This window comes from Phyllobates terribilis, unplaced genomic scaffold, assembly GCF_046119375.1.
Source record: "Phyllobates terribilis strain yellow unplaced genomic scaffold, ASM4611937v1 Scaffold_5__5_contigs__length_657084704, whole genome shotgun sequence".
NCBI classification, from domain to species: domain Eukaryota; kingdom Metazoa; phylum Chordata; class Amphibia; order Anura; family Dendrobatidae; genus Phyllobates; species Phyllobates terribilis.
The window spans coordinates 295,637,995-295,710,083 of record NW_027362765.1 but is presented as its reverse complement, the minus strand read 5'-3'; the positions used below and the strand labels follow the sequence as shown (position 1 = coordinate 295,710,083).

At 45.7% G+C, this 72,089-nt stretch overlaps 2 protein-coding genes across 2 annotated transcripts in view; both read left to right on the top strand.

Moving 5' to 3' along the window:
• The first annotated feature begins 35,915 nt into the window (after positions 1 to 35,915).
• Positions 35,916 to 65,277, top strand: GDF10 (growth differentiation factor 10). The gene is made up of 3 exons (XM_073684343.1): positions 35,916 to 36,332; positions 40,274 to 41,181; positions 60,866 to 65,277. Exons 1-3 carry the CDS (start codon positions 36,116 to 36,118, stop codon positions 61,055 to 61,057), a joined length of 1,317 nt encoding a protein of 438 aa, XP_073540444.1. The 5' UTR covers positions 35,916 to 36,115; the 3' UTR covers positions 61,058 to 65,277.
• Positions 65,278 to 69,814: 4,537 nt separating this feature from the next.
• LOC141273025 (dorsalin-1-like) overlaps positions 69,815 to 72,089 on the top strand; it is a 198,956-nt gene continuing 196,681 nt past the window's right edge. Inside the window, exon 1 of the mRNA XM_073684341.1 lies at positions 69,815 to 70,330. Coding sequence (XP_073540442.1) covers positions 70,012 to 70,330 — 319 coding nt within the window. The 5' untranslated portion in view covers positions 69,815 to 70,011. The remainder of the gene's footprint in view (positions 70,331 to 72,089) is intronic.

Sequence of the window (72,089 nt, the reverse complement as noted above, 5' to 3'; positions counted from 1 at the left end):
TTGATGCCTTCAGTGTGAATGTACAATTTTCATAGTCATGAAAATACAGAAAAATCTTTAAATGAGAAGGTGTGTCCAAACTTTAGGTCTGTACTGTATATAGAAAAGAACAGTCAATGAAAAAGTCTGCTAGGATTAACTCTATGTAGGGGTAAATTCTAATAATGGCTGAAAAATAGTAAGATATTCCATAGGAAAACAATTGCTAAAGTGCATATATCTAATGAAACTGAGTGCACTATTACAGAATAATTAGCAAAGAAGAAGTAGCCAGTATAATCATAAATTGTGCATAGAGACATAAGGTATTATTTAAAAACAAACAAACCTGAAAGACTGCTTATATGAGAATGTAATAAAGTGCCTAGTGCATAAATAACAATAAAACCGTTTTTACAAGTACATATAATAAACCCCTAGCAGTATGTAAGCATTCAGTATTCCCATAGGATACGTATATTACCTCAGGTGGTTAGTGTGAACGAGAGGTGGTGAGTTCTCCTTCAATGGACGACTTCAAACAGAGGCTGGAGAGACATCTGTCTGAGATGATCTAGTGAATCCTGCTTTGAGCAGGGGGTTGGACCAGATGACCCAGGAGGTCCCTTCCAACTCTACCATTCTATGATTCTATGATTCTATGGATCACAATGCAGACACAAGAACAGCCAGGCCTCCCAAGACCCCTACACTGTTTCGCATCAAGCTTCTTCCGGGGGTGCCTCCTATTGTACCTCTCAATGAACAAAACTGATCCTGCTGCCATACTGTGTGGCTCTTCCTCCTGCACAGCAGTCTCAGCCGGGTCTAGACAGCGGAACGCAATGAAGTGATGTCATTGAGTCACATGGCATCCCCTGCATTGCACTGGGTGAGAAGATTGGCAGGGCAGGGAGCCATTGGCTTTTCTGTTCTTTCACAGTTGTTTAGCATTGTCCATGTCCTAAGGTACCAATGCAACTAATTGATGCAAACATTCTGAGGACGGGGATAATGTTAAGAGTGGTACAAGCCAATGTGGCCCATCTGGCATTTGCTAGAATTGCTAGATGGCCAATCCAACCTTGCTGGTAGTGCACTGTGTATGATGTACATGGTTTTTAAGTGTCAAATCACACACACATACACACATACATACACACACAATTTCCCAATGAACCAGAATTCCGTCTCAGTTTGCAACAAAAGATAGACATACATTGCAACATGTATTATGTGTTTTAAACACACTTTGCTCCTAACACAAGAGTGTGGCTTAGAGAAAACAGTAGTTTGGAAGGGGGGGGGCATGGTATAGAATGTGACAGTGTGGCAAAAATGCTTCAAAATTTGGGCATAAAAGTGCGGCCTAAAGTTACAAGAAAGTGTCTAATGTTGCGTCAGTCCAACATGAGCCACTGTGATAAGTTTGGCAACACATGGTGGCGCAGTTCCAGCGGTGTCGGTATTGGCGTTCTTGGGGCTCACACGAGCCTTGCGCCCAATCATTGCTGGCATCACTGTGCCCGCCTTCAGATGTATACGTTATTAACGGGAAGTGAGAGCTGCGGCTGGCCGCTCACTTCCTGTTGATTACTCATATGTCTAAAGGTGGGAATGATTCTCTGCAATGTGAACATTCGCGTGTATGAATTGGCAGTTGGTGCTGTAGTGGCATTGTCCATCATTAAAGTACCAGCAACAACCTGGCCTCTGATTGCCTAAGGTCTCATTCTCGGCCCTACCCCAAAACGGCTGCAGTGCTGCCCTGGCCTACACCATAAAGTGCATCCTTTAAGCTATGTATTTATGATTCCAGTGCAGACTAGGCCTCACTGACTTCCGTTGCCAAAACTGCTCATCATATTGAAGCCATACGGTTCCGCCATAGATAAGCTTCGCCTACAGAGTCCATGTAACAGAAAATCACCGAGCAATTCTGAGGAGCTTTGTCTCCAATCAAGGTCGCTAAAATTGCCATGGCCTAAAGTGAACTTGAGAATGTGCTCAGTATCAAATGATAATGTCTCTTGTCTTCCTCCTTATCAGTTGACCTTGGCAAGATGAAATTTTGCCAGGGGTAACATGAAGAAAATTTCAATGTACTCATCCCTTCAAAGTTTTTCCTTGCTTCAAATGAGTCCCAAAGGGGTTGTCAAAACGGACATTCATTTCCCACCGAACTGCATCATCTAATTTAATACCTGGATCCGTGGATCCTGCAGACACCTAACCACAGGTCCCCGATACCACAGCATGAAAGACATCTAAACTAACCTGTCACCCACACACTAACTGGGGTAACCAGACCTGCTGGCTAAGGTACATAATATGCCATTAAGTGCCTCATACCCACTAAGATTTGCAAAACTACCTCGCCATCTCCCTAGATGCTACTCACATTCAGAGAGTGTAACAATGTAACACTCATCCGCTCTTAACAAACTAAACAGCACAGGAAAGTAAAAAGGCGAAGGCCCTAAGGATACAAAGAGACACTCCCCAGGCTGACTCAGGAAAATCGTCGGAACAGCCGTGATGCCGTATCTCAGGTGTGATTCCTCAGCTGGACGGATCTCAACTTCTTTCACGTTTTTGGATCCATCCCCATCCTCCGAAATCAGCATGTGCAACCTCAGTGCAAGGGGGCTGCTGTGTGGCCAACCTCTCTCCCCGCTGGTGTCTGGGGCCACTGACCTCTTCCTCTGCTGTGCAGTAGGTCCCTGAAAATTGCAGGCCACCGCCTACTTGTGCTGTTGCTGAGGGTGCAGGGTCAATGACCTCTCCTAACATCCTGCTGCTTTCACATGCGTGGCCCTGCTCTCCACATGTCTCTCTCGTGGCCTGCTCCTTCATAGCTCAAGGCACCAGACTGCTTCATTGATCTACTGGTGAGAGGAGCTAGCCACCACTGCTCTTGAAAGTGGGGAAAGAGATGCAGCAATGGGTTTAACCCCACCTTTTGGAGACCTGGCATACCTGTACATTCCGCCCAACCTGTGTCCCCGCAGAGGCATGTATGTGACTCCTTGCAGAGGTCTGAGAGTCTACTGAGGAGCTACTAGCATAGTGGGAGAGGAGGGGTATATCTAGACTGTGCACCTCTGCTACATTACGAGGAGGAATCAGGTTGGTCCTCTGATTCCCTCATGAATGATGATACGCATGTTCTCCTGTAGCTACTCAGCCTTATCCTGTGCCACTGCCTCCCTGAAGGAGGAAATAAAGACAGGATGATGCATGAAAGCCGCCTGCTAACTGGTCCTGGGATCCAACAAGAATGGCGTGATGCTTTAGCTCCTAATCTTCTTATACTAGTACCAAGGCCTCTCTAGACCAATCAAAACCACTTTTCCTCATCATGTGATATTATTACCTCAATTCCCCACATTTCCCTCTCTTCTTTTCTTTCACTACATTAACCCTTACTTGCCTCACGGCTACAAACCCTGTCAGGTCTGGACCTACACTATGTGATGCCCCTTCTGGCCCCTGGTTTATAGCGGGATTAGATTTGTTTTCATGCTTTGTGTTTGTGTGTGTACGGGTGGCTGTTGGGAGGTTCTAGCCATAGATAATCTAGCATTATTAGTATATATGTTTAGTTCCTGGAGTATTCTTTAGTGCTGGCTTAGTGCCACAGGTCTAGGGAGGATGAGTGAAGGTTCTATGTAGAAAGCTTGCTTGACACCTTAGAACATTTGCCGCATCAATTTATAGGCTCACACTTTTTCCAAATCTTCTCTCTTCTTTTCCTTGTCTTTGCGTGAGTACTCACTTCTCCCTCTCTTTCCCCTCTTTTCATTTTCAATTGCCACCTCACTTTCTTTTTTTCCACTGTGGTGTCTGTACACTACTACTCACTGAATGTAAGGGGATTTAATATCTCTCAGAAACGCAGCCATATTTCATCTTGAATGCATAAGCGGATAGCTCACATAATTCCCTTGCAGGAAACGCTCTTTTGACATGGTTCCACCGTACACAGAGACATGATCCCACCATTCATGACTGATAACTATAATATCTGATTCCACAGTACTAACCTTAAAAGTCCAAGGCTGTGTCCACTGCCAAAAATCCCTCTAAGGGCTCACGCGAGCGTATAACTTGAACGAGTGCAATCCGATAAAAAAAAGGATTCCACTCGGACCAATGTTATTCAATGAGGCCGTGCAGATCGGTGTTTTCTTCTCAGCTGTATTCGGCATGAGAAAAAAATCGCTACATGTGATTTCACTCCAAAATCAGATGGGTGCGAGAAAAAAATCGTGTGCCATATGGACAATCAGAGTCGCATCTGATTTTTATGGATACATTGCTATTCTGTAACATAGGAAACTGTTAATGGTCCTGTAAATGATTAAAGGCTGCTGGGTAAAAAATCGGATTATATATGGACAGCACACGGATGACAAGAGAGAAAATCATCTTACTTTTCTGGATGAAAATCAGACTGATTATTTATACACTCATGTGACCCTAGCCTAACACAAAGCATTGGACTCCATGATTGTTCATGGAGTTCACCTTAAATCAAAAGTGTTTACAGTGGCAAACTTGTCTCTCACCAACCAGGACCCCATACCATCAAGTTTAGAAATAGCTTTTCATTAATGGTAAACTCTTATCAGAAAATGACCTCTTGTTTAAATCTGGTTCTTGTGTTAAATGTATTTTTTTTATTTTTGGCAATGTTTTTATTCACATCACAATCTGTATTAAAAATAAAAAGAATAAAAAATAGAAATCTTGCAATTTTCACCCTGGCCACTGGAGCTTTTTAAGACTGTAACTGCATTGTGGTTAATATACGTTTTCCTGAAACAACATATACAGACCCCGACCCTATCTTTTATATTGAAACATCTAATGAGTGTATGTAAAGGTCATTGGGAAGGGAGGGGAAGCAGAGTCAGTTGTGACATCACTTGTCACCATTCATGCCGCTCAAACCACGGGAATCAGAACCTGGCTGCATGATCTTCTAACCAGCCGGTGGGAACCATAGAGACTAGTCGGGTGCCATTCCCGGCCATCTTTTCCCAGTGCCATTCCAGGTGATAACAGGTTTCTCGCTATCTGAGAGACCTGTCGATCCCTGGAGCAGCACTGGGAGAAGCCTCCTGGGGGTCAGCGTCACACTCAGGGGTGGATTAAGAGTAGCCAGGGCCCCGGGCAGTTTAGAAGGTGGGACCCCCCCCGGTACCTGATGTGTCACGTGACATGTCACATGATCCCCTTTGATAAATCATGTGATAGGTCATGTGAGCAACACACAGGTGGTTTGGTGCATATCTGTAGATGGAAAAAAAGCAGATAGCGCAAATTTTTCCCTTGTGTACAGCATTATAAATAACATAGCGCTATACAACATAGAGCAGGAGTGGGAGATCAATTTTCCCAAGGGGCCGCATGAGAGACCGTGACTGTTGTGGAGGCCGCACCAATAGGCTGAAATCATTTTGCTCAATATTAATATTAACACATTAATTAGAATTATTTGTTTACATTAATTGTATAACTTAATATTGAGCACTATTAAGTATGCTGAAATCCCCCTATATACAGTATAAATCCTCCATAGCTGGTTATATACAGTATGAGCCCCCATAGCTGGTTATATACAGTATGAGCCCCCATAACTGGTTATATACAGTATGAGCCTCCCCTATAGCTAGTTATATACAGTATGAGCCCCGCATAGCTGGTTATATACAGTATGAGCCCCCCATAGCTGGTTATATACAGTATGAGCTTCCATAGCTAGTTATATACAGTATAAGCCCCACATAGCTGGTTATATACAATATGAGCCCCCATAGCTGGTTATATACAGTATGAGCCCCCCATAGCTGGTTATATACAGTATGAGCCCCCCATAGCTGGTTATATACAGTATGAGCTCCCATAGCTAGTTATATACAGTATAAGCCCCACATAGCTGGTTATATACAATATGAGCCCCCATAGCTGGTTATATACAGTATGAGCCCCCCATAGCTGGTTATATACAGTATGAGCCCCCCATAGCTGGTTATATACAGTATGAGCCCCATACAGCTGGTTATATACAGTATGAGCCCCCCACAGCTGGTTATATACAGTATGAGCCCCCCACAGCTGGTTATATACAGTATGAGCCCCCCATAGCTGGTTATATACAGTATGAGCTCCCATAGCTAGTTATATATAGTATGAGCCCCCATAGCTGGTTATATACAGTATGAGCCCGCCATAGCTGGTTATATACAGTATGAGCCCCCCCATAGCTGGTTATATACAGTATGAGCCCCCATAGCTGGTTATATACAGTATGAGCCCCCCATAGATGGTTATATACAGTATGAGCCCCCCATAGCTGGTTATATACAGTAAGAGCCCCCCATAGCTGACTATATACAATATGAGCCCCCAAAGCTGGTTATATACAGTATGAGCTCCCATAGCTAGTTATATACAGTATTAGCTCCCATAGCTAGTTATATACAGTATGAGCCCCCCATAGCTGGTTATATACAGTATGAGCCCGCCATAGCTGGTTATATACAGTATGAGCCCCCCCATAGTTGGTTATATACAGTATGAGCCCCCATAGCTGGTTATATACAGTATGAGCCCGCCATAGCTGGTTATATACAGTATGAGCCCCCGCATAGCTGGTTATATACAGTATGAGCCCTCATAGCTGGTTATATACAGTATGAGCCACAATAGCTGGTTATATACAGTATGAGCCCCCCATAGCTGGTTATGTACAGTTTGAGCCCGCCATAGCTGGTTATATACAGTATGAGCTCTCATAGCTAGTTATATACAGTATGAGCTCCCATAGCTGGTTATATACAGTATGAGCCCCCATAGCTGGTTATATACAGTATGAGCCACAATAGCTGATTAGATACAGTATGAGCCCCCCATAGCTGGTTATGTACAGTATGAGCCCGCCATAGCTGGTTATATACAGTATGAGCTCCCATAGCTAGTTATATACAGTATGAGCTCCCATAGCTAGTTATATACAGTATGAGCCCCCCATAGCTGGTTATATACAGTATGAGCCCGTCATAGCTGGTTATATACAGGATGAGCCCCCCCATAGCTGGTTATATACAGTATGAGCCCCCCATAGATGGTTATATACAGTATGAGCCCCCCATAGCTGGTTATATACAGTAAGAGCCCCCCATAGCTGACTATATACAATATGAGCCCCCAAAGCTGGTTATATACAGTATGAGCTCCCATAGCTAGTTATATACAGTATTAGCTCCCATAGCTAGTTATATACAGTATGAGCCCCCCATAGCTGGTTATATACAGTATGAGCCCGCCATAGCTGGTTATATACAGTATGAGCCCCCCCATAGTTGGTTATATACAGTATGAGGCCCCATAGCTGGTTATATACAGTATGAGCCCGCCATAGCTGGTTATATACAGTATGAGCCCCCGCATAGCTGGTTATATACAGTATGAGCCCTCATAGCTGGTTATATACAGTATGAGCCACAATAGCTGGTTATATACAGTATGAGCCCCCCATAGCTGGTTATGTACAGTTTGAGCCCGCCATAGCTGGTTATATACAGTATGAGCTCCCATAGCTAGTTATATACAGTATGAGCTCCCATAGCTGGTTATATACAGTATGAGCCCCCCATAGCTGGTTATGTACAGTATGAGCCCGCCATAGCTGGTTATATACAGTATGAGCTCCCATAGCTAGTTATATACAGTATGAGCTCCCATAGCTAGTTATATACAGTATGAGCCCCCCATAGCTGGTTATATACAGTATGAGCCCGTCATAGCTGGTTATATACAGTATGAGCACCCCCATAGCTGGTTATATACAGTATGAGCCCCCATAGCTGGTTATATACAGTATGAGCTCCCATAGCTAGTTATATACAGTATTAGCTCCCATAGCTAGTTATATACAGTATGAGCCCCCCATAGCTGGTTATATACAGTATGAGCCCGCCATAGCTGGTTATATACAGTATGAGCCCCCCCATAGTTGGTTATATACAGTATGAGGCCCCATAGCTGGTTATATACAGTATGAGCCCGCCATAGCTGGTTATATACAGTATGAGCCCCCGCATAGCTGGTTATATACAGTATGAGCCCTCATAGCTGGTTATATACAGTATGAGCCACAATAGCTGGTTATATACAGTATGAGCCCCCCATAGCTGGTTATGTACAGTTTGAGCCCGCCATAGCTGGTTATATACAGTATGAGCTCCCATAGCTAGTTATATACAGTATGAGCTCCCATAGCTGGTTATATTCAGTATGAGCCCCCCATAGCTGGTTATGTACAGTATGAGCCCGCCATAGCTGGTTATATACAGTATGAGCTCCCATAGCTAGTTATATACAGTATGAGCTCCCATAGCTAGTTATATACAGTATGAGCCCCCCATAGCTGGTTATATACAGTATGAGCCCGTCATAGCTGGTTATATACAGTATGAGCCCCCCCATAGCTGGTTATATACAGTATGAGCCCCCATAGCTGGTTATATACAGTATGAGCCCGCCATAGCTGGTTATATACAGTATGAGCCCCCGCATAGCTGGTTATATGCAGTATGAGCCCCCATAGTTGGTTATATACAGTATGAGCCACAATAGCTGGTTATATACAGTATGAGCCCCCCATAGCTAGTTATACACAGTATGAGCCCCCCATAGCTGGTTATATACAGTGTGAGTCTCCCATAGCTGGGTGTATATGACGCGCCCCCTGGGCCGTGGGGTACTCGGTGCCGGGCCGGTCGTTGCTAGGGGAGATGTCACAGTGGCGACGACCCGGTCCGTGACCCAGGGCGGTCAATCAAAAGGGGGACTTATTTACAGGGGATTATAGTTTTTATATATATAGTTCGTGACGCCACCTTTGGTATGCGGCTAAAGGGGGCCGCCGCTGCGGAGCAGATCCTCTGGAGCTGATGTTAGTGCAGCAGAGTTGGTTTAGCTCTCCACAGGTAGAGCTTAGCTCCAGGGCAGTGTAGATGTTATAGATGATATAGGTGATGCTGGGGGTTATAGTGCAGGGGTGATGGCGCAGATAATAATCACAGAGACAGTGGGGTGCAGTCTTCCGAGTTTACTCACAGTTGTTAAGTACCTCAGGTTGCACTGTCCAGCTTACAGCCTCCCACGTCGCGCTGTGTTCACCAGGCAGGGGTTCAGCAATCCCTCAGGTAGTTCAAGAGTGCCTGACAGGACTCCTCTCTATGTGCCTTCCTCAGTCGTCTTCCTGTGCTGGCTCTCGCCCTCCTGCCCTGCGCCTCACAATCAGTGTCCCAATCCGGTAGCCTCGGGTCTTGTCGGGCGACCTGCAGTCCCCTGGACTCTCTGTGGCCACCTTTTCGGCGATGTAATTGTGGTTGTGGCCACTGCACCTTGCAAGTACAGCTGCCTCCGGTTTCTAGCTGAGCCTTGTAGTTCTCCACTAGTTTAGGTGCCGGTCCCCTCTGCGGCTCGATCCCTCCACACCAGGTAGATTTGGGCATACGGGTGGCCTCCAGCACTGCCCGTACCCCTAGGATCGCTCGTTCCTCCTGGAGCCTTCCTTCCTGCTCCTCTCCTCCCTTCTCTCCTTCTCCTCCTAGGACTCTCTGCTAGGCCCACTCTGGAGCAGAGCTCGTGCAGAGCCCCTGCTCCCCTCATGTTCCTCCTCCAGCTCCACTCTCTCTCACTGGACTGACTGAACTCACTTCCCAAGATGATTCCCTCTTTTATATCACTTCCTTTCCTGTGCTCCCCTGAACTACATCCTCCACCCACACCCACTACATGGTTCCACCCTCCAGCTAGGGACCAGGGACTGTGCTCTCCCTTAGGAGCAATCTCGCCCTGCCCCCACTGAAGTGGAATGTGCTGGATGCAGGTGTTAGGGTCCCGGGCAGCACTCTATCCTTACCTGAGAGTGGGATACCACACCTCTGGGTGAGATGCAGTACCTCTGTGGCGATTGAACCCGCAGGCGCGCCACATACCCCCTTGGTAAAACACAGCACGTCCGCGGGCTGGAACTGAGTAAAAATAGGGTATGTTACAGACATGCAAATTTTTAGAAGCATCACATATAAGATCATAAACATAACATTTCTTCCCTTTATGGGAAGCACTTTTTCTTGAACGTTACTAGTTACGTTTTTATCAGAACATTACAAGACTTTTTAAAGAACATTTTTCTTCATACATATAAAACATTTTTAACAGGTTACAGCGCAATCTGCAACCGGGTGTCCATTCTTCTCAACAAGGTGCAATCTAGCAAACATGAGCTTGAGGGACCCGTCCGAAAACCCTTAACGTAGGCCCTGGGCGTGGCTGCAGGGCATAGGTGATCCAGGTGTTGGACCATGTCTTTGGCCACGCCAAACGGGTTTTTGTTCTGAGGTCATTCGTTGCATAAAACCAATAAGGGGCACTTTAAGAAGTGCAAACTATATACTGTACATATAAAAGTTTTTCGGTTATTCACCGTCCATAACCTTAGTGTCTCTATACCCTCACCGGGTAACTGGATAAACAAACATCAAGTCTCCTGTACCCTTCTGGGTAACTATATACAGTTTCTGTGATTGAAGCAACTTAGACAGTTTAACAATGGGGCTCCCTCCGGGGAGGAAACTTCTGGTTTTTACAGGCTGACCCAGCCGGGTCTTCAGCCTGGGGCTGCGGGGGCATGTCTCTTTTCTTTGCCACCTGGTATACCTGGAGGGCATACCACCCGCACTCGCCCTTGTGACGGGTAAATGTGACATGGTCGTCCGGGTATAGGTCCTGGCCAGGATGCCCCTGTTGGAGGTGGGGTTCTACATCCCGCCGGTTGACAAACACGTCCCTATCAGTGTGGGGCTCCCTTACAAAGCCCCACCCAGCGTTCAAGTCAAACTTAACCACTATCCCCCCCCAGATGGGGACTGTGTGTGGTGGACTTTGCCTGCTGGGCCCGGGCCTTGGCCGCCATGTTTCGGGCCTCCATATGCTTCCACCGCACCTGCTGGTCATAATGCTCCTTTTCCAACTGCAGGAGCGCCCTCCTGCAGTGCTCTTCCCTCTGGAGGGCCTGGGCCTGCGTTTCCCGCGGGAACCCCATGATGTCCCCTTCCCCCTCGTCCCACCGGAACTCCTCTCCTCCTGGGCAGGCGACCGGGGGTGCAGGCGTGGGCGTCAGAGGGAGTCCCCCCTGGTCTTCATTCCTGGCGGACCAGTCATAAATGGGGCCTCCATATGCCCACTCAGGTGCGGGAGCAGGGGGCTCTGGTAGGGGGCCCAGGAGCAGGTCAGCTGAGCAGGCGCCTGGGTGGTATGGAGATTCCGCCAGGGGATCGAGGAGCTGGTCGGCGGAGCGGGCGCCCGGGTATGGAGACTCTGGGCTTTGGAGCAAGTCTGGAGCGTGCGCGCCCGGGTACGGAGGCTCCGCCAGGGGGCCCATGAGCAGGTCAGTGCGGTCTGCGCCCGGGACAGGGAAACTCTTCCTACCTGCTCCCGCGGCCGCTCCTGTGCTGCTCTCTGCCTCCTGGTCCTGGTTAGGCTCCACCGGGGCTGGGGCGCTGCCGGTGGACTCCGGTACTTGCTGCCGTCTGATTCTCATTTTCTCCAACACCTCTCTCTTCCAGCCGGCGATGGCTGTTTGCTGGGCCTCTCCCACCCGCCGACTTAGCTCACACATTTCGGCGTGGAGGAACTCTGCATCCTCCAGGGACAGCTTACTGATCACCTCTCCCAGGGTAAGAGGTGTCTCGCTCTGCTGCAGGCCGCAGGCTGGCGTTCCAGGCTCGCCTACTTCCATCTTGCCTGCCGGGTGTGGTCTGTCTAGACTCTTTGAGACCACACCCTTTCTCCCAGTTTTCTTCTTTTTTCCTCTCCCCTTTCTGGGACGGTTCCATGGCTGCTTGCTGTCGGCTACACCTGGGGGCAGCTCCCCCACCTTGATGGACACATCTATGTTCATGGTCACTGCTACTTGGGGCGTGCTCCGTTTTTGGCGCCATTCTGGAACCCGGCCCACGATGGGAGGCGGTCTCTTGTTGTCTTTTGGTTTGCACATAATGGCGCCTGTTCTTCTGGGGCGGGCGCCACATTCAGTATAAAACACAGTCTCTAGGCGCACAATACCCGGTGATAACTAGTGGGTTCATATCCTGTTCGTGACGCCAAAGATGACGCGCCCCCTGGGCTGTGGGGTAGTCGGTGCCGGGCGTTGCTAGGGGAGATGTCACAGTGGCGGAGACCCGGTCTGTGACCCAGGGCGGTCAATCAAAAGGGGGACTTATTTACAGGGGATTATAGTTTTTATATATATAGTTCGTGACGCCACCTGTGGTATGCGGCTAAAGGGGGCCGCCGCTGCGGAGCAGATCCTCTGGAGCTGATGTTAGTGCAGCAGAGTTAGTTTAGCTCTCCACAGGTAGAGCTTAGCTCCAGGGCAGTGTAGATGTTATAGATGATATAGGTGATGCTGGGGGTTGTAGTGCAGGGGTGATGGCGCAGATAATAATCACAGAGACAGTGGGGTGCAGTCTTCCGAGTTTACACACAGTTGTTAAGTACCTCAGGTTGCACTGTCCAGCTTACTGCCTCCCACGTCGCGCTGCGTTCACCAGGCAGGGGTTCAGCAATCCCTCAGGTAGTTCAAGAGTGCCTGACTGGACCCCTTTCTATGTGCCTTCCTCAGTCGTCTTCCTGCGCTGGCTCTCGCCCTCCTGCCCTGCGCCTCACAATCAGTGTCCCAATCCGGTAGCCTGGGGTCGTGTCGGGCGACCTGCAGTCCCCTGGACCCTCTGTGGCCACCTTTTCGGCGATGTAATTGTGGTTGTGGCCACAGCACCTTGCAAGTACAGCAGCCTCCGGTTTCTAGCTGAGCCTTGTAGTTCTCCACTAGTTTAGGGGCCGGTCCCCTCTGCGGCTCGATCCCTCCACACCAGGTAGATTCGGGCGTACGGGTGTCATCCAGCACTGCCCGTACCCCTAGGATCCCCTCGTTCCTCCTGGAGCCTTTCTTCCTGCTCCTCTCCTCCCTTCTCTCCTTCTCCTCCTGGGCCTCTCTGCTAGGCCCACTCTGGAGCAGAGCTCGTGCAGAGCCCCTGCTCCCCTCACGTTCCTCCTCCAACTCGACTCTCTCTCACTGGACTGACTGAACTCACTTCCCAAAATGGTTCGCTCTTTTATATCACTTCCTTTCCTGTGCTCACCTGAACTACGTCCTCCACCCACACCCACTACATGGTTCCACCCTCCAGCTAGGGACCAGGGACTATCTCTCCCTTAGGAGCAATCTCGCCCTGCCCCCACTGAAGTGGAATGTGCTGGATGCAGGTGTTAGGGTCCCAGGCAGCACTCTATCCTTACCTGAGAGTGGGATACCACACCTCTGGGTGAGATGCAGTACCTCTGTGGCAACTGAACCCTCAGGGGCGCCACATATACAGTATGAGCCCCCCATAGCTGGTTATACACAGTATGAGCCCCCATAGCTGGTTATATACAGTATGCGCCCCCATAGCTGGTTATATATAATGTGAGCCCCCCATAGCTGGTTATATACAGTATGAACTCCCATAGCTGGTTATATACAGTATGAGTCTCCATAGCTGGTTATATACAGTATGAGCTCCCATAGCTAGTTATATACAGTATGAGCCCCCATAGCTGGTTATATACAGTGTGAGCCCCCAATAGCTGGTTATATTCAGTGTGAGCCCCCACTTAGCTTGTTATATACAGTGTGAGCCCGCCATAGCTGGTTATATACAGTATGAGCCCCCATAGCTGGTTATATACAGTATGAGCTTCCATAGCTAGTTATATACAGTATAAGCCCCACATAGCTGGTTATATACAATATGAGCCCCCATAGCTGGTTATATACAGTATGAGCCCCCCATAGCTGGTTATATACAGTATGAGCCCCCCATAGCTGGTTATATACAGTATGAGCTCCCATAGCTAGTTATATACAGTATAAGCCCCACATAGCTGGTTATATACAATATGAGCCCCCATAGCTGGTTATATACAGTATGAGCCCCCCATAGCTGGTTATATACAGTATGAGCCCCCCATAGCTGGTTATATACAGTATGAGCCCCATACAGCTGGTTATATACAGTATGAGCCCCCCACAGCTGGTTATATACAGTATGAGCCCCCCACAGCTGGTTATATACAGTATGAGCCCCCCATAGCTGGTTATATACAGTATGAGCTCCCATAGCTAGTTATATATAGTATGAGCCCCCATAGCTGGTTATATACAGTATGAGCCCGCCATAGCTGGTTATATACAGTATGAGCCCCCCCATAGCTGGTTATATACAGTATGAGCCCCCATAGCTGGTTATATACAGTATGAGCCCCCCATAGATGGTTATATACAGTATGAGCCCCCCATAGCTGGTTATATACAGTAAGAGCCCCCCATAGCTGACTATATACAATATGAGCCCCCAAAGCTGGTTATATACAGTATGAGCTCCCATAGCTAGTTATATACAGTATTAGCTCCCATAGCTAGTTATATACAGTATGAGCCCCCCATAGCTGGTTATATACAGTATGAGCCCGCCATAGCTGGTTATATACAGTATGAGCCCCCCCATAGTTGGTTATATACAGTATGAGCCCCCATAGCTGGTTATATACAGTATGAGCCCGCCATAGCTGGTTATATACAGTATGAGCCCCCGCATAGCTGGTTATATACAGTATGAGCCCTCATAGCTGGTTATATACAGTATGAGCCACAATAGCTGGTTATATACAGTATGAGCCCCCCATAGCTGGTTATGTACAGTTTGAGCCCGCCATAGCTGGTTATATACAGTATGAGCTCTCATAGCTAGTTATATACAGTATGAGCTCCCATAGCTGGTTATATACAGTATGAGCCCCCATAGCTGGTTATATACAGTATGAGCCACAATAGCTGATTAGATACAGTATGAGCCCCCCATAGCTGGTTATGTACAGTATGAGCCCGCCATAGCTGGTTATATACAGTATGAGCTCCCATAGCTAGTTATATACAGTATGAGCTCCCATAGCTAGTTATATACAGTATGAGCCCCCCATAGCTGGTTATATACAGTATGAGCCCGTCATAGCTGGTTATATACAGGATGAGCCCCCCCATAGCTGGTTATATACAGTATGAGCCCCCCATAGATGGTTATATACAGTATGAGCCCCCCATAGCTGGTTATATACAGTAAGAGCCCCCCATAGCTGACTATATACAATATGAGCCCCCAAAGCTCCCATAGCTAGTTATATACAGTATGAGCTCCCATAGCTAGTTATATACAGTATGAGCCCCCCATAGCTGGTTATATACAGTATGAGCCCGTCATAGCTGGTTATATACAGTATGAGCCCCCCCATAGCTGGTTATATACAGTATGAGCCCCCATAGCTGGTTATATACAGTATGAGCCCGCCATAGCTGGTTATATACAGTATGAGCCCCCGCATAGCTGGTTATATGCAGTATGAGCCCCCATAGTTGGTTATATACAGTATGAGCCACAATAGCTGGTTATATACAGTATGAGCCCCCCATAGCTAGTTATACACAGTATGAGCCCCCCATAGCTGGTTATATACAGTGTGAGTCTCCCATAGCTGGGTGTATATGACGCGCCCCCTGGGCCGTGGGGTACTCGGTGCCGGGCCGGTCGTTGCTAGGGGAGATGTCACAGTGGCGACGACCCGGTCCGTGACCCAGGGCGGTCAATCAAAAGGGGGACTTATTTACAGGGGATTATAGTTTTTATATATATAGTTCGTGACGCCACCTGTGGTATGCGGCTAAAGGGGGCCGCCGCTGCGGAGCAGATCCTCTGGAGCTGATGTTAGTGCAGCAGAGTTGGTTTAGCTCTCCACAGGTAGAGCTTAGCTCCAGGGCAGTGTAGATGTTATAGATGATATAGGTGATGCTGGGGGTTATAGTGCAGGGGTGATGGCGCAGATAATAATCACAGAGACAGTGGGGTGCAGTCTTCCGAGTTTACTCACAGTTGTTAAGTACCTCAGGTTGCACTGTCCAGCTTACAGCCTCCCACGTCGCGCTGTGTTCACCAGGCAGGGGTTCAGCAATCCCTCAGGTAGTTCAAGAGTGCCTGACAGGACTCCTCTCTATGTGCCTTCCTCAGTCGTCTTCCTGTGCTGGCTCTCGCCCTCCTGCCCTGCGCCTCACAATCAGTGTCCCAATCCGGTAGCCTCGGGTCTTGTCGGGCGACCTGCAGTCCCCTGGACTCTCTGTGGCCACCTTTTCGGCGATGTAATTGTGGTTGTGGCCACTGCACCTTGCAAGTACAGCTGCCTCCGGTTTCTAGCTGAGCCTTGTAGTTCTCCACTAGTTTAGGGGCCGGTCCCCTCTGCGGCTCGATCCCTCCACACCAGGTAGATTTGGGCATACGGGTGGCCTCCAGCACTGCCCGTACCCCTAGGATCGCTCATTCCTCCTGGAGCCTTCCTTCCTGCTCCTCTCCTCCCTTCTCTCCTTCTCCTCCTAGGACTCTCTGCTAGGCCCACTCTGGAGCAGAGCTCGTGCAGAGCCCCTGCTCCCCTCATGTTCCTCCTCCAGCTCCACTCTCTCTCACTGGACTGACTGAACTCACTTCCCAAGATGATTCCCTCTTTTATATCACTTCCTTTCCTGTGCTCCCCTGAACTACATCCTCCACCCACACCCACTACATGGTTCCACCCTCCAGCTAGGGACCAGGGACTGTGCTCTCCCTTAGGAGCAATCTCGCCCTGCCCCCACTGAAGTGGAATGTGCTGGATGCAGGTGTTAGGGTCCCGGGCAGCACTCTATCCTTACCTGAGAGTGGGATACCACACCTCTGGGTGAGATGCAGTACCTCTGTGGCGATTGAACCCGCAGGCGCGCCACATACCCCCTTGGTAAAACACAGCACGTCCGCGGGCTGGAACTGAGTAAAAATAGGGTATGTTACAGACATGCAAATTTTTAGAAGCATCACATATAAGATCATAAACATAACATTTCTTCCCTTTATGGGAAGCACTTTTTCTTGAACGTTACTAGTTACGTTTTTATCAGAACATTACAAGACTTTTTAAAGAACATTTTTCTTCATACATATAAAACATTTTTAACAGGTTACAGCGCAATCTGCAACCGGGTGTCCATTCTTCTCAACAAGGTGCAATCTAGCAAACATGAGCTTGAGGGACCCGTCCGAAAACCCTTAACGTAGGCCCTGGGCGTGGCTGCAGGGCATAGGTGATCCAGGTGTTGGACCATGTCTTTGGCCACGCCAAACGGGTTTTTGTTCTGAGGTCATTCGTTGCATAAAACCAATAAGGGGCACTTTAAGAAGTGCAAACTATATACTGTACATATAAAAGTTTTTCGGTTATTCACCGTCCATAACCTTAGTGTCTCTATATCCTCACCGGGTAACTGGATAAACAAACATCAAGTCTCCTGTACCCTTCTGGGTAACTATATACAGTTTCTGTGATTGAAGCAACTTAGACAGTTTAACAATGGGGCTCCCTCCGGGGAGGAAACTTCTGGTTTTTACAGGCTGACCCAGCCGGGTCTTCAGCCTGGGGCTGCGGGGGCATGTCTCTTTTCTTTGCCACCTGGTATACCTGGAGGGCATACCACCCGCACTCGCCCTTGTGACGGGTAAATGTGACATGGTCGTCCGGGTATAGGTCCTGGCCAGGATGCCCCTGTTGGAGGTGGGGTTCTACATCCCGCCGGTTGACAAACACGTCCCTATCAGTGTGGGGCTCCCTTACAAAGCCCCACCCAGCGTTCAAGTCAAACTTAACCACTATCCCCCCCCAGATGGGGACTGTGTGTGGTGGACTTTGCCTGCTGGGCCCGGGCCTTGGCCGCCATGTTTCGGGCCTCCATATGCTTCCACCGCACCTGCTGGTCATAATGCTCCTTTTCCAACTGCAGGAGCGCCCTCCTGCAGTGCTCTTCCCTCTGGAGGGCCTGGGCCTGCGTTTCCCGCGGGAACCCCATGATGTCCCCTTCCCCCTCGTCCCACCGGAACTCCTCTCCTCCTGGGCAGGCGACCGGGGGTGCAGGCGTGGGCGTCAGAGGGAGTCCCCCCTGGTCTTCATTCCTGGCGGACCAGTCATAAATGGGGCCTCCATATGCCCACTCAGGTGCGGGAGCAGGGGGCTCTGGTAGGGGGCCCAGGAGCAGGTCAGCTGAGCAGGCGCCTGGGTGGTATGGAGATTCCGCCAGGGGATCGAGGAGCTGGTCGGCGGAGCGGGCGCCCGGGTATGGAGACTCTGGGCTTTGGAGCAAGTCTGGAGCGTGCGCGCCCGGGTACGGAGGCTCCGCCAGGGGGCCCATGAGCAGGTCAGTGCGGTCTGCGCCCGGGACAGGGAAACTCTTCCTACCTGCTCCCGCGGCCGCTCCTGTGCTGCTCTCTGCCTCCTGGTCCTGGTTAGGCTCCACCGGGGCTGGGGCGCTGCCGGTGGACTCCGGTACTTGCTGCCGTCTGATTCTCATTTTCTCCAACACCTCTCTCTTCCAGCCGGCGATGGCTGTTTGCTGGGCCTCTCCCACCCGCCGACTTAGCTCACACATTTCGGCGTGGAGGAACTCTGCATCCTCCAGGGACAGCTTACTGATCACCTCTCCCAGGGTAAGAGGTGTCTCGCTCTGCTGCAGGCCGCAGGCTGGCGTTCCAGGCTCGCCTACTTCCATCTTGCCTGCCGGGTGTGGCCTGTCTAGACTCTTTGAGACCACACCCTTTCTCCCAGTTTTCTTCTTTTTTCCTCTCCCCTTTCTGGGACGGTTCCATGGCTGCTTGCTGTCGGCTACACCTGGGGGCAGCTCCCCCACCTTGATGGACACATCTATGTTCATGGTCACTGCTACTTGGGGCGTGCTCCGTTTTTGGCGCCATTCTGGAACCCGGCCCACGATGGGAGGCGGTCTCTTGTTGTCTTTTGGTTTGCACATAATGGCGCCTGTTCTTCTGGGGCGGGCGCCACATTCAGTATAAAACACAGTCTCTAGGCGCACAATACCCGGTGATAACTAGTGGGTTCATATCCTGTTCGTGACGCCAAAGATGACGCGCCCCCTGGGCTGTGGGGTAGTCGGTGCCGGGCGTTGCTAGGGGAGATGTCACAGTGGCGGAGACCCGGTCTGTGACCCAGGGCGGTCAATCAAAAGGGGGACTTATTTACAGGGGATTATAGTTTTTATATATATAGTTCGTGACGCCACCTGTGGTATGCGGCTAAAGGGGGCCGCCGCTGCGGAGCAGATCCTCTGGAGCTGATGTTAGTGCAGCAGAGTTAGTTTAGCTCTCCACAGGTAGAGCTTAGCTCCAGGGCAGTGTAGATGTTATAGATGATATAGGTGATGCTGGGGGTTGTAGTGCAGGGGTGATGGCGCAGATAATAATCACAGAGACAGTGGGGTGCAGTCTTCCGAGTTTACTCACAGTTGTTAAGTACCTCAGGTTGCACTGTCCAGCTTACTGCCTCCCACGTCGCGCTGCGTTCACCAGGCAGGGGTTCAGCAATCCCTGAGGTAGTTCAAGAGTGCCTGACTGGACCCCTTTCTATGTGCCTTCCTCAGTCGTCTTCCTGCGCTGGCTCTCGCCCTCCTGCCCTGCGCCTCACAATCAGTGTCCCAATCCGGTAGCCTGGGGTCGTGTCGGGCGACCTGCAGTCCCCTGGACCCTCTGTGGCCACCTTTTCGGCGATGTAATTGTGGTTGTGGCCACAGCACCTTGCAAGTACAGCAGCCTCCGGTTTCTAGCTGAGCCTTGTAGTTCTCCACTAGTTTAGGGGCCGGTCCCCTCTGCGGCTCGATCCCTCCACACCAGGTAGATTCGGGCGTACGGGTGTCATCCAGCACTGCCCGTACCCCTAGGATCCCCTCGTTCCTCCTGGAGCCTTTCTTCCTGCTCCTCTCCTCCCTTCTCTCCTTCTCCTCCTGGGCCTCTCTGCTAGGCCCACTCTGGAGCAGAGCTCGTGCAGAGCCCCTGCTCCCCTCACGTTCCTCCTCCAACTCGACTCTCTCTCACTGGACTGACTGAACTCACTTCCCAAAATGGTTCGCTCTTTTATATCACTTCCTTTCCTGTGCTCCCCTGAACTACGTCCTCCACCCACACCCACTACATGGTTCCACCCTCCAGCTAGGGACCAGGGACTATCTCTCCCTTAGGAGCAATCTCGCCCTGCCCCCACTGAAGTGGAATGTGCTGGATGCAGGTGTTAGGGTCCCAGGCAGCACTCTATCCTTACCTGAGAGTGGGATACCACACCTCTGGGTGAGATGCAGTACCTCTGTGGCAACTGAACCCTCAGGGGCGCCACATATACAGTATGAGCCCCCCATAGCTGGTTATACACAGTATGAGCCCCCATAGCTGGTTATATACAGTATGCGCCCCCATAGCTGGTTATATATAATGTGAGCCCCCCATAGCTGGTTATATACAGTATGAACTCCCATAGCTGGTTATATACAGTATGAGTCTCCATAGCTGGTTATATACAGTATGAGCTCCCATAGCTAGTTATATACAGTATGAGCCCCCATAGCTGGTTATATACAGTGTGAGCCCCCAATAGCTGGTTATATTCAGTGTGAGCCCCCACTTAGCTTGTTATATACAGTGTGAGCCCGCCATAGCTGGTTATATACAGTATGAGCCCCCATAGCTGGATATATACAGTATGAGCCCCCATAGCTGGTTATATACAGTGTGAGCCCCCCATAGCTGGTTATAGACAGTATGAGCCCCCATAGCTGGTTATATACAGTATGAACCTCCATAGCTGGTTATATACAGTATGAGCCACCCTTGGCTGGTTATATACAGTATGAACCCCCATAGCTGGTTATATACAGTATGAGCCCCCCATAGCTGGTTAAATACAGTATGAGCCACCCTTGGCTGGTTATATACAGTATGAACCCCCATAGCTGGTTATATACAGTATGAGCACCCATAGCTAGTTATATACAGTATGAGCCCCCATAGCTAGTTATATACAGTATGAGCCCCCACTACCTAGTTATATACAGTATGAGCCCCCATAGCTGGTTATATACAGTAAAAGCCCCCATAGCTTATGTTCAGTGTGAGCCCCCCATAGCTGGTTATAGACAGTATGAGACCCCATAGCTGGTTATATACAGTATGGGCCCCCATAGCTGGTTATATACAATGTGAGCCCCCAATAGCTGGTTATATACAGTATGAGCCCGCCATAGCTGGTTATATACAGTATGAGCCCCCATAGCTAGTTATATACAGTATGAGCCTTCATAGCTGGTTATATACAGTATGAGCCCCCATAGCTGGTTATATAGAGTATGACGCCCCCATAGTTGGTTATATACAGTTTGAGCCCCCATAGCTGGTTATATACAGTATGAGCACCCATAGCTAGTTATATACAGTATGAGCCCCCATAGCTAGTTATATACATTATGAGCCCCCATAGATGGTTTTATGCAGTATGAGCCCCCCATAGCTGGTTTTATACAGTATGAGTCCCCATAGCTGGTTACTTACAGTATGAGCCCCCATAGCTGGTTATATACAATGTGAGCCCCCCATAGCTGGTTATATACAGTATGAACCCCCATAGCCGGTTATATACCGTATGAGCTCCTATAGCTGGTTATATACAGTATGAGCCCCCATGGCTGGTTATATACAATATGAGCCCCCATAGCTGGTTATATACAATGTAAGCCCCCCATAGCAGGCTATATACAGTGTGAGACCCCCATAGCTGGTTATATATAGTATGAGCCCCCATAGCTGGTTATATAAAGTGTGAGCCTCAATAACTGGTTATATACAGTATGAGCTCCCATAGCTGGTTATATACAGTGTGAGCCCCCCATAGCTGGTTATATACAGTATGAGCCCCCATAGCTGGTTATATACAGTATGAACCCCCATAGATGGTTATATACAGTATGAACTCCTATAGCTGGTTATATACAGTATGAGCCCCCATAGCTGGTTATATACAGTATGAGCCCCCCCCATAGCTGGTTATATACAGTATGAGCCTCCCCTCATAGCTGGTTATATACAGTATGAGCCACCATAGCTGGATATATATATATATATATATATATATAATTAAAAAATAAACACAACAAATACTCACCTCACTCCCGTAACCCTGACGCTGTGCTCCAGATGGTACCCGGGGCCATTCCCGCTCTGCCTCTCGTCATGAGGCTGGGCGGGCTCAGCATCTGTGCGTGATGGAGGCAAAATGCGGCCGCGGCAGCCGGCTAGGAGAGGCTGCGTCGTGTCGTGAGTGGGAATAAATGTTAAATAGACGCGCCCAGCCGCCCGCGCTGTGTATGCTGGGTCCGCTCTGCCTGACGTCATGCGGCAAGGTGGGCTCAGCATCATTCAAGCCGCCTGCGGCCGTGGGCCCGCGGCGGTGACTTAACACATGGGATCGTGAATTACAATGGGGGCAATTTATGGGCCCCCCAGAGCCTTGGGCCCCGTGTGGTAGACCAGATTGCCCTCATTATAATCCGCCTATGGTCACACTAGTCTCCTCTCTGTCTATGGATCTTCTAACAATATGTTCTCTGAAACACCAAAAAATAATGATGATTACAGCCATGGTTTTGGGCAGCATGAATTGCATAACAGATTCCCTTTAGTGTAAAATGTATGTACAAATGTGAGTAGTGTATGTAATATATGTATTTTTATATAATTTTTGTAGCGGTGTTACCCGTCGTTGTAATCCTGCCTCTGCTGATAAGGAGCCTTACTAAAAACTCTTCCTGAAAGGACATTCAGTATGAATCTGAAAAAACCCCAGTAGTCATTGTGAAAACAGCAACATTACTATTTTGTTTTTTAATAAAAGTGGAAAAAACAATTGCCGAAGTTATCTTTACAATTGCATGTAACACAAAAAACTGATTTAATCAATGAGTTATTTTCTGATGATAGCTTCCCTTTATGCTGACAGATTTTGATGAAGAAATTGGGATAGACAGGGGCAGGTTTAATATCACTTTTGATCTAGCCTTAGACTCTTTCTCTAAAAGGATTAAATTCTCACTCTCTTAAAATCAGAGTCTTACGCACAATCTATATCGTTCACATTTATTTGACATCTGAATAGTCCATCATCCTTGACATAAGAATTATACATTGTATGGCCTATGTGCTGGGTACTACTGTCACATAGACATATTCCTGGCAAGCTGTCATGCCCTTCCAATGGTAACCATCAGTGCTCCTGTATGGTCTGATCATGCCCCAATCTCTCTCCACATGGAGGTACCGGATATTATTGCTCAGCGGACATGATGCCTGAATGCAGGGGCGGACACTAACTACTTGGGGCCCCTGTGCAAGAAATGTGTCTGGGCCCCCCACGTTTTATGGCGACAGAGCTACAGATGTATATATAGCCACACACACATATATACCTCTTACATAGCCTCCTTTATCATGTATATTGCTGTCCCTTATTTCACAGTGCCCTCTCTTGTTATGTACAACTCTGTCCCTCACATATCGGATAATATAGCCCCCTGTTTTTAATACATACCGTCCTCTCTTGTTAGATATATAGTGCAATGACGGCTGCTGGAGCATCAGAAAGCTTCTTTTCTAATGGAGAAGCTGATGGACTGGTCTTCTGGTCACCGACTTGTTAGATATATAGTGCAATGACGGCTGTTGGAGCATCAGAAAGCTTCTTTTCTAATGGAGAACCTGATGGACTGGTCTTCTGGTCACCGGCTGCTCCACCAGCAGTCATTTTATATCTAACAAGAGACGACTATGTAATAAAAGAGGGCGCTGTGACTGACAAAAATAACAAGAATACGCTATGTAAGGGACAGCACTGTACATAACAGCAGAGAAAGCTATATAATAAGAAACGGCACCATATATAGCTAGAGAGGATGGTACATAATAAGGAAGGGTGTTATACATAATAAAAGATGAAACTATGTAACAAAGGACGGCGTCGGCGCTATACATAATAAATGAGTACACTATATACTAAGGGACTGTGCTATACATAATACGGCTACATTCCTGCATCTGTGTGCAGTGTCGGTGTGCTGCCAGCTTTTACAGACGTATTGAGCATTTCCTATTCTAATCCTCAAAATCGGATCAGAACAGGACATTCTCTGACCCTCACAGATCTCATTCTCAGATCCGTGATTTTCATGGATGTGTGAATGGATCTATAAAACTCTACAAGTCCGTGGACCATGCGATAAAAAAATCTAGCAGCACACGGACATTTCACACAAATGTGAGAATGCAGTCTAAGGGATTTTACAGATAACATTATCACTCCAAGTCACACAGTGCAGATATAGAATAATATTTACATCCAGGCACTGACGTCTCATCTGATCAGAGTCGGTTTCTGCTGCTTCTTCTCCATCTGGTCAGACCTTCATGTCGACGTCTCCCAGCAACGACTTGTCTTGTCACGATGATCTCCAGCCTAGAAAATAACAAGGTCACATATATTGTATACATACATGTGTCTCCCCCACACTGCGCCCCTGACTACAGATATGTACCCCCCCATTAATATACTATTAGCCACGCACCAATCAAAATATAAAGTGATAAGCAGCACTGTGCCCTCCATTAACTATAATCTCCACCGGCCAATAATATAAATTATTCAGTCTCTGTGACTCTCCCCAATTAACTGTAAGGCTAGGTGCACACGGAAAATATACAAGGCTTTACAGTACAAGCAAAGTGAAACTCCCATCATTGCTCTCTCCCAGCAGCCCCATCATTGCTCTATCTCAGCACCCCCATCATTGTTCTCTCCCAGCACCCCCATCATTGCTCTCTCCCGGCACCCTATCATTGCTCTCTCCCAGCACCCCCATCATTACTCTCTCCCAGCAACCCCCGTCATTGCTCTCTCCCAGCACCCCATCATTGTTCTCCCACCACCCCCATCATTGCTCTCCCCACACCATCCCCATAATTGCTTTCTCCCAGCAACCCCCATCATTGCTCTCCCCAGCCCCATCATTGCTCTCCCCATCCCCACCATCCTCATCATTGCTCTCCCAATCCCCACCATACTCATCATTGCTCTCCCCATCCTCATCATTGCTCTCCCCATCTCCACCATCCTCATCATTGCTCTCCCCATCCCCACCATCCCCATCATTGCTCTCCCCATCCTCATCATTGCTCTCACCAATCCCAATCATTGCTCTCCCCAGCCCCATCTTTGCTCTCCCCACCCACATCATTGCTCTCCCCAGCCCCATCATTGCTCTCCCCATTCCCATCATTGCTCTCTCCAGCCCCATCATTGCTCTACCCAGCCCCACCATTGCTCTCTCCAGCCCCATCATTGCTCTCCCCAGACCCATAATTACTCACTACAGCCCCATCATTGCTCTCCCCATCCCCATCATTGCTTACTCCAGCCCCATCATTGCTTTCTCCAGCCCCATTATTGCTGTCCCCATCCCCATCATTGCTCTCTCCAGCCCCATCATTGCTCTACCCAGCCCCATCATTGCTTTCCCCATCGCCACCATTGCTCTCCCCCACCTCCCCTCATTCTCCTGTTCCTCTCCCCAGCGTTTCAGTATAAAAAAAAAATAAAATAAAATAAAAAACACAACTTACTTCTCAGCCCGCTCCCCTGCAGCATCCTCCTCATTGCCGGAAACTTTCGCTCTGACCCAAGCCCGCACTGCATGATGACATCATCAAGCAGCGTGGGCCTGTGTCAGGGAGGAAGCGCCGGGCAGGAAGCAGAGGTGAGGACAGATCCCTCCAGCTCCGCTGCAATTTTCCTCCTGTCAGCAGCAGAGCTGGAGGGATTGCTCCGTGCCCGCCGCATATGATGAGGGCAATCTGGCCATGGACCCGCCGGAGCCTGGGTCTCCGAGAAGCAGGCCAGATTGCCCTCAATATTAACCGCCCGGCAAGGGCTCCCCTCCACCGCCGGGCCCCAGTGCAGTTGCATTGGCTGCACCGGCGGTATGTCCGCTCCTGCCTGAATGACAATCGGGTCATAGACATAGGTTGTTCCTTGAAGATTCACAGCACTTTTAGAGACTTCCTGGCAACTCCCTCTTTCAGAGACTTCCTGACATCTTTCTTTTCCCAGTCGAATAATAATAATTTAAATGAATGCTTAGGGATAGGGTTTTCTAAGCATGGGTCGCATTCAAAAAAAGAAAAGGCATTCCAAGCATCCTCTCTGCTCGATCAGATACAAGCACTTGAAACAACTCATAAAAATATATGATCTCAAAGCACGTGGAAAAAACATTTAAATTCTACATAAAAACTGAGGATAGTGTTCGATCAGAAATATTTACAGTTTTGTGATAAGAATGAACATATATTATATGTGCTTATATGGGGATGATGAGCATTACCCTACCAAGGTTCCTGCCATTTTTTGTGCTGAGATTTTTCAAACTCTTTTGGGAATCTATCTCCCAAATAGATCTATGTTACATCTTTACTGATCTAGGACTTGAGCTGGGAAGTCCCACACTTGCCCTGGCATGGTGGACCTGGTGATGTACATTCCTGCTCATTGTTATTGGCACCCATGAAGTTAAAGTACATAATGTGAAATATCACCTGGAAAAAATGAATAAAGAGAAACAGTTTTTTTGTATAGAGCACTCGTGTTAAATACAAAAGAGGAAATGATAAACAATAATTTAAAACGAAAAACAATGGGAGGAAAAAATACAAAAACCTAAAGCTTACTGTGTCACTGGTATTGGCACCCTTTTCATTAATTTAGTATGGAAACACATTTTGACTCGCCAGTGATAAATCACAAAAGAGATTCTCCTGTCATTAATTGTAGGTGCCCATGTGACATGAATTAGCCATTGAATGATGACTTCACTGTTTGAAAAAAGCCACATGGTAGGCCGTGTTTCTTTGTCACAATGGCAAAGACAAAGGAGCTGTCTGAGGACATCAGAACGGCTATTATTAGCAAACATAAGACTTCCAAAGGGTATAAGGCCATCTCCAAAGACCTTGGTATCCCAGTTTCAACAGTGCGCAATGTTATTAAGAAGTTTGCTAACCATGGAACCGTCAAGAATCTCCCTGGATGTGTGGGAAAGAGGAAAATTGACAAGAGATGACTTTGAAGGTTGGTGCGGATGATGGAAAAAACACCATGTCTGAAGGCCAACCTGGAACAGTCTGGGGTCATGGTTTCAACAAGTACCATACGCCACACTAAACCAAGCAGAGCTTTATGGGCAAAGACCAAGGAAGAAACCATTGCTGAAGAAAAGACATAAAAAGGAACAACTGATATTTGCCAAAGAGTACCTTGACAAACCACAATCCTTCTGGGAAAATGTTCTGTGGACAGATGAAACAAAAATAGAGCTTTTTGGCAATGCACAGCAACAGTTTATTTACAGACGGCGCAATGAAGCTTATAAGAAAAAGAACACCTTACCAGCAGTTAAGCATGGTGGAGGATCCATAATGCTGTGGGGTTGCTTTGCTGCATCTGGTACTGGAGGCCTTGACTGTATCACTGGAATCATAAAATCAGAGCATTATCAAAAGATTTTAGAGCGAAATGTTCTAGCTAGTGTAAGAAAACTTTGTTTGAGTCGAAGATCATGAGTCCTCCAACAAGACAATGACCCAAAGCACAAATCCAAAAGTACACAGGAATGGTTGAAAAAGAAAAAAATGACTGTTTTAAAATGGCCAGCAATGAGTCCTGACCTCAATCCCATTGAAAATCTTTGGGGTGAGCTGAAATCTGCCATTGGAAAAAGAACCCTGCAAACATTGAAGAGCTTGAACAAATTCCAAAGGAAGAGTGGGAGAAAATTCCAGCTGAGAAGTGCAAGAATTTTACGGATGGCTACAAGAAACGTTTGGAGGCTGTCATCAATGTCAAAGAGTGTGCAACCAAGTATTAATTAGGGATGCCTTTATTGCTGCACTTGCTGTTTATTCTGTTTCTTCTTTATTTCTCAACTTCCATGTTGCAATTTCAATGTTTATTGTTGTATTACTTTGGATCACTAATTAAAAAAACCATGAGGATATAACTTTGGTACATTTCCATTTATTTCTGAAGATATTGTACAGACTATGAAAAAAATGAAGGGATGCCAATAATGGTGAGCAGCACGGTACATAGTGACAATCAGGGTTGTCAACCGTGCAGAAATTCCAGGATAGTCTGTAAAAATAAGACACTTTTTTGCCCTGTCCGTAAAAAAATATTTAAGGAATTAGTGATTTTTTTGATGCTGAAGAAACTTATGCAGATTATTTTCACTGCAATTAGCATCATTTTACTGTTTACAATGAATGAAGCTCATGTCTTCATATCAGAATTATGCGTTATAGAGGTATCACTTGTAATCACAATGATTTATTACGGTTTTCCAATGTGTCTGTAAAAAATACACTGTGTTCCAAATTATTATGCAAATAATATTTTCTCAGATTTTCCCAAATTACCTATATGAATTGCAGTCATTGTAATTTTCCAGTCAAATAACTATTAGAGTACAATTGAAAGGTTTTTGTACAAACTGCCTATGATAATGTGACACCCCAGGGGTCTGGTTGCCACAGTGATAGAGATATTACGTCTGAGAGCAGGTGGGAGGTCCTTTGGTCAGGGATCCTGTGCATGCCACACCTCCTGCCCAGTCTTGGGAGGGGAAGGACTTCCCCTATATAAACCTGGGGCTGAGGCAGGGTAGGGAGTTCTGAGAGGAGAAGACAGGGAGCAGAGCTGCTCTATGGGCTCTGCTCCACAGGCAGGCCCTGTCCAGGGGCCTGAGCCTGGAGTCAAGGAGAGTAGAGACAAGAAACAGCAGAAGCAATACTACTACGAGTCAGGGGCTGGCAGCTGCAGAGCTCGCCCTGACTGAGAAGCTTTCTTACCGGACCCGGCGTCCGAGGCTGTGGGGACTAACTCTTACCCAGCAGCAGAAGCCGACCGGCAGGGGATTTCAGGTCCTCAGGCCCAGAAACCCGAAGGCACGGTCACACGCGTGGGACCAGCACCGCCATCGTGGAGCGGAAGCCATTAGAAGGCCCCGAGTCACCGGCCATACGGGTGAGCACCACACGGTACACTCAGGGACGTGGGCTACTTATATCCGCTTCTAGCAAGGTAGCCAGAAGAGTACAGTCAGTTTGGGAGGCCTACAACTCCGCCTGGCCAGGGGAGATCCCATCTGCTCAAGGACTGACCAGGCCCCGTTCACTAGCAAGTACTCCGGGAGGGTCTATCGTTGTTACCAGTAAAGACCCTGAATTACACCGCACCGTCTCTGAGTGGTTCCTGCTACCCCCATCATCCACATCTGCTGCCCTGAGGCCATACCCCTCCCGTTGGGGGTTATACCATCTACGCTGCACCATCCATCCACCGGCCTCAGCGGACTGTCCTGCAGCGGCAGCTCCATAGCTGCATTCAACGGGTGGCGTAGTCGTCCTGCATCTACCGCTGTTACATCGCCGCTCAGTTTGACTCCCTGGGCACGGACCGGGTCACCGCCACGAGACTACAACCCTCAAGAGATCCGGCTCCGGGTAAGCTCCCGCGTGCGCAACGCAGCGTGACACAGGCCCAGGGGCGCGTCTACTTTGGCGTAGTCGGCAGGATTTCGTGCCCACAACCACCGGGTACTTTGTGCCTGAAAAAGAGACTTTTCAAACTTACCTGTGGTGAAGATTCCCGCCATCCGGCGCCATCTTCAGCCTTCTTCCCGCCATCGGTGAAGATTCCCGCCATCCGGCGCCATCTTCAGCCTTCTTCCCGCCATCGGTGAAGTTTCCCGCCATCCGGCGCCATCTTCTGCCTTCTTCCCGCCATCCGTGGAGTTTTCCCGCCATTGGACGCCATCTTGAGGACGCCGCGCGGGAAGAAGAGGGGCGTGGACTCTGAAAGCGCGCGAGAACTGAAGCCCCGCCTCACGTCCGGACGTTGCGTAAGGTCCTGGAAGGAGCCCAGCAGACGCCGACGTCACAGGAGCGCGACGCCAGGTCCTCTACCCCGACGATTGACTGCGGAGCCGCGGCCTACGGAAGAGGATCTCCGGAAGGTAGGCCACGGTCCACTAGGGGGGAGGAGGACACCAGGAACGGACAGCAAGATGGCGGACCGGCAGCAGACTAAGCTGCCCAGCATCGGCAGTGCCCCAGTCGTCGCCGGCCCCGACCAGCGCCGGGAGAAGACGCGTGACGCAGGAGCGGTCGCGGGAGCAGGTAAGAGGAGTCTCCCTGTCCCGGACGCTGCCAGCGTCAGCCTGCTCCCGGGCCCCCTGGTGGAGCCGTCGATTCCGGGCGCTGCAGACACCGACCTGCTCCAGCCCCCGCAACAAGCCCTGCGGCCAAGCCCTCCAGCCCTGGGCACTACCACCACCAGCCCGCGCCCAGGCCCAAAGTTGCACCCTCTGACCCCGGGCGTCATCAACGGCGACCCTCTCCACGCCTGGTCGCAAGGCCTGAACTCCCCAGGTGCAAAAGGACTGTACGCCCTCCACGTTAACCAAGGAGGAGCTGCAGTACTACCAATACGAGGAAAGCCAAGAGGACCCGGACGGGTCTGAAGCCTACACACAAGAAGGAGCAGGAGGATGCCGTTACTGAAGTACGGTAAAGTGGAACTGTACATAGTTACCCGTAGGGGTACTTGTGTTGCTAATTAAAATATGGTCCCCGTTGGGACAAGTGTGAACTGTTCCCGTGTGTCCCCTATCCTTAACCAGGCTGAGGACTGTGAGCAGCCATCCCATCTCCCCACAGGCTGAGGACTGTGAGCAGCCAATCCTTATCCCCACTGGCCGAGGACTGAGAGCGGCCATATCTTGTAAATATTATGTGTTTCCAGTTATTTATAGGAGTCCTTGGTGGATTTACCGGGAATCCTTTGTACAGTTAGTGGAGCGTAACCCAGGATGGACTAAAAGACTGTTAAGGACTCGGGGTAGGACAGACCCCTACCTGGTTACGTCTCCCTGTTTTGGTGAAATGGACACCTTGCTTTCTTCAAAGACTGCACCCGGTTACGGACACGCCGTGACCAGCTTTATGCGTTTCCTTATTGTAATGTTATTGTTTATACTTTGTTATGTTACAAAAATATGTTTAGTCCCGGAGTACTAAATTTCACTAGGGGGGAATGTGACACCCCAGGGGTCTGGTTGCCACAGTGATAGAGATATTACGTCTGAGAGCAGGTGGGAGGTCCTTTGGTCAGGGATCCTGTGCATGCCACACCTCCTGCCCAGTCTTGGGAGGGGAAGGACTTCCCCTATATAAACCTGGGGCTGAGGCAGGGTAGGGAGTTCTGAGAGGAGAAGACAGGGAGCAGAGCTGCTCTATGGGCTCTGCTCCACAGGCAGGCCCTGTCCAGGGGCCTGAGCCTGGAGTCAAGGAGAGTAGAGACAAGAAACAGCAGAAGCAATACTACTACGAGTCAGGGGCTGGCAGCTGCAGAGCTCGCCCTGACTGAGAAGCTTTCTTACCGGACCCGGCGTCCGAGGCTGTGGGGACTAACTCTTACCCAGCAGCAGAAGCCGACCGGCAGGGGATTTCAGGTCCTCAGGCCCAGAAACCCGAAGGCACGGTCACACGCGTGGGACCAGCACCGCCATCGTGGAGCGGAAGCCATTAGAAGGCCCCGAGTCACCGGCCATACGGGTGAGCACCACACGGTACACTCAGGAACGTGGGCTACTTATATCCGCTTCTAGCAAGGTAGCCAGAAGAGTACAGTCAGTTTGGGAGGCCTACAACTCCGCCTGGCCAGGGGAGATCCCATCTGCTCAAGGACTGACCAGGCCCCGTTCACTAGCAAGTACTCCGGGAGGGTCTATCGTTGTTACCAGTAAAGACCCTGAATTACACCGCACCGTCTCTGAGTGGTTCCTGCTACCCCCATCATCCACATCTGCTGCCCTGAGGCCATACCCCTCCCGTTGGGGGTTATACCATCTACGCTGCACCATCCATCCACCGGCCTCAGAGGACTGTCCTGCAGCGGCAGCTCCATAGCTGCATTCAACGGGTGGCGTAGTCGTCCTGCATCTACCGCTGTTACATCGCCGCTCAGTTTGACTCCCTGGGCACGGACCGGGTCACCGCCACGAGACTACAACCCTCAAGAGATCCGGCTCCGGGTAAGCTCCCGCGTGCGCAACGCAGCGTGACACAGGCCCAGGGGCGCGTCAATAACAGTATATTTTTAAAAAATAAAAAATCAAACTGCACTCAAAATGCATGTTCCAAATTATTATGCACAGCAGAGTTTTCAACCTTTTCATTTTAATAAAGAACAAAAAAATGGTCATTTTTGAAATTATAAGCATTAGCAGGTTATTACAAACTGAAATCAAACAGTTTTCAACTCAAAACTTTATTCTAGGTGATGTTACATTTGCACATAGGACCCCTTGTTCGAAAGGAGCTTCTGAACTCTCTAGTCCATTGAATTTGTCAGGTTTTGGATGGTTTCTGCTTTAATTGTTTTGCATGAGGACAGAATACCCTCCCAGAGCTGTTGCTTAGATGTGAACTGCCTCCCGCCATCATAGACACTCCTTTTGATGATGCTCCAGAGGTTCTCAATGGGGTTGAGGTCAGGGGAGCAAAGGGGCCACACCATAAGTTTGTCCCCTTTTATGCCCATAGCAGCCAGAGATGCAGATGTGTTATGTGCAGCATGAGACAGGGCATTATCATGCATGAAAATGATCTTCTTCTTGAACCATGGAAGGAAGTGCTGTTTGAGAAACTCAACATACAGTGGTGGCCAAAAGTATTGGCCCCCCTGCAATTCTGTCAGATAATACTCAGTTTCTTCCTGAAAATGATTGCAATCACAAATTCTTTGGTATTATTCTCTTCAATTAATTTGCTTGCAAGGAAAAAGCACAAAAGAGAATGAAGCAAAAATCAAATCATTGATCATTTCACACAAAACTCCAAAAATGGGCCAGACAAAAGTATTGGCACCCTCAGCCTAATACTTGGTTGCACAACCTTTAGCCAAAATAACTGCGAACAACTACTTCCGGTAACCATCAATGAGTTTCTTACAATGCTCTGCTGGAATTGTAGACCATTCTTCTTCTTCAAACTGCTCCAGGTCCCTGATATTTGAAGGGTGCCTTCTCCTAACTGCCATTTTCAGATCTCTCCACAGGTGTTCTATGGGATTCAGGTCTGGACTCATTGCTGGCCACCTTAGAAGTCTCCAGTGATTTCTCTCAAACCATTTTATAGTGCTTTTGGAAGTGTGTTTTGGGTCATTGTCCTGCTGGAAGATCCATGACCTCTCAGGGAGACCCAGCTTTCTCACACTGGGCCCTACATTATGCTGCAAAATTTGTTGGTAGTCTTCAGACTTCATAATGCCATGCACACGGTCAAGCAGTCCAGTGCCAGAGGCAGCAAATCAACCCCAAAACATCAGGGAACCTCCGCCACGTTTGACTGTAGGGACCGTGTTCTTTTCTTTGAATGCCTTTTTTTTTTTTCTGTACACTCTATGTTGATGCTTTTTCCCAAAAAGCTCTACTTTTGTCTCATCTGACCAGAGAACATTCTTCCAAAACGTTTTAGGCTTTCTCAGGTAAGTTTTGGCAAACTCCAGCCTGGCTTTTTTATGTCTCGATGTAAGAAGTGGGGTCTTCCTGGGTATCCTACCATACAGTCCTTTCATTCAGATGCCGACGTATAGTACGGGATGACACTGTTGTACCCTCGGACTGCAGGGCAGCTTGAACTTGTTTGGATGTTAGTCGAGGTTCTTTATCCACCATGCGCACAATCTTGCGTTGAAATCTCTCGTCAATTTTTCTTTTCCGTCCACATCTAGGGAGGTTAGCCACAGTGCCATGGGCTTTAAACTTCTTGATGACACTGCGCACGGAAGACACAGGAACATTCAGGTCTTTGGAGATGGACTTGTAGCCTTGAGATTGCCATGCTTCCTCACAATTTGGTTTCTCAAGTCCTCAGACAGTTCTTTGGTCTTCTTTCTTTTCTCGATGCTCAATGTGGTACACACAAGGACACAGGGGAGAGGTTGAGTCAACTTTAATCCATGTTAACTGGCTGCAAGTGTGATTTAGTTATTGCCAACACCTGTTAGGTGCCACAGGTAAGTTACAGGTGCTGTTAATTACACGAATTAGAGAAGCATCACATGATTTTTCAAACAGTGCCAATACTTTTGTCCACCCCCTTTTTTAGGTTTGGTGTGGAATTGTATCCAATTTGGCTTTAAGACAATTCTTTTTGTGTTTTTTCATTGAAGACAAATTAAATGAAGATAATAATACCAAAGAATTTGTGATTGCAATCATTTTCAGGAAGAAACTGAGTATTATCTGACAGAATTGCAGGGGTGCCAATACTTTTGGCCACCACTGTACATTATGGAGTTCATCTTTACACCTTCAGGGATCCTAAAAGGGCCGACAATCTCTCTCCCCATGATTCCAGCCCAAAACATTACTCCACCTCCTCCTTGTTAGCGCCGTAGCCGTGTTTGCATGGGGTGTCCATCAACCAGCCATCCTCCACTCCATCCATCTGAACCATCGAGATCATTTCATGTATGATAATGCCCCGTCTCATGCTGCACATAACACATCTGCATCTCTGGCTGTTATGGGCATAAAAGGGGACAAACTTATGGTGTGACCCCCATGCTCCCCTGACCTCAACCCCATTGAGAACCTCTGGAGCATCATTAAAAGGAGTGTCTATGATGGCGGGAGGCAGTTCACATCTAAGCAACAGCTCTGGGAGGGTATTCTGTCCTCATGCAAAACAATTAAAGCAGAAACCATCCAAAACCTGACAAATTCAATGGACTAGAGAGTTCAGAAGCTCCTTTCGAACAAGGGGTCCTATGTGCAAATGTAACATCACCTAGAATAAAGTTTTGAGTTGAAAACTGTTTGATTTCAGTTTGTAATAACCTGCTAATGCTTATAATTTCAAAAATGACCATTTTTTTGTTCTTTATTAAAATGAAAAGGTTGAAAACTCTGCTGTGCATAATAATTTGGAATATGCATTTTGAGTGCAGTTTGAGTTTTTCATTTTTTAAAAAATATACTGTTATCATAGGCAGTTTGTACAAAAACCTTTCAATTGTACTCTAATAGTTATTTGACTGGAAAATTACAATGACTGCAATTCATATAGGTAATTTGGGAAAATCTGATAAAATATTATTTGCATAATAATTTGGAACACAGTGTAATGTCTGTCCGTGAGTTTTTGATAAGCTGTCAAGAGAAAATAAAAAGTCATATGAATTTGCAGGTAATTGCCCCAGTTAAGCAGATGATGACACGGGCAAGATCTATTCTATATTGCTTTATAAGAAACTATTAACACTTAAGTAAGATCCCTCACAATCCGTTCATGTGAGTCCATTAATGTGCAAGGTTTGCAATGTCTGGTTTATTGTATGTGTTTGTTTTTGCTCTTTAAATTAAAATTTCAATAAAATAAATGAAACATATTTAAGCGTGTAGTGTAATATAGGCCGTTATCATGTATTTTTTTTTACTATTTAAGCAGCAGGCTATGATTGCAGTTTACGTTTTTTTTGTACGCTCCGGTTTAATAGCTGCAATACTATATGTAGAAATAAATTGTAGATGAGACATCTGAGTGCGGAGCGGGATGACGACTGCAGCAGTAAATACCTCTCGGGTAAAAGAAACTGATTAGATGCAAACTGGAAATGCATCCCAGGGAGCTCTACAGTAAAAATGAGCCCCTAGCTGTAATAATTGTGTGCCATCACCGAGCAGCCCGAACTAGCATGAGGTGAGTGGTGATTGGGCGGGAAGGGGCGAAGCCCACTCCTCCCAGCCCCTGTGTAGGAGCTGTAAGCTGAGCTTTGAATGTGACACCCGGGAGAAAGACTGAGCAACACAGACATCAGCAGGGAATAACCTAGTCACAGGCAGAAAGGGGAGAAGGAGACCACAACTCCTTAGAAGCATATAGAGTAGCCATCACCGCAGTGGTCGCATAGATATAGTGACTGGATAGAGTGTGGCCCCTTTAGGATGATGTCTCGGTATTGGATGCTATTACTGTTCCTGACTATGGGCAGAGGAAAGCAACCACAGGGCTCTGACTCCAGCTCTAACCCAGCTCCAGGGTTACTGCTACCCACCACAGACCCCCTGTCAATGCACATGATGAAGCTCTACGAGAAATACAGCCGAGAGGGCAGTCGTCCTCTGGATGGGAACACCGTGCGGAGCTTCCGGGCACAGCCAGGTAAGAGTAAACCCATAGGGGTCCATACTGAGGGCAAAACATCCGAAGATCCATAATGTTATGGAATGTAATCCATCAAGTCTTCAGAGAGGGCACATTAGCACTCAAGGGCACAAGCATCAAACTGGTCCTTCTAAGATACAGACTGGTTTTATCTCTTTGCCCAGAATAAGTCATGGGCGTGATGTCCACACCTTTTTTATAACCACTCACCTATACGGTCGCTTATAGCAGAGTTATATGTGCGTCGTCTAATTGCTAATAACGAAAAGAGAAATATGGCTTCTAATGCATCATTATAGTATCAAGCATCGTAAGTTCAAGGTGTAGTCTAGAGAAAGTGTAGAAGAACAATCATGAATTTTACTAGAGACAGGACTACACTGATCACTATGACAGTAAATGGTAGCGTCACACAATTTACACTTTGTTCTTAAATACAATACATCCCCATCTCCTTCTCTATAATCAGTAGATTTATGATGTGATAGAACGATCATTAACGGATGGATCCTGCAGCAAGTAGAGGGGATGCTCGCAGTTATGCCTGATTGGTGGCATGCAACTTTTAGTTTTCAGGTCCTCTCTATAGCCAAAGTGCTCACCCCACTTATACTACAACGTTTTCTATCCGGCACAGTGGAGTGTCTCACTGTTAATACAAGAAATGTCTACTATTGAGTTTGTATATAGTAATTATCCTTAGGTTCACACAACCTTATAAAGAATCAAGAGTTTCAACCAGAAAACTCGGACGATTTTTTCCCACTTGTCATCTGTATGCTGTCCGTATGCAATCCACTTTTTTTTTTTTTACAGCAGCTATTCTTAATTTACAAGACCATTTACAGTTTCCTATGTTAAGGAATTACAATGTATCCATAAAAATCAGATGCTATATATGGAATGTTTTTTTTTTTGCACACCCATAGACTTGATTGGGCAATTCTCATCCGATTTACGGAATAAACTACATTTTTTTTAACATGCAGAGTCAATCCGTGAGAAAAATATTGTCTGCAGTGCCCCATTGAATAACATTGTTCCAAATGTGGTCCGACAGAACTCAGACCAAAAATATGGTTGTGTGAATGAGCCCTTACTGAGCCTCATCAGCTTGATTGGATCAAATGGATCCTACTGAGCTTTTACTAGCTTAACTGATTTTCTTACTATTAGGGTTACACACACTAAGAATATATTCACACTAGTGTTTCAAGTCCCATTCTTCTGTTCCTATAAACAAAAAAAAACCAGAACTTCTGGAAAAAATGCTCATTCCTGGGACAGACAAATATTGGGGTCTAGTGGGTTATTATTGCAGTCCAGATGGTATTGGGTGGCTGTCCTTTTGACAGAAAAAAATTGTGCAGCATGCTGCTTTTTTTTCCAGTAACATTGGCAGAACTTGTGACGTAGCCTCCTAACAGACGCAACAAATCAAGCATGAGCCTAGCCTTATAGTAAATGATGTTTAGCGGAGAACCATATTGTCATAGTCCTCAGGAACAATTTTTCCTCTACTCATTCTAAGAGAATATGGTGTTCCTATGAGTAAAGAGGCTGTCTGGGTTAGAAGATCAGTTTAAAGGAGAATTAAATAAAGGGGATCTAATGTTCAAGACCCTCAGCTATTCTGTTATTCTCTCTGTAGGACTCAACATGTCCATACATCATGTGGACAATCCATAAATAAGAATTGGTATCATGTAATGCTTAATTTTCCCTATGGTGGCGCTACAGGGAAATATACTGGTTATTAATGGATTCACAAGAATCCTGATTAATTCCTGATTATTAAAAGGACCCTCTATAATAAAACAAGGATTAGCCGTAGTTGAATTAGTATTTAATTACATTGAAATCTATATTCTTGGGGGAGATGGATGAAACCTTCTGTAAACCCTCCCCAAAGATTGACAAAGAAAGGCTAGTGCTTGTAGCATATAACAAGCGTTGCTCCTCTTACCATTGGCTCTAACTAAAGACTTAAAAGGGGCAACCCTTGTCTGTCATCTGACACCTGTCACCCCCTAGTCAAAAGTGAATGGGATCTAAGCAGTTATTATGATTATCTAGAGATTTTTTTAATTCATTCCCTCCTTCCACCAAGGACTGATCATATTGTCACCCTTTGATTTTCTTCCACAAAGGTCCGTAAATTACAAGCAGGATCACTGTGTGAATATATGAAATAGAATTAACATTTTGGATTGATCCGATGAGTGATTATCAACCTGCCACCCACATGAACTGCACATGGACATCACAATTTTCATTTTAAAAATGGTTAGATCATGCAACTACAGCATTCATATGTAATCTGTGGTAGGATCTGGCAGCAGGTCCTCAATGCCACTAAAGTGCCATCAAAGGGGAAATTAGGTACTACATAGTGCTCAATGAAATCAATGGTCTGTCAACAAGAAGCGTAGATGATCGGGGACCTTCAGAGCAAAAGATAGTCTTTGTATATGAGGATTCTGAGTGGGTAGACGTCTTCCAATAACCCTGAATTTCCTAATGGATTTTCTAAACCAGAAAACTCCTAGGATTGTCTGTCTGAAATTAGTCCGTTATGGTTACTTATTGTGGCTTTTAGACTGGTGAATGTTTAGTGATTGACTGTCAAAGACCAGCCACCACCCAGGAGAGATGTCAGTAGTACCCCCCCTCTTCCAGTTCTGTCTCTATTTGCCCCATATATAAAAAGAGGCTATTTCACTATCACCAGGACATCTGTATAAGGAGGGAGTTGATTAAACTAATTAGACTTAGGACAACTCAGTGACCTTTTATAATCCATTTACCCAAAGAAAAAAGATAATGAAAATATAAATACCCTGCCCCTTCCCCCCAAAAAAATAGTTGTAAATTAAATGTGTGACATTGACATAAAAAATGAATATAATAATAAAATAACAAATAAGAAATGTGTTCACAAACTTTAACTCCTTCACTTGTCGGGTGAGATTATATAAAGTGGGTTCAGTAAAGCTTTTCTAAAGGGAATATGTCGGTAGGATCAGCCCTCCTAAACCGTCATAGAATAAAATGATATCTTGATATCTGCCATCCGATGTTTTATTCCAAAGTAATCCACATTTTTCTTAATATGTAAGTGAGCGGTTAAAATCTATGGGTAGGACATAAATGTCCCTGATCTGCCTCAAGAGCTTATTTTAATTAAATGGGGAGTTACCAGTGTGAGACATGTAATGACTGACAGTCTGCTATAATGATCTACGTGTCTCACACTGGTAATGCCCCCCTTAATTAAAAAAGAAAAAAAAAGCTGTGGAGGCAAATCTCAGGGAGATTTATGTCCGGCCCATATATCTTAACAGCTCATTTACATATTAAGAAAAACATGGATTTTATTCCACTTTCCATGATCGGCATGCCCATATAGTTGGCTTAGGAGGGTTGATCCTACTGACAGATTCCTTTTAAGTACATTATATGTTAAAACAAATGGTATCATTAAAAACTACAATGCAGGTAAAGGCAGTTTAAGGAAAAATAAAAATGAAGTTATGACTCTAAAAGAAAAAGAGGAACTTTTTTTTAAAATATTTAAAAATTGACTGGCCTTGAAGATGATAAGGCTTGAGAATTCTAAAAAAGAGCAAAAATGCTAAAAACATATAGATAGCTCAACAAATAGTAAAGGTAAACTAACATACTGTGAGAATGGCTGAACTGGTCCTGAATATGCAACCTGTCCTAGATCTAAGCTGTTTAAGTGAAGGAACCTTTGTGAGTTGGGTGACTTGGTTTCAAACTTTTTAGAAGTTTGACAAATGCATCTATGGATAACTTAATCATGCAGACACATTGAGGGGCCTGAACCCATACATTCATGTGTCTAATCCGTCCATGAAAAATAAAGTGTTGGCACAAATATTCCTCATATGCAATAAAGCTTCTTTATCTGACAGATTTTATGGCTTCCCGTCCCACATATCGCTTCAACTTAACATCTCTACAACAGTCTGAAGTTGTCTTGGCTGCCACTCTCCATTTTGGACCTGACAAAGGCCCCAGGCCTCCCAGGGACTCTTTCTGCAAACGTTCCAAGAATACTTCCTGTCGTTTTCTGCTTCAACCACAAAATCAGAGGGTTAGTGTGGTGTTTAAGAGTATTCTCCATCAAACAGATTTAGGTCAGGTGAAGTGGAATATCAGCATTTCTACGTCTAATAAAAAGGACGCCTGGCATGTGAAGGATGTAACTAGCATTATAAAGGAGGTCCAACGTCAACAAGACTTCTTCATTTCAATTGAAATTGATTTTGGTCATAAATTTTCTAATATTCATGAAAGTAATCCAAGTGAAGCCCCATACATCTTAGTATTTGCCAACGACAGGGCAATTTCAGAGCCTAACAGTGTGGCAGTAACTTTACAAAGATACGACCCACTCCAATCAAGTGTTGGTGATGCCAAGCAGCTTCCCAATGCATCTTCAGAGAGCAGAGTGAGGAGAGATGCCACATTTTTAGCTTCTACCCATAATAATGAACTGCCCGATGTTAAGTATATTCACTATAGCAAGCAGGACCTGTGGGAAAGTACATACAAGTCACTGAAACAAAAGCCCCAAAGGAAGGAGAGGAAGAAGAAGGGGCATGAAAACACTGATACATTGCCTAAATCTCCAGTCCTTCACTTTGATGAGAGGACAATGAAGAAAGCTCGGAGACGCCAGTGGGATGAGCCGAGGGTCTGCTCCCGCAGATATCTCAAGGTGGATTTTGCAGACATTGGATGGAGTGAATGGATTATATCTCCCAAATCATTTGATGCTTATTACTGCTCTGGTATTTGCGAATTCCCTATGCCAAAGGTAAGAAATTAACATTTTAGCAAAGTAAATGCTGATTTCCAAACTTCCTCATATTCCAAAATGGTTCTCTAGGAGTAAACCACTGATGGCCTATGCATAGATCAGTTTGATTGGTAGGGTTCAAACCTATATGGACCAGCAGTATGAAGGCAACACAAGGTTAGCTCCTCAATGTTTGTATTATTATTGTATTAGCCCTGGTTGTCCTCCTTAGCCTAATTTTTGTTCTCATATTTTCTGAGCCCTAATCATTCCCGAATAACCTATTACATTTTCCAAACTTGTAACAACTGACATTTATATAACATTAGTAGGACACTAAATCGATCCCTCTAGAGGCTTTACTTAAAGGGAACCTGACAGCTGATACATGCTGCCCGATCCAAAGGAAGCATGTGTCAGACACTGGTTGTATGATTTCAGCTAGATATGTAACGCCGCAGCGTTTCAAAGAAAATCATAGTATAATAATCACTTGGGACCAAGTCACACAGCAGAATATTCGGAAAGGTGATTTCTCCCCACCTGCTATTAATGACTAACAAGTCTTTCCCTATGCATGCAGGAAGAGACTTGTCAGTCACTGGCAGCGGGCGGAGAGAAGCCTTCGGGGACTTGCCTTTCCGTCTAATCTCCAAAGCAGCTCAAAGCATACTGGCTTTTAAAGTATGCTATTCTCTGAAATGTGGCTGAAATCCTACGTGTCTGAAATCATGCAACCAGTGTTTGATACAAGCTGTCTGTGGATCGGGCAGCATGTCCCAATGTCAGGTTCCATTTACAGCTCCTGACCTCCAAAGTAAACATTGGCATAAGTGGCACTTCCATGACATGATTCAACAGAGAGCCTGTCACTTCTCTGTTAAGCAGATAATGCTGTGCCATGATACAACATGTAAAGTGGTTGTAATGTGAAACTTCACTTCAAAGAACTGAGTTTGAGTCAGTCTGTATGTTAAAATTGTTTCTAGGGACTACCATATTGCTGGTTGTCTATATAGCATATTAGTGAGGGTCTGACTCTTGACACATTTTGTAGGCATTGTTCCTGAATTTGAAGTTAAAGGGTTATACCCAGAATCACAATGTTGTGTTATAATTATGTACACATACATATAATAATTTGTGTCAATATAACTTATTTATAAATCTGTCCTATTTTGCTCATATCACTACCCAAAGGATGCTCCTCCAGACTACATCTAACCTCAAGTTGTGATTGATACCAATCTGTAGTTCCAGAGCTCCTTGTGGATAATGCTCAGTGAGTGTGGTCTCTCTCAGCTGGCTTCCAACCAGCATAGATCTGCTTTGCCTGAGTGTATTATACCTTTACACACAATCTGCCTGAATCATTTTATGTTTTGCCACACAGTACAGTGCATCAGTATATCTGCCTGTGTGTCTTCACAACATTGCTTTGCTGGTTTCCAGCAGAGCTCAACTCTCCTGCACTCCTCTCTATCCCCACAAAAGAGTTTGCAATAACTAGGCTCAGAAGAGACTAGACACCAGTTTAGATAAGCTGTGTTTGATGCCCTTATGGGGCTTGTCAAAAGCACGCAGGTGATGGAAGGAGGGGGTCTGTAGCACTCAGGAAAAGCAGGGTGCTGCTGGGAAATGTAGTTTTAATAGATAAGAGTAGGACAGCCTATTCAGCTATGTAAAGCTGGATGCACAGAGCGTCTGCTAGAGATAAAAAGGATAAAAAGGCACAAGAAAGAAATGTTATATTGGACTTAGTCTTTATATTAACAACGAATATACATTTTCTGTGCTTTGTGAAAAATAATGTGATTGTGGGAATAACCTTTTAAGCCCCATTCACATTAATGACTGAGCTGCAGTGACTCTCAGTAACAAGCACAGTCACTAACAAAGTTTGTGAAGCTGTGATATTTTAATTGTCAGGTAAGTGCAGCTACTCTCAATTCCACAAAAAAACATGTATATTTATTTTAATAGGGAAAGGGCAACAAGTCTCTAGAAAGATGGTCATCTCCATTAAATTAACTAACTGGTCAAGGAACATCATTGTTGCTTAGCAACACCTGTTATGAGAGCCAAGTGCTTGGCGGTGATGCCTGTTGTAAATGTCTATGTATATCCTTGCTAGTTACACATGGTCTTTCAAAATAACACTCATCACAGAAAGTGAACAAAGCATTAAAAAAAATCTTAGCAATACCTTCCACAAACTTTTCTATTTCATCAATCCTATTTCATATCATGTTATTATTAAAAATGAGAAATGTAAAGAATTCGCTGTGAGTCTCAGGAGCTCAACCACATCCCGTCTTTTCCTCACTGTTCTGTGTGTGACTGTAAGATAACTGACTGCAGCATAAGCCTCTCTGCTGTGCCCAGTTTGTAGTGGGACAAAAATCTCAATGCATCGCCCTATTGGCTTAGAGGTGGGGGTGACCTTTTGAAGCCTATACCATGTATAGCCATATAGAAAAACAGGATGAACATGAGCATTCCCTTCTTACCTCCGCACCCCTGGTATCTCCAGTATTAGATCAGAAAGACAGGGTTGATAGCAGTGTGAGCAGCCTCTTCTTACCTCAGCAACCCTTGTATCTCTAGTATTAGATAAGATAGGCAGGGTGGATAGCAGTGTGAGCAGCCTCTTCTTACCTCAGTACACTTGGTATCTCAAGCATTAGATAAGATAGGCAGGGTGGATAGCAGTGTGAGCAGCCTCTTCTTACCTCAGTACACTTGGTATCTCAAGCATTAGATAAGATACGCAGGGTGAATCACACTGTGAGAAGCCTCTTATTATCTTGGCACCCCTATACTCTCCAGTATTAGATCAGAAATAGAGTGACAGCAGTTTGAGCAGCCTTTTCTTACCTCATCATCCTGGTATCTTCAGTATAAGATAAACACAGAGGTGGCAGCAGTGTGAGCATCCTCTTCTTACCTTATCACCCATAATATCACCAGTATTAGATCAGATATAGTGAACAGCAGTGTGAGCAGCCTCTTCTTACCTCAGCACCCCTGGTATCTCCAGTATTAGATCAGATAGACAGGGTGGACAGCAGTGTGAGCAGCCTCTTCTTACCTCAGCACTCCTGGTATCTCCAGTATTAGATCAGATAGACAGGGCGGACAGCAGTGTGAACAGTCTATTCTTACCTCAGCACTCCTGGTATCTCCAGTATTAGATCAGATAGACAGGGTGGACAGCAGTGTGAGCAGCCTTTTCTTACATCAGCAATTCTGGTATCTCCAGTATTAGATCCAATAGACAGATGAACCGTGAAGTATGGCTGTCTGAACCTTGGTTTAGTGTTACATTTATAATTTATACTGGGTGGTTATTAACATGTTAAACTATATATACATATGTGCTCACCCTCCATTTAGTGGAGTTCCTGAATCTTGACAGATTCACTAAAAATTATTAGTCCACATATACAGATCACTATGCCATTGATGTGCTGCTCCATAAATGTAATCTGCATCTGTATTCTGCTGGCAAATTTTTAGGGCAATAGAAGAATTTTCTGACATATATGAAGAATTGCATTACCGTCTAATACCAGATAAGACACAGCCTACGATGGTGTCGCTGTGCCTGTAAACTGTCTGCTTGTTATTCTTTATATAACATGGGGGTGGTCAGTCACATTCTTTTTAAGCAGCTCTTGAATCTGTCACCAGGTTTATGCTTCCAATCTGAGGGAAACATAGGGGCAGAGACAGTGGTCCTGATTTGTCATTTGCAATTTCTTGATGTCACTTTTCTTCTTTTGTCGTGTTGTATTCGCTGACATTTTTGTGCCAAATTCTTCAAAATGGCGTATGTGGTTCAAAAATGCACTTTTTTGATTTTTAATTGTTTTTTGCGACTATTCGGCTCCAAAAATTGCAAAACCTTTAAAAAGTCGCACAGTTGTTAAAAAATGCATCAAATTGAAAACTCAACCAGAAAGCTTACTCTAGGCACTGACTGAAGTGAGATGAATCCCCAAAAAATGTGACTTTGGGTTAAAGTTGCATTTCACGAATCTGTGTAAAACATCTGGATAAGCAAAGTTGTTGAAGAAAAAATTATAAAAAAAAGACTTAAAAAAGTAAGGCTACTTGAATAGTGGCACATAACCTAAAGAGAATAAGGTGCAAATACTAAAACTAATAAAAAGGAGCAAATTAACAAGAGCAATGAAGAATCCCAGGCAATGGTTCCAGCGCTGTGTCACTTACTGGGCTTCTTGCTTTAGTTTTGATAATGTGCCTGTTGTATCTGCTAGTCTTCCCATTGATGAGCTCTGTCTAACCCTGTCCATGCCATTGATTGACAACTTTCTGCCTATATTGTCCAAAGAGGAAAGTTACCAATCAATGGTGGTGGTAAATAGCCAGAGCTAATGAATATCACAGCCTACATATCAACTGAGAGTACTAACAGAGATATAGCATATTAAACAGTGTTTTATCAAAACTATAGCAAGAAGCTAAGTGACCCATGGATAGAATCAGGGATTCTGCCCCAACTCTATGCTCCTATCAGACGGGCAGCATAAATCTGGAGACAGATTCTGTTTCAATCTAATGGAGTACAGGGCATGTAGTGTAGAGATTGAAGAGTCGTAGGTAAGGAATACTTCACCAGTTCCCACTAATTTTACCCCAAGCCTGTTTGATTAGATTTCCTGACCACACAGTCCTACTCATTTGAATGGAGCAGTGTTCCAGCTCCCTGCATAATGAGTGGCCAGGAGAACAGACATGTTAAGTTGCTACATTAGAGATGGTGCAGATGCTATAACACAAATAGGTAGGGAATTCTGTGGAGGGCTGCTGGGGCCAGGCTGTCTCAACACATGTAGGTGTCTCTGTTACTCTGAAGGCTAGGACATTTCAGACATTTATAGCATATCCATAAGATATGCCCAAAAATTGTCAGATAGATGCAGACCCCAATAGTGAGACCAGCATCTATCTCGGAACGAGGCCTCTTCATTCACCAGGAATGGAGCAGTGGCCGCACACGTGTGTCCCTCTTAATTCACTTGTATGGGGGTTCTGAAAATTGTCTCTCCATCCCTGGAGGCAGGCGACAAGGCCTCGATCTTGAGATAGGGAATGTCACTGGGACCTGCATCTAATTGTGAATAACTCTTAATGAAATTAAATTATGTGGCATCCAAATCAGCAATCTATAAGTGTGCCACCGGCTGCCACATCAGAAGAAATATGAAACTAATTAAGACACTAATTGGTCAATCCTTTCTGCAGTAGAGGTACATGCCACTCTGTCCTCCACCCTTCTAGCTACAACCCTTCCATATAGGACCATCTTATAGGGTGATTCTTCCCAAGAAGCAATGTTGGGACATGAGGATCAACCTGTATGATGTATCCGTTTATAATTCACCTTTACATTATTAAACACTTGGCAAAATATGGCAAGTAGTGGGAGGATAGGAGTAGTAGTCTGCGCTTCTGATGTAATTCAAGAATCCAGAAGACGTACAGGATTGACCATGCAGTTTATTCAATCTCAACTCCTTTCGAAGTTAGACCAACTTCTTCACCAGGAGAACCACAATATTGGTTTTACCCTTCACCTATGCAAATTTGTCCATCGGATAAGACCCTATTGCACTTGGTGTTCCCTTGTTTTCACTTGGTGAAATATGGAACAGAATCGTCCAAGCACTTACACTATAGAACAGCACCACCCAGTGGATAAAGGAGCACATGAATGTCATGGCCTGTAACAAATGAATGGACGCCCTGAGAGCTCATGGCTTTCAGGTATGTGTAGCTGTAATACTGTACTCATAGACTTCTATGGGACCTTACCAGGGTTGCCAACCATCTGTAAAAATACAGAACTTTTTTTAGCCTTGTCAGTAAAAAAAAATAAGGGGTCCTTGATGTTTTGAAGCTGAAGAAATTTATACAAATTACTTTGACTTTAAATATCATCATACAACAGTTTGCAGTGACTGTACTGCTCCTCATATCAAAATTATGGGCTGCAGACATACCACTGTGTCCGTGATTTCTTGATAAGCTGTCCAGGAAAAATAAAAATGTCAAGCTGGCAACCTTGGACCCTGCTGCATCTCCATAGGCCTCGGAATTCACGTCGCAGCACTAAAGTGCTGATTCTAGAGGGTATATATGTGTAAGACATGTAAGTTAAGAGCAAGAGGCCTGTCCTAGAGTGTTTTCTAATTCTTAAGTGAAGTAGTCATCATTGTGTGACACAAGATGGGTTTTGTTCTTGTTTGTAGATTCATCTTCTCCCAAGGGGGCAATCATGTTTTAAGCAGACCTTTATAAGTCAGGCCTATGCCTTAGGGGCCTGTATCCATTCTGGAATTTAAAGGAGTAGTATACCAAGGCAGCAGTAATTATTCCCGTTTTTTCAGGACCATAAAGTTTGTACTTTATAGGTTGTCATTATGAGGGGAATTCCTAGAGTGTGGAGGATGGGTTTAGTAATTTCACCATAACATGTTCAGAGATCTGCCAAGCTCACACATTAGGGCAGGGGCATAGCATAAGATTTGCACAAGTAGTAACTGGACCATCTACCACCAAATATTAAATGGCACATAGCAGGTAAAGTCATGTTACAGATTTTTCATAGGCATCTCATACACTATTAACTCCTTACTGGGTGTATTTTGTCACTCAGAGGGATTGTCTCAAAGACATTAAGACATATTGTTAGCATATGTCACAAGTAGGGATGAGCCAACCTGAACTGTAAAGTTCAGGGTTCGTACCACATACCTAGCTTCCAGTATCGAACTCCAAACACTGACTTTTTCCCAGAAGTCTATTTTATTGTTCGTGTTCGGTGCTGACTAAAGTTTGTTGAAAGGCTTCAGCGCTGCCAGTCAACAGGTTTTTAGGCTGTGGGACTTCCGGAGCCATCACAGCCATGCCAAGTATTGGCACCGCTGTGATTGGCCGGTGCAACACGTGACCCGGCCTGTATAAATGCCGGATCAAGGGTGGTGCCGCCATTGTGCTCTGGCTAGCATAGAAACAGTGTAAAATAAATAAATAAAAACATTTAAAAAAACGAAGTGGGGTCCCCCCTATTTTTAATAACCAGCCAAGGGAAAGTAGACAGCTGTGAGCTGGTCTTATTATGCTGGGAAAGGGCCAATACTCATGGACCTTCCCAGCGTATTAATATCAGCCCTCAGCTGCCTGCTTTGCCTTTGCTGGTTATTAAAAATGGGGGATCCAAAAAAAATAACGTGTGGCCCCCCCTTTTAATAACCTGCTAAGGCAAAGCAGACAGCTGGGGGCTGATATTAATAGGCTGGGAAGGTCCATGGATATTTTCACCTTCCCTGCCTAATAAGACCAACCCTCAGCCGACCCAGAATTGGCGCATCCATTTGATGCACCAATTCAGCTCGGTTCTTACGGATTGCCCATGTGCAGTGGCAATCGGGGTAATAGTTTTGGGGGTTGATATCAACTGTGTAATGTCAGCTGGCATCAAGCCCAAGGGTTAGTAATAGAAAGGTGTCTATCAGACTCCACCATTACTAACAACTTATTTAAAAATAAAAAGACACGCACACAGGAAAAAAAGTTTATTTGAATAAAGACTCCCCGACACATTCCCTGATTTACCCATTTATTATTAAAAAATAATCCCAGTAGCTCCAACATAATCCAGCGATTCTCTCCTGAAACCTTTGGAGCGTCGTTCTGAAAACGACGCTTCATAGGTTACTCGCGGTCATGCCTCATCATCTCCTGTGAGACATGACCGCTAGTGACCTACGGAGCCTCGAGAACGTTACTGACGTCATCGCTCATGAGATATGACCGTGAGTTACCTATGCAGCATCGTTCTCAGAAAGATGTACAGAACCAACTGGACACCAAGGTGCAAGTCTATTTCCTGGCGCAGATACTACTTTCTTTTAGCAGTCACAGTAAATAGACTTAAGACCTTTGTGACTAGGGATGAGCAGACCTGTGGAAGTTCGGGTTTGTCGGGTTCGGTCGAACTTTAGTCCAAAGTTCGGTTCGTGTACCAGAACTTGACCCCGAACCCAAACCCCATAGATGCCAATGGGGGCCCGAACTTAGGTGCTGTAAAATGGTCGTGGTAAGGGCTAGGGGGCTGCAAAAGGAAGCAAAATGGGGTTAAGAGCAGGAATAAACAAATTATATGGCTGCATCTGTCTTTTAAGTTTGATTACACGCAACTGCATTGTGTGGGGAAAGTTTACAATATATAGTGATACTCACCTCTTCAAACTTATTTTGCTGCATATCCAAAAAACCTTGACTTGTCATAAAAGGCATGCACTACAGGCAGACCATTCCTGCCTAGTCTGCCAATATCATGTCTACTGAGGTGTGACTAAGATTCCCTGATCTGGCCTCATTTTCTCCTCTCAGAACTTTGCATCCTACTGCTGTTTGTGAATGCAGGACTTCTTACACACGCACTGTGACCCAAAGGCTCCAGACATGTGCAGTGGACCTCTAACTACATGCCAAAATTGCAGCATTCAAATGAAGCCGCAGGATGCAAAGTTCTGGGAGAATAGATCAGGGACCACGGTCACGTCTTAGTGGGCGTGCTATCGGCAAATGGGTATTGACTGGTCCGCCCATAGTGCATGCCTTTTCGACTAGTCAAAGTCCTTTGGAAGTGAAGCAAAAGAAGTTTGCAACAGTGAGTATCAATATATACTGTATATTTTCCCCACACAATAGGGTTGCCTGTAATTAGCCTTACAAGACAGATGCAACCATATAATTTGTTTATAAGTGTTGATCCAGCTGTGACTTTCCCTTTAAAGTTTTTATTAAAAACTCAGCAAGGGGCTTATCTACAAAGAGTGAAGAGGCAGCAGTCACACTCAGGCATGGAGACTAAGGAGACCCCAAATTAGTGCTAGTTTAAATGGAACATGATGGTGAACGGGGGGCAGTTTTACTATTTTTGCATTAAAGCCACAGAGCTTAAATAATTATTTCCAAAAATCACGAAGTGGTTTTATAATAATGTAAACATGTACAAGTTATATATCCCTTTGTTCCAATATAAGTAATTTTTTTTAAAATCTGCCTCAATTTGCATATATCACCTCCCCAAAGGATGGCCTCCAGGCTCTAGTTACCCTCCTGTGTTTCTAGACAATTATTCCTAGTGCAGTGTCTCTGATCTGGATTCCTGCCTCCTGAACTGACAAGGTGTAATCTACTTTTAGAATATACTCTGTGCTCCTCTACACTGTATGCTCGTGTACATGTGACGCCCAGCTGCGCTTGGAATCACAAATCCTAGAAGGGTGTTGACGCGCCCCCTGGGCCATGTTGTTAGGGATACCCGGAGCCGGATCAGATGGGGGTTGTAGTCTCCGAGTGGCTGTGACCCGGTCCGTGCCCAGGGTGTCAAACTCAGTGTGTGGCAGTCCTACAGATGTTATTAGAGTTCTTTGTGTCGACTACGCCACCCGTTGATTTGCGGTCAAAAGGCCGCCGCTGCAGCAGGGTCCGCTGAGGCTGTTGGTATGTGTGCAGCTTTGGTAGTATAACCCCCAACGGGAGGGGTATAGCCTCAGGGGGTCAGATGTAGAGGATGGTGGTTGTGAAGGTGCAGGATGAATCAGCAAGAAGACTCAGAGTCGGGCTGTGCAGTTCAGGGGTTTTTACTTACGGGTGTTCTTATGGTCACTCTGGCCTGAAGCGACCACCCGAGCCGTGCTGCGTCCACCAGGTCCTGGACTCGGCTAACCCCCAGGCAGTTCTGGAGCGTGGTCCTGAGCTCCTGTCTGACTTTCCCTCTCTTCTGGCCGTTCTCACCAGGGATCCACCTATGTCCGGCTCCCTCGGGTCTCTTGGTGGGTACACCTCCTCTGGGTTCCCTGACCCTATACTTGGTCTGCCTTCCTGGTGGATGTAGTGAGGGTCGTGGCAGATCCTGCCCACGACCTCCGGTCTCTGGCTAAGGTGTGCTTTTCTCTCTGCCAGCTTGGGATCCGGTACCCTGTTGCCAACTCTTCACCCTCTGATCTAATTTTGGGTTCTTGGAGTTCCCTCTTGTTTTCTCTGGGTCCTTCAGACTCCTCTCTCTCTCTTGGCCTTGGAGCTGGGCCCAGCCGGAACCACAACTCCCTGTCAGCCCTTCTGGCTGAGCTTCTCTGCTCTGCTCCTCTGACTAAACTCTGACAGACTGACTCACTCTACAAAAGACCCTGTCCTAAGATGGTGCCCACCTTATATACTCCCTCTATGTGTGAGCTCAGGTGACCAGCACCCAATGAGCTCCTAGCATTACCCAGACTGCTCCCCCTATCTGCCCCTACACTACTGGGATGTTCCACCCCCCTCCCACTCCAGCCAGGAACAGACACTGTCGTACCTGCACATTTCTCTAGTGGGAGTACCATCGGTCTGTCCCCCGGAAATGGCATGTGTGTAGTGCATGCAGCTAACTGAGCTCAGTTCCACACTCCATCCTTACCCGGGAGTGGAATATCACACCTCTGGGTTGAGGTGCAATACCCCTGTAGCAGCCGAATCCTCAGGGTGCTACAGTGTATTGACGGATTCCTCCACAAGAGGCCCCCATAACCATTCACACATCTCCACCTTCCACCTCAGACCACCAGAGGGAGCCCGTAAGGGATATAAATAGGGAAGGTGGAGCCAGGCAGTTCAGTTCCTCTGGAGAGTTCAGCAAGTACAACCCTGAATGCAGAGTCGAGCTCAGTTAGTCTAGACTGGAGTTGACAGAAAGCAAACCTGTTGAGAGAGTTCCTGCAGTGCAAAAGCCTGAGAGAGGTCAGTCTGCAGTGGAGCGCGTTCTAGACTCAGTCGTAGCTCAGAGTAGTGAGCTTTAGGTGTGCCGGCGCCATAAGATCGGTGAAGCGCGGCAAGCTGCCGTTAGTGTGAGTAGCCTAGTGAGGGCCGGAGTACGCCGAAGGCGAGTGAAGAGTTAGTTCATAGGGGGCAGAGGAGCTTAACTAGCTCACCCCGAAGAAGAATATACCGGACACCGGGTCCGAAGTTTACCGGGATCTCTATGACCCAGTAAGATACAACCGGAATCCCTGGGGAACTACAAGTCCCAGGATCGCTAAAGTGCTGATACGTAACAGAGCCAGGAGACACATAGGCCCGCAGCTAAGGTGCGTGTACTCCAAGAGAAGGCCCTACCACAAGGTCAGCCAGCGCAGGACAGAGACAAAGTTAGGCCTAGCTCCAGGCAGGTCAGAAACTTACTACGCAGAGGCAAGAAACAGGAGGCCCTACACCTGCTCATTGGGGAGGATCCTGACATGCACCCTTCACCCTACAATGTTCCGGGATGTGCCTGAATTTCCATCAGTAAAAGGTACTGAAGTGACTACCGTGTCCGTCCCCGTTCTTGCCCTGATCCGGCTGGGTCGCGTCTGTCCTGCATATCCCCTTCTTACACTGCCCTGAGGCCTAGCTCCACCTGTGGGGAGCTATACCATCGAGCTGCCTTATCATCGGCCTCAGTGGACTGAGCAGCGCTGGTAATCCTCACCAGAAGCCACAGGTGGCGTCACAAACTCTTTCTTAAAATTACTAAATAGCCACCGCGACATCCTTAAGGCTAAAGGCCCGGGTAACCGAGTAATCCCCATCCCCCTGGGCAAGTCATACAGTCCCCTATCTGGCAGATTTCTAGCATAGCACAACTTTCCTGCACTCCTCCACAACGGAGCTTCCAATAACAAAGCAATGCCGCACTGAAGTGTGTTTGTTGACCGTTGCTGACAGATTAGTGATGTGAAGCTGTAAAGGCTGCTCTGTCGAGGCCTATGGCAGAAGATTATCCTTTGTTATATGGATCAACAGAGCAGCATTTGCAGTTTCACATCACTGATCTCTCAGCAGCGGGCAACTAACACAGCTCAGCTCTGCCTAGTAATCACAAGCTCTGTTGCAGAGGACTGCAGGAAAGTTGTGCTCTTCTAGAAACCATCTAACAATTATGTAAAAAAATTATGTAAAAACACATCGGCAGCTACACTGATGTAGATGGCAGAAGATAAAATTGGCCAGGCAGAGTACTGTACAAGAGCAGAGAGTGAACAGAAGCATAATGTGAATTCTAAGCTTAGATTAGCTTTATGATGATTCAGAGAGATAACTAAAAAAATTTTGTTTGTTTTTTTATTTCGCCTTCCTGCTGCAGAGATATTAGTAATAAAAGCCTTTACATCCAATGAATTAACAATTGTCAAGTGTGGGTTATTAGATAGTCTTCACAGGGGGTAGGCATTTCTTCTACCGGTACGATGCTGACCAATCATAAGAAGGCAGCAACACACTGGAGAAAGAACACGCCCCAACAATAGCTTAGAGCAAGTTTCTCAGTGTGTGATATGTAATGATACAGCTATGATCTTTTGGTCTCCAGGTCTAACATCCTGCATTATTATAAAGTCCTGGGAGTTATCAAGGTATCATTTTATTCAGATGCTTAGGAAGGTTGATCCTACTGATAGATTCTCTTTAACTCATTAGGTGACAAATACTTTCTAATTTCTCCACAATAAAGAGGTGAAAATAAATAAACACAAAGAACGTTTTACTCTGCTCTGCAGCCACCATTAGATTGTGTGTCCAGTTCAACATGAAAGATTTTAGGAAAAGTCCTGTTTAACAATAAGCTTGCCTTTATTGTGCTTGTGAAAAATAATGTGATTGTTAGGCTATGTGCCCACGATGCACAAATGCTGCATATTTTTTCCGCTTCTCCCTGGCAAGAAAAACGCATGCAGATTTTACATGCATTTTTCCCGCCAGGTAGAAGCGTTTGTCAAGCGTTTTTGCAGCATTCCTGCATGCGGGTTTTCAAGCGATTTTAGCATCACTTGGAAAGTGCTTGACAACTTGGTTACACTATATAAATCCATGCAACCGGCATGGATTTATAGTAGTGTGACCAAGTAATAGTTAAAAAAAAAGAATAAGAATGGTGAAGAATAAAAAATAAAGATTATACTTACCTTCCGATGGCCCCCGGTCTCCTTCTCTGCTCCGTCCGGTCTCCCCGGTGTCTCTCGGTGGTGTGAAGGACCTGCGATGACGTCATTGAGTCATGTGACAGGTCACTCAACCGCCGACGTCAGCGGTCGCGTGACCTGTCACATGACTCAATGACGTCATGTCAGGTCCTCACACCACCGCGAGCCGCCCAACACACCGCACGCATCGCTGAGGAGACTGGGGGACATCAGAAGGTGAGTATAATCTTTATTTTTTATTTTCAATTCTTTTTTTTACAGGTACTATGGTACCCAGGTCTGGATGAGAGTCTCCTCTTCTCCAGACCAGGGTACCATCCGCACATTGAACCGTGTGATATCCGCATGTGCAGATGCAGTGATGCGGATGTCATGCGGTCCAATGCAAGTCAATGGCGGCGATTACGCTGCGTGTCCGCAAAATTAATGGACATGCTGCGTATTGTTCCACAATGATAATCTGCAGCGGAAATTTCCGCAGCATGTGCACAGCAGATGCGAATTATCATTGGGGACCATGGGGCACGTATTACCAATCGTTTATCCGCGTCAAAAACGCTTGAAAAACGCATAGTGGGCACGCACCCTAAGAATAACGCTTTAAAGAGTGCCTATCATCTATGCGTGACTGCTATTTTTATTGAAGAAAACAATGGACAGCCACACACAAATGATTTATCAAGATATGACTGATTAAAAAATGCAGTAAATAGTTCCTAATCACTGTCTAAAGCAGGGGTCTCAAACTCAACTGGGCATATGGGCCGCACACGGAAAAACATTTAATTTGGGGGGCCGCATTATTTGCATGACAAAGTGACATTTTTAGTGATACCATTTTATTTTCTATACACCTTTTGAACTGGTCCTCATCTTGCAGACATGGTCTCCCCTCCAGGTCCCCCATATTGCAGACATGGTCTCCCCTCCAGGTCCACCATATTGCAGACATGATCTCCCCTCCAGGTCCCCCATATTGCAGACATGGTCTCCCATCCAGGTCCCCCATATTGCAGACATGGTCTCCCATCCAGGTCTCCCATATTGCAGACATGGTCCCCCATCCAGGTCCCCCATCCAGCAGACATGGTCTCCCATCCAGGTCCCCCATATTGCAGACATGGTCCCCCATATTGCAGACATGGTCCCCCATCCAGGTCCCCCATATTGCAGACATGGTCCCCCATCCAGGTCCCTCATATTGCAGACATGGTCCCCCATATTGCAGACATGGTCCCCCTTCCTGGTCCTTATGTTGCAGACATGTCCCCATCCAGGTCCCCCCCCATACTGCGCACAGGGCCGCCCTCCCATACTGCGCACAGGGTCCCCGTCCCCCCATACAGCGCTCAGGGTCCCCCCCCATACTGCGCTCATGGTCTCCGCCCCCCATACTGCGCTCAGGGTCCCCGCCCCCCCATACTGCGCTCAGGGTGCCCGTCCCCCCATACTGCGCTCAGGGTCCCCGCCCCTCCCCATACTGCGCTCAGGGTCTCCGTCCCCCCCCATACTTCGCTTAGGGTCCCCGTTCCCTCCCATACTGCGCTCAGGGTTCCTGTCCCCCCATACTGCGCTCAGGGTCCCCGTTCCCTCCCCATACTGCGCTCAGGGTCCCCGTCCCCCCATACTGCGCTCAGGGTCCGTCCCCCCCCATACTGCGCTCAGGGTCCCCGCCCCCCCCATACTGCGCTCAGGGTCCCCGTCCCCCCCCATACTATGCTCAGGGTCCCCGTCCCCCCCATACTGCGCTCAGGGTCCCCGTCCCCCCCATACTGTGCTCAGGGTCCCCGTCCCCCCCATTCTGCGCTCAGGGTCCCCGTCCCCCCATACTGCGCTCAGGATCACCGTCCCCCCATACTACGCTCGGGGTCCCCGTCCCTCCATACTGCGCTCAGGGTCCCCGTGCCCCATACAGCGCTCAGGGTCCCCGTCCCCCCCATACTGTGCTCAGGGTCCCCGTCCCCCCCATACTGCGCTCAGGGTCCCCGTCCCCCCCATACTGTGCTCAGGGTCCCCGTCCCCCCCATTCTGCGCTCAGGGTCCCCGTCCCCCCATACTGCGCTCAGGATCATCGTCCCCCCATACTACGCTCGGGGTCCCCGTCCCTCCATACTGCGCTCAGGGTCCCCGTGCCCCATACAGCGCTCAGGGTCCCCGTCCCCCCATACTGCGCACAGTGCCCCCCCCCATACTGAGCACGAGTCCCCTGTGCTGTATTTCACATGACAGAGAAAGAAAAAAAAAAGATTCTCATCTGTCCTCCGTTCCCACGGCATCCTTTCTGCACCTGTGGCCCGCAGGCACAGACCCCGTAACGATCGCGGCTCTCTCCAGCAGCCGCCGACATCAGCGCTGTAGTGCAGTGTATTGCCGCGCAGAGACCGGCTCTCTGCACAGCAATACCAGTGTCAGCCGCCGGCCTATCAGAGGCCAGCATGTGACATCTGCGCATGGCAGTGATGTCATACGCCGCTGGGATGCAGGGGTCAGCTGCTGGCCTCTGATAGGCCGACGGCTGACACTGGTATTGCTGTGCAGAGAGCCGGTCTCTGCGTGGCCATACACTGCATTACAGCGCTGATGTCGGCGGCTGCTGGAGAGAGCCGCGATAGTTACGGGGTCTATGTGCCTGCGGGCTGCAAGAAGCAGCCGAAGGGGCCGCATGCGGCCCGCGGGCCGCGTGTTTGAGACCCCTGGTCTAAAGGATCTGACTTTCATAAAGAAGTAGAATCCAAAATTCTGAGATCTGGGATTCTTATATCACATGCTGCCAATTGTTTTTTTTTTTTAAAATAAAAAGAGAGGTCACTAGTGATGAGCGAGCACTAAAATGCTCGGATACTCGCTGCTCGGGTCGAGCAAATTGGAATACTCGGGTGCTTGACCCGAGCAATGAGCCCAATGTAAGTCTATTAGAAACTCGAGCATTTTTCAGGCGGCTCCCCCCGGCGGTCTGCAGAGGGCCTAAAAATTGCCCAAATCGATGGGAACAGTGCTCAAATGACATGGGAACAGCATGGGGAAGACCACTGGAAGCATCTCTGACTTCCAGATCACTGCTGTCAACAACGTTATCAGAGTATTATGCCACTTTTACGGACTCACAATAAAACAAAAACGAAACCAAAATGGATTTTCCTGGGAAATATGTTAAGGAACATCCTTTCCAGGGTAATGACTTGTATATAAGGCAAAATAAATAACCAAAAACAAAAATACTCCTCCACACTTTGGGCTATGTTCACAGGTAACGTTTTTGATGCGTTTTTTCACTTTTGCATTGCTTTCAACCAAGACAAATGCATTCACCAGGAAATGTTATTTTAACATTTTACAACCTTATCTGGCGATGTGGTGTGTGACACATCATCAGACACATGCATACAGTGCTGAAAAGACATGGGAACAGCATGGGGAAGACCTCTGGAAGCATCTCTGACTCCCAGGTCACTGCCTAAAAGTGTGCCCATCATAAGTGATCCTTGGCGCATGCGAAGATGCCTCCCGCCATGCACCTGTCGTTGCAGACTTGCAACAGTCACCGTCTACGTCCTTGTCCCAGTGCAGCGTTCAGTTGTCCATACCCCATTCTTTGGAATGCAACCGCAAGTATGCAGCCAGCCACCCACCCACAGGCTGCAATACTATACTGCCAAATTTTTGACAGCTGCTTGCACTTGAAATGTTGCCTTTTAGACTCGTGGAGGTGGAAGCTTTTCATAACCTCATGCCAGCGGCTGCCGGGTGTCCATACTCGGTCCCCAGCCATCACTGTTTCTCCCGGTGTCGTCTCCGCCTTCCACAAGCACGGGTCCCACAACATTACCCGTGCCCTCCCCAGTGCAGTTACTGGGAAGGACCGCCTAACCACAGACACGTGGACAGGTGAATGTGGCCAGGGACGGTACGGAGCCAGTCCACAGCTTTTTTTTGCTGAGTTGTATTTCACCACAGCCATATTCCTTAGCTTGGTGAAAGGACTTGGGAAACCATATCTACCCAGCTGTCATTTCTCCCAGGAAGTCCTCTAAAGCTGCTTTCACTTGAAATGTGGCCTTTTAGGCTCGTGGAGGCGGAAGCTTTTCATAACCTTATGCTGGCAGCGGCCAGGTGTCCATACTCGGTCCCCAGCCGCCACTGTTTTTGCCGGTGTTGTCTCCGCCTTCCACAAGCACGGGTCCCACAACATTACCCATGCCCTCCCCAGTGCACTTACTGGGAAGGACCGCCTAACCACAAACACGTGGACAGGTGAATGTGGCCAGGGACGGTACGGAGCCAGTCCACAGCTTTTTTTTGCTGAGTTGTATTTAACCACAGCCATATTCCTTAGCTTGGTGAAAGGACTTGGGAAACCATATCTACCCAGCTGTCATTTCTCCCTGGAAGTCCTCTAAAGCTACTTTCACTTGAAATGTGGCCTTTTAGGCTTGTGGAGGCGGAAGCTTTTCATAACCTCATGCCGGCAGCGGCCAGGTGTCCATACTCGGTCCCCAGCCGCCACTGTTTTTCCCGATGTCGTCTCCGCCTTCCACAAGCACAGGTCACACAGCATTACCCGTGCCCTCCCCAGTGTACTTACTGGGAAGGACTACCTAACCACAAACACGTGGACAGGTGAATGTGGCCAGGGACGGTACAGAGCCAGTCCACAGCTTTTTTTGCTGAGTTGTATTTCACCACAGCCATATTCTTTAGCTTGGTGAAAGGACTTGGGAAACCATATCTACACAGCTGTCATTTCTCCCAGGAAGTCCTCTAAAGCTGCTTTCACTTGAAATGTGGCCTTTTAGGCTCGTGGAGGCGGAAGCTTTTCACAACCTCATGCCTCGTTGTCCATACTCGGTCCCCAGCCGCCACTATTTCTCCCGGTGTTGTCTCCGCCTTCTACAAGCACGGGTCCCTGAACATTACTGCTGGTACTTTTCTGTGGGAATCTGCTTGCCTCCTACCAGCCTGGAATATTTCCAGTAAACTATGGTACGACGCCATGGTATTAGCACTGCCCCCAGTACCAGTAGCAAAGCCTTCCCCAATTTCCTTCTCAGGAATTTTATTTGGTAGACTGAGTGGCTGCCCAAATACATTAGTTTATCACAAAGGAGCTGAAAATAGAGTGGCAGTAGGTGCAAGTTTCTCCAGCCTGTTAGATATAAGAGGGTGAATGGCAGCTCACTGGATCAGTGCTTAGCACTGAAGCCTTGCAGCGCTGGGATCCCGGGTTCAAATCCCAGCAAGGACAACATCTGCAAGGATTTTGTATGTTCTCCTCGTGTTTGCGTGGGTTTCCACCTCAGTAAAAAAGCAGCCATAGAGTGTCAGCCAGGTCTGATATAGACCCGATGACGCTATGCGGCCAGCCAATCACTGTAATGCCACAACCAACATGGCTATGGCATTACAGCGAGTGGCAGGCAATCCCTGCATGTTCATTGGCTCTGTAAAGAGCACCAAACATGCAGGGAGGAGACCTGAGCTCCTGCCGAGCGACCTCGAAAATACACGGCAAGCGCCGAGCATCTTGAGTAGTGAGATGTTCGGGCGAGCAGTAGCGAGCATGCTCGCTCATCACTAGAGGTCACACACAGATAATAGGCATATAATAAAGCTACATCTTTGGAAAACAGTTTATTAATATAAATATATCCTCAAAATAACCCAGGGATCCCTTCAGAAAATACAGCATAGAACCAAAAAAGAAAAAAAATGAAGGAACAGTGTTCCTTCACTTTTTTTCTTTTTTGGTTCTATCTTTGGATAACAGTATTGGTAATGTAACAGTTGTCACAATAATAGTTGTGCTGGATTTAGTCTGACTCTGCTGCTCTGTCACATTACAGCTGCATATTTACCAGTACTTAAATCCATGACATATTTTAAGCCCTACTCCCATCCCGCCTCATAACCACCCAAAATATCTAAACATGGCCCTTTTAATTCAAGTTAAAGGCAAAAATGTAATGGTTAATGCTAAGTTCCCACATTTTTCAACATTGTCTCATGTACTTCATTTGTCATCTTCTCCTAAATATATATATTAAAAACAAGCAAAAAAACAGTACAAGTGTGAAATAGGCTTGAACCTTCGAAGCAGATGCTCAGGGAGATATGTGTCCATCCCATAGATCTTAACAGCTCATTTACATATTTAGAAAAATGGGGATTTCTGTGGAACATGACATTGGATCGCAGATATCAAGGTATCAATTTATTCAGCTTCCTAGCACCTACATGCCCATATAGATGGCTTAGGAGGGTGGATCCTACTGATAGTTCCCTTTAAATGTCCACTTTGGAGCGATTTTGTAGCTGCAAGATGTTAGGCAGTAGGTTACCGTGACTGAGCAGGCTAGAACAGGGTAGACAGTACAGCCTGGACTGGTCAGAGGAAGGTGTAAGAAGGTTGGCTGGGATGGAATGTAATCTCACATCAGGACTATTTTTACAGAATTTGTGCCACTATGAGGTATATTTGGTATTGCAGCTCATATCACTTCAAGTAATTAGGATTTATGTGCAATACCAGACACAATCTATGGACAACAGTGTTCTTATTTTTTTTATATAATTTTGGATCTTTCCTTTAATTGTTAATAGGGGTTTAAGAATACATTTGTTACCACTTTATGTCTTACATGACTTCCCATTTTGCTCCTCTCTCATAGGTGGTGCGCCCCTCGAACCATGCAACAATACAGAGCATAGTCAAGGCTGTTGGCATCATTCCTGGAGTCCCAGAACCGTGCTGTACACCTGAAAGAATGAGTTCCCTAAGTGTCCTTTTCCTGGATGAAAGTCGAAATGTGGTACTGAAAGTGTACCCCAATATGTCAGTGGAGAGTTGTTCCTGCAGATAACGCAATACTGAGGTCTACCGCAAAGTCATTACTACGAGGCCTTCAGAGCCTCTTTTTTTCCTCTTTCCTATACAATTTGTCACAGTGGACAGGACACAAGTGTCATTGTAAGGAAATGGATTTTCTTTGGAAGGAAAAAAGCAAAAACCTAATATATTGGGGAAGATGCAAATAGTTCCCCTATATTTTCCTTCAGGGACATCGTGGTATGAGGGAACCATACACCTACAGCTTGAGAAATGAATGAACCTGATCTAGAGATGGCATTCTCATCTTACACTTTACAGGAGTGGATTTCTACTCTTTATGTTAAAAGGTGATGGCGATTCTGGGTGTTCTATGTGTATAGTATATATTTCTTGTACAGCCATATTGTTTGCAGTGACATTTTATACAGGGTTACTCTGAAAAGAAGTATGCCATAGAAAGTCAAGGTTTACCTCCAGCTATGGGCATCTGTTGTACGGAATAATGTCTTAAGATATTTTTATGTGCGTCATAACTCTGCGCTTCTAATGTAGAAGATTCTGAGCTTTGTTTTTACCTTCACAAAACCATAAAGAAATATGAAAAAATTCTGTCTGTGAGCAATTGCCTCTTGGGAAAAGGTGATTGCAGACATTTATTTCCCCAAACTCTATGCAAACTGGCAGCGATCCATGTCCACACTGCCAGGTTTCCTGCTGGTCTCTGCTTCTTCTCCTTGGGATGGGACACCATTACTGCAGCCGGAAAGTAGAGATTGGTGGGGGAACTGGGAAACGTCAATATGGGTGAGATCGGGGATTGTTGCTGTGAGAATTGATTGTCTTATTTCTTTATTCAAACCTTCTTTTTAAGTGGGAAGAGGGAGGTAAGCAGCTGCCAAGCACTTTCCCCCAACATCATCTCTGACCCCCATACATATAAACTGCCCGTGCGGACGGCTTTGCTCTAAGGTTATGTGCACACGAGTATTTGCAGAGGAGTTTTCTGCACTAAAAACATGTCTCTTGGCAGTAAGAATGCAGCCTACAGTATGCGTGTTTTTGATGTGTTTTTACTTGCATTTTAATGCATTCATTTAAATGGGTAAAAATCGCAGCAAAAATGCGGAAAGAATTGACATGCTACAGATTTGAAAGAAATGCGATGTAAAAAAGGCAGCATGTGCATGACATTTCAGAAATCTCACGCAGTTTGCTAAAAAACACTGCAAATACTCAACGTGTGCACAAGCCCTAATGTGTATAGGAGGGCCTTAAGGTTTGTAGATGCACCCCTCTACCCTTAGCACTTATAGGTTAGCATTATAGCTGTACAGTTGTTTTTTTATTAATAATATATATATATAAGTTTTGTAAAACATCCAAATTTTACATGACATAAAATAGTCTCAGCAGTCAGACCCGTAAAAATTAGGTCAGTGTTCTATATGCGGTATTATAGAAATATTCTCCCCTAGAGGTAATACTAGGTAGCTGTAATAGTGTAATCATTTCATAGTACAATGCCCTATGGAAGAACAGAATGGTTGATAGAAGCCTAAGCATGCCGTATTACAGTTCTCTTCGGAGGTTGCATGAAGTTGTAATACGCGCCTATAATACACGCATGCTCATCCTCAGAAGCAGGTTTGACATGGCTGTCTCCAGTCGCTATGTTGAGGGATGGTAGATCTAATGATTGATTTAGTTTGTATGAATTACTATATCCTCTAATTAATGTGTACAGATCTAGTCATCTGGTTGGTGAAAAGTGAATGGCCGCCCTTACCTAAATTGGTTCACAATTCGGTGCTATTTATGGTCTTAAACGGAATCTGTCAGCAGGTTTTTGCTTAGAACACCATAATGTAGGGCAGAAAGCCTGATTCTAGGGATGTGTCACTTGTTCAGCAGCTTGCTGTAGTTTCAATATAATCTGTGTTTTATCAGCAGGAGATTATCACTGTAGGACTTGGTGTTAAGTGCCGGGCAGTCCAGCTAATCTGTGTAACCCTGCCCTCACCATTGATTGGCAGCTTGCTGAAACTGTACAGTATACACAGGAAGCTGCCAATCAGTGATGTGGGCGGGGTTATACAGAACTCAGCATGTTGACCACTGCTACATCTACAGCAGAGAAAACAATGATTCTATCAAAACTGCATCAAGCAGCCCAGTAAGTGACAGATCACTGGAATCAGGGTCTTTGCCCCTAAATCATGCTGTTCTCAGATTTCATAGCTAAACTTGCTGACAGATGCCCTTTAAAGTATTGCTATAGTGGCATTGTTATAAACTGTAACATTCTTGCTGCTGACAGGCGTGTGTAGAGGGAGCATAGATGATTACTGCATATATTAACCTATTAATAACCAGGCCTCAAGAGGCGTTATTAACCTGTGAAATAATTTTCATTTTTTGTCTCTCCATATTTTAGCAGCCATAACTTTTTTGTTTTATCGCTGTCATGGCTCTATCAGGCTTTGTTTTATTTATTTTCATATTTACCTCAATAGGTGAAAAATCACCTCTTCGGGACATTACATTTTTTTTTTATTGCTCACTCTTGCACTGTCACTGGGGCATCTATAGGAGCCCCAGTTACAGGAAATAACACCCTCTGCTCTGTCACAAGACCCAGAAGACACCCGTCCATCATATGATTGCTGAATCCAACCGCAGCATCGGTATTGTCACGGAACAAGAGAAGACAGATGGACTGATAAACCCTCTCTGACAGCCAGAGAACTCAGCTGCTCCAGCTAGATTGTATGGCTGTTAATGCAGCAACGCTTGCCATCAAAATCTAATGGGTATTTTAAGATGTGTTTTAATATCGGTTAGCCACTGAAATGTCCTGATGATCAGTGGGTGGTCCGAGTCCTGAGACCCCCACCAAAGTGCAGTGATCATCAGACAGGTGCTGAGTTCAGGAGGTGTATGGGCTCATAAACTCTCTGCTGATCCCATTCATGTGCTGTACGCACACTCCTGCACTCCTGACAAGTCTTTTGAGTGATCCGTGGGGGTGTCAGCAACCAGACTGAAGGGGATTTCAGTAGATAACGCAAATTAAAAAACATCTTAAAGTGTGGGTACACTTTAAAGGCTCTGTCCAACTTTTTGTTTAGCTATGGATTGATTAAAAATAATGAACAAAGGCATAGTCACCTTCCAGCAGCCCCGGGTCCAGCGTAGGCTGCTCCGGTGGTTTCATTGTTTGCCCCGTTCAGCATCAGTTGGTTGTAAGATGATGCTGTCTTCTAATCACGTGACCGCTGCAGCCAATTACAGACTTTCAAAGCCGACGGAGCCTTTTGAAGCAGCCTGTGCAGTATCCGTAGGGTGGTGGAAGGGCAGTAAGCCTCCATTTATTATTTTTGATCAATCCATTACTAAAAAACAAGTATTTTACTGTTGGACAACCCCTCTATATCAGTAGTAAAGCAGCGTGCAGTAAGCTCATCAGCTCCTTCTAGTGGTGTGTGTTGGTAGCCAGAATCTGCCTATGCTGGAGAATTGTAGCACAATACGAGAAGAATGGAGCACCTATGCGGGAACGATATATTGAGAACATAATCAGCACATCCCGTTACCAGGTGGGGATATACTTCAAACAGTATCTCATATTTTCCAGGTAGGAATATTTTAGAATATGATGTAAATAAGACGCTGACGGTTTACTATAATGTCACATTGAGGAAATACCCCTTAACCCCTCCCTGTCCTGTGATTATTACACAGCAGCAAATATGCACTTACAGAGGTTCTCTGGTGAAATCAAGTAATTGCCTATCCTAAGGCCACGTTCACATGTTGAGTATTTGGTCAGTATTTTACGTCAGTATTTGTAAGCTAAAACCAGGAGTGTGTGATAAATACAGAAGTGGTGACGAGTTTCTATTATACTTTTCCTCTGATTGTTCCTCATCTGGTTTTGGCTTACAAATACTGAGGTAAAATACTGACCAAATACTGAACGTGTGAATGTGGCCAAATGGTATGAATTCAGTTTCAAGAATTCACATCACATGGGTCTCACAAGCCAGCTCCTACTTTATACCAGTATTAATGGCACAGCTGGTACTTTACACAGTGTATGTTGGATGAATCACTTTTCTATTACTGTTAGGTCATCGCTAGATGTATTTCTCGTAGGATTTTTTTGCATTGTGTCCATTGCTCTGAAGATGTAATTTATGTTCTTTATTAATAATATGTATGGAATATTTTTTTATTAGACGACTATATAATATGTATTCTGTCTATGTCATTCATAATAATGTTAAAGTATTTCTACAGTACACATGATCTAATAAAACTTACTCTTGTTTATTGTGTGTTTTTCTTACTTCTTATGAATGGTAGATATGACAGTCATAACAATAACAATAAATTTGTTGAAGGAGTTGTCAAGAACTGGAAAAAAAAAGTCTAGTCAATAGGCTGCATCAAGAATTACAGCTCTTCTCCATTTAATCTGTCATCAGGAGGATCGTCACGACAAGCACGGAGGTCTTCAGCAGTCCTCCAGCTGTAATGGCAATGCATCAGCCCCATCACAGGCGCGCTGATGGGTGTGTGGAATGACGCGCTCTCCTGCCGGTGCGTGTTGCATACCACAGTGATTGTCAGTGGTATTTAACTAGTTAACAGGTTGTTATAGGCACATGATGGCTGATTAAAACAGCTATCATCTGCAGGGAAAGAAGTGAACACGGCATGCAAGCCTGCTTTAAAGGCATGGGCACGACCTGGGACGTACATATACGTCGTATGTCCTGAAGGGGTTTTGGAGCTTCTCACTACGAGAACCCCTTTAATAAAAACTTCTGGCATGTCACTGTGACGTTCATGTTTATGGGTGTAGCCTGTCAAGGCCAGCTGCATAATTATCCTCTGTGACTACATTGGGAATTATTTTCACTTTCACATACTAACACTTAGTTCACATACTAACATTTTTGATACATTCCTTTCCTTACATGTACGCATTTGTGCTGAATCCATTTAGAAGGATCTTACTAAATATGGGCACGACACAATAAAAACAAAAATGGGCAAGTACTTTAAGGAAGAGCCCATTTACTTGTAGGGTAGACAATTAGAACAGCTAAGCTCTGTTCAATGAAAATGATTTGTTTAGGACAAGCAACTCAATAGTTACTGATAATGGTTAGTTGCAATGTGACTTTCACCGTTTGTTACTACCCTTTTTAGGCTATGTGCCCATGTAGCAGATTTGATGCAGTGCGTTTTTGCCTCTCTCTGGCAGAAAAAAACGCATGCAGATTTACATGCGTTTTTTCTGCCAGAGAGAAGTGTTTTTTCAGCGTTTTTACATGCATTTTCGCATGCGTTTTTTCAAGCACTTTTCCAAGCGATTTTGAGCATCACTTGGAAAAGTGCTTGACAAGTTGGTCACACAATATAAATCCATGCAACCGGCATGGATTTATAATGTGTGAACAACTTAGATGCTTTAAATGCAGCATCTATAGTAAAAAAAAAAGAATTAAAACGTTAAAAATAAAAAAAACCTGTATACTCACCTCTCAAGTCTCCTCCCGGCGGCGATCCTCTCACCTCGGCGTCCCGCGGTGTACTTTCAGGACCTGACATCAGCGGTCGTGTGACCATCAGCTGACTAAATTACGTCACAGCAGATCCTGCCAGTACATCGTGGGATGCCGAGGAGAGAGGACGCCGCCGGGAGGAGACCGGAGAGGTGAGTATACAGGTTTTTTTTAATTTTTAACTTTTTTATTTCTTTTTTTCACCGCGTGGTAGCCGGGATGAAGAGGAGTTGTAGTCTCCTCTTCATCCTGGGTACCACACGCACCGCGATTACGCTGCAAATTCGTGGCCATTGAATTTAATTGAAGCGCAGCAAATCCACATATACAGTGCTGGCCAAAAGTATTGGCACCCCTGCAATTCTGTCAGATAATACTCAGTTTCTTCCTGAAAATGATTGCAATCACAAATTCTTTGGTATTATTCTCTTCATTTAATTTGTCTTCAATGAAAAAAACACAAAAAGAATTTTCCTAAAGCCAAATTGGATATAATTCCACACCAAACCTAAATAGGGGGTGGACAAAAGTATTGGCACCCTTTGAAATATCATGTGATGCTTCTCTAATTCGTGTAATTAACAGCACCTGTAACTTACCTGTGGCACCTAACAGGTGTTGGCAATAACTAAATCACACTTGCAGCCCATTAACATGGATTAAAGTTGACTCAACCTCTGTCCTGTGTCCTTGTGTGTACCACATTGAGCATGGAGAAAAGAAAGAAGACCAAAGAACTGTCTGAGAACTTGAGAAACCAAATTGTGAGAAAGCATGAGCAATCTCAAGGCTACAAGTCCATCTCCAAAGACCTGAATGTTCCTGTGTCTTCCGTGCGCAGTGTCATCAAGAATTTTAAAGCCCATGGCACTGTGGCTAACCTCCCTAGAGGTGGACGGAAAAGAAAAATTGACGAGAGATTTCAACGCAAGATTGTGCGGATGGTGGATAAAGAACCTCGACTAACATCCAAACAAGTTCAAGCTGCCCTGCAGTCCGAGGGTACAACAGTGTCAACCCATACTATCCGTCGGCGTCTGAATGAAAAGGGACTGTATGGTAGGATACCCAGGAAGACCCCACTTCTTACCCCGAGACATAAAAAAGCCAGGCTGGAGTTTGCCAAAACTTACCTGAGAAAGCCTAAAACGTTTTGGAAGAATGTTCTCTAGTCAGATGAGACAAAAGTAGAGCTTTTTGGGAAAAAGCATCAACATAGAGTGTACAGGAAAAAAAAAGAGGCATTCAAAGAAAAGAACACGGTCCCTACAGTCAAACATGGCAGAGGTTCCCTGATGTTTTGGGGTTGCTTTGCTGCCTTTGGCACTGGACTGCTTGACCGTGTGCATGGCATTATGAAGTCTGAAGACTACCAACAAATTTTACAGCATAATGTAGGGCCCAGTGTGAGAAAGCTGGGTCTCCCTCAGAGGTCATGGGTCTTCCAGCAGGACAATGACCCAAAACACACTTCCAAAAGCACTATAAAATGGTTTGAGAGAAAGCACTGGAGACTTCTAAGGTAGCCAGCAATGAGTCCAGACCTGAATCCCATAGAACACCTGTGGAGAGATCTCAAAATGGCAGTTTGGAGAAGGCACCCTTCAAATATCAGGGACCTGGAGCAGTTTGCCAAGGAAGAATGGTCTACAATTCCAGCAGAGCATTGTAAGAAACTCATTGATGGTTACTGGAAGCGGTTGATGACAGTTATTTTGGCTAAAGGTTGTGCAACCAAGTATTAGGCTGAGGGTGCCAATACTTTTGTCTGGCCCATTTTTGGAGTTCTGTGTGAAATGATCAATGATTTGATTTTTGCTTCATTCTCTTTTGTGTTTTTTCCTTGCAAGCAAATTAAATGAAGAGAATAATACCAAAGAATTTGTGATTGCAATCATTTTCAGGAAGAAACTGAGTATTATCTGACAGAATTGCAGGGGTGCCAATACTTTTGGCCAGCACTGTACCTGCAGGTTTGCTGCGTTTCAATGTTCCTCAATGGCAGCGAATTTGCAGCATAATCGCGGTAGAAATTGTCATGCTGCGTTTTGCAAAGCAATGCGAATTCGGCGCTGTAACTAGCGCATCATGTGCACGGCACATCCGAATTCACATTGCTTTGCATGGCAGACGGTTTTACAAGCGTTTTCGCGGCAAAAACGTTACAAAAACACTACGTGGGCACATGGCCTTAAAGCTAGCAGTCATGTAAAATTATAAACCAGATAGTACTTGCCATCCCCGGGTTCAGCAGTGGCCAGCTGCCATTATTCCGGTCTGTGTGTTTTGGCTGCAGCGTCATGTCATATCAACAGCGCACATCACGATGGCTCCACTGATTGCCAAGCGGCACCAATGCTTCTGTTCATTACATAGCACTTATTGAGCACTCTATAACTAGTGTATTAAAAGGCAAGTGGTAACAAACCGCTTCTGTCTTCTCCCCATGATCCCTAGCTGTGTCCGACACCCGGGCACACAACTTGTTACCACTATTAATATTGCAGGAGAACAAGTTTTAATCCTGTGCCATAAATTTACAATAGTGCGGAGTTAAAACACCGGACCAAGTGAGGTAAATTTACGACTTAGTCTTTATGAAGTTAATTTGGAGCAAATCAATTAAGACAAGAGTCTGCTTGTTATGGGTTGGATCACAAATGCCCTATTAGATCTTCTTGATGACATGTCTTGAGTGTACAATGACAACAACAAACTTTCAAATAAAAGTGAACATATTGTGTATAGATGTTAGCCCTGACAATTAAAACCCCCGACTGACATTGTGTCTGCCCCATTTGAGCAGACTAGTAAAATAACTTGCATAAGGTAGGAGGCCCTGTTACAAATTTTTGAGTTCTGTAAAATTTAAATTTTAGCAATTTCATGTAATCAAAGAAAACATATAGAAAATAATGCTGGATTATAGGTATGCTGGAAAATCTACAAAGTTGTAATCCTCCATAAATAGTTTAATATATATATTTCTGGATACAAACCTTTCAAAGGACAAAATGATGGATGGCGTCATGTCTAGTGGAATAAACAAAGTTTTAGGAAATTTCACAAATCAAGAATGCGGATATTTGGTCAAGGACAGTTAATTAAGCAGTAGCCTCTTCCATGTAATATATGGAGGGCCTCCCTTCATGCCCCACACCAGTTCAACATGTTTATAGAATCTTCATTAACTGAGGACTTCAGTGTGATAAGCTCAGTTGATACATTGCAATTGAAACCCCAGATAAGAGACAGTGAACACTTTGGTCTGCTTCATAACTGCCAGGATAGTAGCTTGAAAAATAACTCAAAGAAGAGCCCTGTCTGGTTTATTCCTGCTAAATCGATCCACTACTGAAGGAATCTTGAGATAATAATATAAGCAGCTCCAACGTTAAGAAGAAATCCAAACATGATGCGGTATATCAGGTTACCCATTCTGTGGTCTCTAGTTATATTCCTAGCAAAGTTTACCCTGAACAAACCATTGCCTGAAAGAGTAGAAGAAGATCTTCTGACGCATCATGAAGAAGAGGCTGAGGGAATTCTGAACTCCATAAATGGATCCATTGAAGAACATCTTAAAGAGAGTCTGAACCTTACAGGATTTTTATTTCAAGAGAAGACCCCAATGAAGCTTCCTCAGTATATGATTGATCTCTATAACCGATATGCAGATGATAGGACGACTATGCCTGTGTCCAACATAATACGAAGTTTTAATGTTGAAGGTAGGATATCTGACTTCTCTATGGCTGATGTGAATATACCTTCTATTCCCCTATACCTATGTATTTATTCATGGATCCTAAAATGTAATAACACAATGTTTCAATTGTTGAAGATGTAGTGCTTTTACTAAGACATTTATATTTTAATGAGGAAGGGGTGACCTTTTCTACCATTCGATTTAAGCCGAAGAACAGGTGTATCACTAAACGGTGAAGACTTCTTTTGAAATCTGGTCTGCCAATAGTAAGGATAGACTTGAGTTCAATTTACCCTTAAACAGGAAGAAAAAAAATACACCCTTGAATAGACGTCCAATAAAATATTTTTTACAACTCTCTGCATTGTGTTGTTTTCAAGATCTCCCCAAAAATAATTCCTAGGGTTGATTATTCCACAGCTTTATAGCGTTTGGTTATGTTTTGTTGAAGATTGTTTAGTGTTCTTACAATTAACATAATATTTTTAATGGGTCAGTTATGCATTTCTATAACTTGCAATGTTGTCCACCAGGCATTAACTTACCCCTGCTAAACTTCGTTTAAATCAAAATTTTCTGGCTTCTGAATTGTTCTGTTCGCAATCTTTGCTCCTTTTTCAACTCCAGTGTATGTTGTTGGAAATGTACGAATTGGTGCCCTATAAAGATCTGCATTTTTATAAAATACGGTTGTACTAATTGTAAAGCAAAAATGTTCCTTTCTTGAGTCTATACCTCTTTGGATACAAAATAATATGATGTTGATCTTAGATGCAGAGATTGACATTGCATTCTCCTTCAGATCTTCTCTAAAAGTGACTCTCCCAGGTTTACTCCCTCTATACCATCTGATGAATATAAAAGAATTGTAACTAGAGACATATAAACAATTATAATATTCCTAACTTCTATATAATTAATAAATGGGTTGGAAAATAGTGGCCCCAGCATGATATCTAGGGCTACATCACTTATAGGGACCATTCAGACTATGAATCATTGACCACAATTCTCTGGAATCAGTTCTTGAGCCAGCTATTTACGCATTCACAAATGATGCTTTCTAAACCAATTATGTATACATGAGGGACATCATTGAATGCTTTAACAAATTTCAAAAATACCATATCTGCCCCACCACTACAATATACAATATTAGCCATATTTCTACATACTGCCTAAAATAAAATAGTAATAGTAGATTTTTTGTTCTATATTCATAAATCCATGTCATTGCCCATAATATTATAAGTTTATATGTATGCCCATATGTTGTTCCTTAAAGAGGTGGTCCACTACAATATATAATTTGCCCATGGATTTAAACCTTATAAAGAAGTACTTTTGTAAATACCTCTTGTTGCCATTTGTGCCTGTGAGCGGCCGCTCAGTCCGCATCACGCGACCCCCCGCTGCAGCTGCCACTGTCATTTTAAATCAATGGGCGAAGTATATATTGTAGTGGACCACCTCTTTAAATGGCCTACTGTTTCCTAATGTTTAACATAGGTGTAACTGATTTGCATTGCAGAGATAACTTGACTGTCTTGGCACCAGAGCTTTGGTACTGCAATTCTTGCACCCCCTAAACAGTTTAAATCAAAATGATTCAACCTTAATTGCAAACTACGTTTATTAACAAAATTTACAAATTTTCTGCTGTTTGCAATAAACCACTGAAACGAGAACAATTTCAGTAGCTCCAAACAACTAATATAACAAGAAGTTTCTCCAAATTTAGAACAAAATGTAGCTTTTACTGATTACTGCAGTCTCAGAAT

Excerpts from the sequence above, each read along its gene's own strand:
- GDF10 (XM_073684343.1), top strand. The coding sequence starts at position 36,116 with ATGATGTCTCGGTATTGGATGCTATTACTGTTCCTGACTATGGGCAGA. Across the intron at positions 36,333-40,273 it reads GAGCTTCCGGGCACAGCCAG|ATTTTATGGCTTCCCGTCCC; the intron begins GTAAGAGTAAAC and ends TTTATCTGACAG. Across the intron at positions 41,182-60,865 it reads GCGAATTCCCTATGCCAAAG|GTGGTGCGCCCCTCGAACCA; the intron begins GTAAGAAATTAA and ends CCTCTCTCATAG.